This window comes from Schistocerca gregaria, chromosome 5, assembly GCF_023897955.1.
Source record: "Schistocerca gregaria isolate iqSchGreg1 chromosome 5, iqSchGreg1.2, whole genome shotgun sequence".
Taxonomy (NCBI): domain Eukaryota; kingdom Metazoa; phylum Arthropoda; class Insecta; order Orthoptera; family Acrididae; genus Schistocerca; species Schistocerca gregaria.
In genome coordinates, this window is record NC_064924.1 from 255,754,482 (window position 1) to 255,826,570 (window position 72,089).

Below are 72,089 nucleotides of genomic sequence, written 5' to 3' on the forward strand. Positions count from 1 at the left end.
TACATTACTTAAACGAACTTAAACCAACTTATGCTAAGAACAATAGACACACTCATGCCCGAAGGAGGACTCGAACCTCTGGCGGGAGGGGCCACGCAATTCGCGACATGGCCTCTTAGACTGCACGGCCACTCTTGTGCGACGCATCAGTTATGTTTGAACATGTAATACCTTGGAAAATATAGAAATCTGAAAATCAATGAATCATTTATAGTTGTCCTGTATTATGACCTTTGTGTTGAATGTGCGCTTGCAAGGGGAATTTACTCTGAAACGCCAAAGAAACTCGTATAGGCATGGGTATTCAAATACAGAGATATGTAAACAGGCAGAATATGGCGCTGCTGTCGACAACTCCTATATAAAACAAAAAATGTCTGGCGCAGTCGTTGGATCGGGTACTGCTGCTACAATGGCAGGTTATCAAGACTTAAGTGAGTTTGAACGTGGTGTTATAGTCGGCGCACGAGTGATGGGACACAGTATCTCTGAGGTAGCGATGAAGCGGAGATTTTCCCCTACGACCATTTCACGAGTGTACCGTGAATATCAGGAATCAGGGAAAACATCACATTTCCATCACTGCGGCCGGAATAAAATCTTGAAAGAACGGGACCAACGACGACTGAAGAGAATCGTTCAACGTGACAGCGGTGCAGCCCTTTTGCAAATTTCTGCAGATTTCAACGTTGGGCCATCAACAAGTGTCAGCGTGCGAACCATTCAAGGAAGCATAATCGATATGGGCTTTCGGAGCTGAAGGTTCACTGTATACTCTTGTTGGCTGCATGACGCCTGACCTGGGACCGTAGCACCGACATTGGACTATTGATAACTGGAAACATGTTGCCTGGTCGGACGAGTCTCGTTTCAAATTGTATCTAGCGGATGGACGTGCACGTGTATGGAGACAACCTCATGAATTCATCGACCCTGCAAGTCAGCAGGGGACTGTTAAAGCCGGTGGAGGCTCTGTAATGGTGTAGGGCGTGTGCAGTTGGAGTGATACGGGGCCTCTGATACGTCTACATATGACTCTGACAGGTGACACGTACATAAACATCCTGTCTGATCACCTGCACCCATTCTTGTCCATTATGCATTCCGACTGAGTTTGGCAATTCCGGTAGGACAATGCGACACCCCATACGTCCAGAATTGCTACAGAGTGGGCCCAGAAACACTCTTCTGAGTTTAAACACTTCCGCTGGCCACGAAGCTTCCCGGACATGAACATTATTGAGCATATCTGGCATGCCTTGCAACGTGCTGTTCAGAAGAGATCTCCACTTCCTCCTACGGATTTATGGATAGCCCTGCAGGATTCATGGCGTCAATTCCCTCTACGACTAATTCAGACATTAGTCGAATCCATGCCACATCGTGTTGCGGCGCTTCTGCGTGCTCGCAGTGGCCGTACAGAATGTTAAGCAGGTTTACCAGTTTCTTTGGCTCTGCAGTGTAGTATCCAGGGTATGACACATGTTAGTACAAAGAGGATTACCACCTCTGGGTAAAAAGTAAAGTAAAGTCATACTTTGTTGTTTGATGGGGCACCACGAAAAGCAGATTCAGCCACCTAACTGGAAAAGTTTTCGTGACCTCCAAGCACACTGGCAGGTTTCTTTCGCAAAGTGTGTGAGTTGTGCACTTACGTGTATGTGGCATGTGCAGGTGACTGTAATAGGTGTGTGTGCTGTGTGGCGTCATATTTATGTTGGATGATGATGATGATGATGATGAGAGAAGGGGGAGGTTGAAACCCGGTTTAGGTACATAGCCTACTCCTCTCGAATAGCATCGATGGGGTCTCTGAACTTAACTTCTCCATCCGCCAGACGGATCACCAACAGCAATGTCACATGATCAAACATCATGAAACACTGTGGAGAGATTTGAAATTGAATTCTTTCGCAAAATCTGGTGACCCCATCTCCCCTTTGCTATGAAGGCAAAGGGAAAGCGGCCAACAGCACATGACGTACCCAGCTGGTTACGCGTCCAAGTACTGGCCACTTCCGACGTCGCTTAACTTCGGTGATCTGTAAGGAACCGGTGTGTTCAACGATGCAGCGTCTTTGGCTCCATCTCCAGATGCTAAGCAGCCACTTTCGCAGCGCTCCCTACCGGAATCCCCAGGGCAGCCCGCGCGGCAGCAGACGCGGCGACCTTGGCAGGGCACGGGAGGCGCGACGGTCGTACGCAGCCGGCGTGCCGCGTCGCTGGGCAGTGACAGTGGCCGCTGCCCGCTGCCCGCTGCCCACTGGGCAATAGGCGAGGAATGCGAACCCAGCCCGCAACTGGGTCGCTCGCTCCTACCTGCGGCAATCGGCGGGGCGGCGCACACGGACGGACGCGCCGGCTAAATTTGTTCGTCTAGCCTCCATCGATTTGCACTAACTCTAATACGAAGACGTTGTGCCATTTACCATCGAGGCTGCTACTGGCCTAGAAACTTTGGTACTCTCCTTGGTATTACAACTTGCTAATAAATTATATTGCAGTCTATAGATATTCTGAGTTCAAATCTCGAACAAAATAACCTCCTCCATGACAACCAACTGGGATTCCAAAAACAAGCATCCCGAACGCCATGCTGTCAGGTACATTAAGTATTTCTTGAATTCCAGAAAGAATCTGATTCAGTATGACGCCAAAGCTTATTAACCTTTTATTACTAAAAGAAGGAAACTGTTGCTTTGCTACTAAACCATCGTAAAGTTTACTACTACAGAATTGAAAGAAGTTATAATTTATAGGTTATGCACGAGTTACTTGCAAATAATTATCTCTAGCGTTGTGTTAGACACAAAATAAGTACAAAAATCTTGATTTATTGCCTATAACGATAATTTTAGTGCTCAAAATGTTATTGGGAAAAAGCTTAATTTATATTATGTACTAATTACTAATTATTACTACTATTATAACTTCAAGAGTATTTTACATGCAAAATGAGTACAGTCTTCTGCTTTAGACACTTCATTGCAATCTTAGCAAGTTATAGCTCAGTGTTTTGCACAAATAGCCCTTGAGGTGTGGTTACAGAACGTCATTGTCGTTCTTCCTTTGCTCAAAGAACGAAATGAGTACACTTTTCTCCCTGGGGGATGTTGCAGGCTCTGCTGCTGCTGCTCAGGCGAAGTTCTTCACGGAAATCACCCAGTATGTTAGCGTCAAAATCAAACTCAGCACCATCCACACAGTGCTCATTTTAGTAGCAAGAGACGAGGTTACCACTGAAGAGGGCCAATGTGATATACACTATCACTCTTCTGGCTGTGACTGCTTGATACACTGAGGTGACAAAAGGCACGAGATACCTTCTTTTGCGCGGCGTAGCGCAGCATCTCGACATGTCATGGACTTAACAAATCGTTGGAAGTCCCCTACAGGATAACAGAGCCATGCTGCCTCTACAGGGTGAAAAGTATTTAAACCGGCAAACTCTGGGATGTTGTAGGGGACTTCAAAACAAATATTTTTCCCTAATGTCATTTTTTCCTATGAGGATTATTTAAAGCAGTGCAGACCGTATTACGCTCTTCAATCGATAGAGGCCGTGTTACGATCTTCAATTCTTAGAGGGCGTATTACGTTCTTCAGTTGTAGTCAACTGCTGTCCACAAGTGTAGTAGTGCATTGTCTCTGACTACTAATGGGGCGATACACCTGGAGTGAGTACACTGATATGGTTGGTGCGTACTACGTAGCTCACTACAACGGACGAGCTGCATAGCAGGTTTATCAGCAACAATATCCTAAGCGCCGTATGCCGCATCATACGACCTTTGCTGATGTGTACCAACGTCTGCGTGAGACCGGTTCATTTAGCAGATTACCTGGACAGGGACGCCGTCGCACGGTACGAACGCTGCAATTTGAGGAAGCTGTCTTGCAGCATGTGGAGCGGGATCCTTCAATCAGCACTCTTGCAATTACGCGTAACATGGGGATAAATCAGACAAATGTAAGAACAGTCCTTCGAGAGCAATTGTTACGTCCATTTCACATACAGCGTGTCCACAACCTGGAACCAGTTGATTATCCACCCAGAGCACAGTTTTCGCAGTGGTACCTGGAACAGTGTGAAATTCATGCAACATTTCCATCCTCTGTGTTGTTTACCGATGAAGCAACGTCCGGGCGTGATGGAGTCTTCAACATGCACAATTCGCATGTTTGGAGTGGGGATAACCCACATGCCATAGTTACTAGCGCTCATCAAGTACGGTTCTTCGTTAATGTGTGGGTCGGTGTTGTTGGGGACTGTTTAATTGGGCCGTATCTGCTACCTAGGCTATTAAATAGCAGGCACTATTACAATTTTCTCGGCAGAGCATTTCCAGAATTGCTGACGTCCCGCTCCCTACAAGACAACGCATCTGGTTCCAACATGACGGGGCGCCGGCACATTTCAATTGTCGTGTGCGTCGATTCCTGGACCGACAGTTCCCAGAAACTTTTACTCAACTCCTGTTGCATCAGAAGAGGATCTTGTTGCCCGAATAGTAGCAGAAGCAGGAACAATTCAGGATACTCCTGGGGTTTTTGTCAGACAGAACATGATCCGACGGTGTAACATTTGTTTACGTGTCAATGGAGGAATTTTTGAAAATCTACTGTAATTGAAATTGGGTTGTGTTAATGTGTTGTCTCTTGGTCATAAAAAATGGAAAAGTGTTTGTTGGTTTAATTAATTTGCTGCCAGATAAATCTTCCTCTACCGGTTTTATATACTCCTCATAGGAAAAAATGACATTAGGTAAAAATATTTGTTTTGATGTCCCCTACAACCTCCCAGACTTTGTCGGTTTAAATATTTTTCACCCTGTATACCTGTCCATAACTGCGAAAGTGTTGCCAGTGAAACATTTTGAGCATGAACCGACCTCAGGATTATGTCCCATAAATGCTCGGTGGTTGGTCAAAGCATAAGTTCGAACTGTCCAGAATATTTTCCAAACCAGTCGTGAACAACTGTGGCCCGATTAAGCCACTTTCTTATCCGTAAAAAATCCACCGTTAAGTAGCTGCAAATGGCTTCTAAGTAGTCAAACGAAACCATTTCCAGTCAATGATCAGTTCAGTTGGACCAGAAGACCCAGACCATTCCATGTAAACACAGAACATACCGAGCCATCATCAGCTTACACAGTGGCTTGCTGACAACTTGGGTCTATGGCTTCGTGGGGTCAGCGCTACACTTGAACCCTACCATCAGTTCTTACCAACTGAAATCCGGACTTACCTGACGAGGACACGGTTTTTCAGCCGTCAAGGGTCCAACCAAAATGGTCACGAGCCCAGGAAAGGCACTGCTGGGTTAGCGATCTCGTGCCGTTAACAAAGGCACCCGCGTCAGTCGTCTTCTGCCATTGCCCATTAACGCCAATTTCGCAGCACTGTCCTAAAGGATATATTCATCGTATGTCCCACATTGATTTCTGTGGGTATTTCACACAGTGTTACTTGTCTGTGGTGGTTAGTGTTTAACGTCCCGTCGACAACGAGGTCATTAGAGACGGAGAGCAAGCTTGGGTTAGGGAAGGACTGGGAAGGAAATCGGCAGTGCCCTTTCAAAGGAACCATCCCGGCATTTGCCTGAAACGATTTAAGGAAATCACGGAAAACCTAAATCAGGATGGCCGGAGACGGGATTGAACCGTCGTCCTCCCGAATGCGAGTCCAGTGTGCTAACCACTGCGCCACCTCGCACGGTATTACTTGTCTGTTAGCACTGAAAACTCTAAGCAAACGCCGCTGCTTTTGATTGATAGGTAAAGGCCCTCGGCCACTGAGTCGTCCGTATTGAGAGGCAATGCCTGAAATTTGGTATTCTCGGCATACTCTTGACACTGTGGATCTCGAAATATTAAATCCCCAACGATATCCGAAATGCGATGTCCCATGCTCCTAGCACCAACTACTGTACTGTGTTCAAAGTCTGCTAAATCCCGTCGTGAGGCCATAATAATATCGGAGACTACTCGTATGAATCACGAGAGTACAAATGATATCTCTGCCCATGCACTGCCCATTTATACCTCATGTATGCGATACTACCACCATGTGTGCTTTTGCATATCGCTATCCCATGACTTTTGTCACGTCGGTGTATTTCACCTACGTAGCAGGAATAAGATAAATTCTTAGCGATAAAGCAAATATACCGACTATTAGAAAACAGCTACATAGTTACTAAACATCTCAATATTTACGACAAGACAACCAGTATCAGAAAACCATTGTTAAGAAGAATGTTTGCCATAAAGACATTTAAGAAAATTTGTCGCTCATGTGTCCAGATTGGTGAGAACGAGAAACAGATACCAAGTGCATTAACAAATCTAATCTAGGGTTAATGTTAGTGCCACCGTATGGGTTACCCGATTGAGGACTTTTTGGCACGGAGGTTCGCAGCAAATTTTCTTGGATGTAGAGGCACTAATAGTTGTAGAGTAACTTCAGATGTACTCCAAGAAAGTATGTTGGGACCCTTATTGTCGGTTTGGTGGGTTAATGACCTGGAGAACAATATTATTAATAACCTCAGATTTTTAAGAAATGACGCAGAAGTGTATAATGAAGTAAAAATCGGAGTACTTTCCTCCTCTGGAAATTACTGTAGGAGAGCAAATATAGAAATCCTGCATCGCTGCTCTTGGCAAGGTCTACATCGAAACCGACATGACTACTCTTCAGTTCACACTTAATTGCCTTCCAGAGGGTTTTTATAACCACCTGTGGAGTACCTCTACCACTGTACTCTCTAGCAGCGCCTGCGAAAAAATGAACACTTCAATCTTTCCGTATAACCTCTGGTGTGTCATATTTTATCTTATTTTATTATGATGATCATTTCTCTCTTTGTAGGTGGACACCAGAAAGCACTTTCGCGTCCAGAGGAGAAAGTTAATGATTGAAATTTCGTGAGAAGATGTCGCCGTAATGGAAATGACCTTGGTTTAATGATCGCCGTCCCAGCTCGCTTGCTATATCCATGATACGCTCTCCCCTGCTTCACGATAATACAAAACGAGTTCCACTTCTTTGAACTTCTTTGACGTCCTGGAGCAATCCTATCTGGTAAAGATCCCACACAGCACAGCAATACTCCAGCATAGGATGGAGAAGCTCAGTATAGGCAGTTTGTTTATACCATCAAAAATAGTCTATGTTTCGCCTTTCCCATAACATCATCAGCGTGATCGTTCCAATGTAAGTGGTTCGTAATTGTGATTCCTAGTTATTAAGTTGAACTCTCAGCCTTTAAATTTGTATAACCGAAATTTACCTGATTTCTTTTAATATTCATGTGGATGACCTCACACTTTTCCTTAATGAGACATAATTGCCACTTTTCGCACCATACAGATATAACGTGTGAGTCGTTTTGCAATTTCTGACAAAAAATAAAAACACCTACAGCCGTCCTTATGATTTGATTTTATTTTGTCGCTACGATTTTCAACGCTTCATTGCGTCATCTTCAGGCTGTTTTTGATGCGGTACGAGCGTATTACATTCACACTTATCGCTCCAGTGCAGCATGTGGCCAGTGCTCGAAGATTTGCACAGATCTGCTTGAAGTTTTGTCGACGATACAGGAGGAAGACAATATAAAACAGACTATCAATCACAAGAGAGCATTCCTGTACTGATCTCCCATAAGCAGTGTACTACATTGTTTTTTGTGTGTAACACATCTAAGCACTCTGCGTCTACCGTTATGTAGACCGCCCTGCACCTTATTTTTATACCATGACTTCGAAGTCTGTGCCAACTTCTAAACAGATATTAACACGTTTCGATCCTTTGGTTCTCACAGAAAGCTGAACATCGCTTGGCGTAAACTATGCAGCTCCCACAACACACAGGTTGGTAGAAATAAAACACAGAGGCGATGTTTCTCATTTACAAAGTGTAGAGCTTTTCCTACAGTATCTGAAGGTGATAATCTGTACAGTTAACCTCATCTTCCACAGCGACAGGTTAGCAGATGTCTTGGTGTTCCATTTCGAAGAGCATTGTTTCCTCATGTGACATCGGTCTACTCTCCTACAGACCGTTCTAGGGAATGGATTAACCCTGATAAATGCATTCGTTCTTCTCCCTAATAATTAAGAAATAACATCTACATATGAAAAGTATGTTCGACTACATGTGTGAGCACACAGTTACGAATTGGGTTACATATGTTTTGCATGGTTTAATATAGTGTCTCTGTGTAACACTTACGTCGCCTTTGTTGAAGTGCGTGTTACGACAACCCTCGTAATTTACAGGGGCAGGGGAGGACTAAACGTGAATGCGGCCAGAGCGTAATTTTTAAGCTTTTCTCAGTTTTGTAGTGTCCAACCCACCTCGATTCCATGCATTTAGTGGTACTTTTTCTCCAATTGTATGTATTCTCAGTCAATCTGCTTAATTTTGCAAGATTTTTCGAGATTTTACATATTTCGTCGTTGTTTCCTCAATTTTACGTACGATATGTGATCAAAAGTATCCGAACACCCCCATAAAATAAGTTTATCATATTATGCGCATTGTGCTGCCATCGACTGCCATGTACTCCATATCAGCGACCTCAGTAGTCATTAGACATTGTGAAGGGGCACAACGTGGCGCTCCGCGGAACTCGCAGACTTCGGACGTGGTCAGGTGACTGGGTGTCACTTGTGTCATACGTCTGTACGCGAGATTCCACACACCTAAACATCACTAGGCCCACTGTTTCCGGTGTGAAACGTGAAGGGACACGTTCAGCACAGAAGCGTACAAGCCGACCTCGTCTGTTGACTGACAGAGACCGCCGACAGTTGAAGAGGGTCGTAATGTGTAATAGGTAATCTATCCAGACCATAACACAGGAAGTCCAAACTGCATCAGGAACCACTGCAAGTACTATGGCAGTTAGGCGGGAGGAGAGAAAACTTGGATTTCATTGGCGATCGGCTACTCATAAGCAGCACATCACGTCGGTAATTGCCAAACGACGCCTCGCTTGGTGTAAGGAGCGTAAACATTGGGCGATTGAACAGTGGGAAAACGTTGTGTGGTGTGTCGGATCACGGTACACAATGTGGTGGTCCGATGGCAGGGTGTGGGTATGGCGAATGACCGATGAACATCATCTGCCAGCGTGTGTAGTGCCAACAGAAAAATTTGAAGGAGGTGGTGTTATTGTGTGGTCGTGTTTTTAATGGAAGGGGCTTGCTCTTCTTGTTGTTTTGCGTGGAACTATCACAGCATAGGTCTTCATTGATATTTTAAGCACCTTCTTGCTTGCCACTGTTGAAGAGCAATTCGGGGATGGCGATTGCATCTTTCAACACGATCGAGCACCTGATCATAGTGCACGGCCTTTGGCAGAGTGCTTACACGACTATCACATCCCTGTAATGGACTGGTCTGCACAGAGTCCAGACCTGAATCCTATAGAACACCTTTGGGATGTTCCTGAACACCGATTTCGTGCCAGGCCTCACCGACCGACGTCGATACCTCTCCTCACCGCGCCCGGGTTCCCGGGTTCGATTCCCGGCGGGGTCAGGGATTTTCTCTGCCTCGTGATGACTGGGAGTTGTGTGATGTCCTTAGATTAGTTAGGTATAAATAGTTCTAAATTCTAGGGGACTGATGACCATAGATGTTAAGTACCATAGTGCTCAGAGCCATTTGAACCTCTCCTCAGTGCAACACTCCGTGAAGAATGGGCTTTCATTCCCCATGAAACGTTCCAGCACCTGATTGAACGTATGCCTGTGAGAGTGGAAGCTATTATCAAGGCTAAGAGTGGACCAACAACATGTTGAATTCTAGCATTACCGATGGAGGGAGCCGCAAACTTCCTCACTTCCTGATTATCTATATGCATGCATTTTGGATAGGAGGATAATGAAAAGCATATTAACACTTGCCTTGCCCCTAGATGAGACTCAACGAGTTGTCCAAGTTGGACATGGTCTGCAGATTCATGTAGCGTAGCAATACAATTGTATACCTTCATCTGACTTCCACACTGCCATATAGGGGTCTGCAACAGAGAATTGACATGTGTACGGAGTTGATTCCTGTTGCTGCTCTGCTATTTTTTCCCACTAGTATATGCTCTTATTGCGTACCAGATGAGCTTCACTACTTTTGTTGACACATTCCAACTCTGATATGCCCCCACGACCATGACAGGACATCTACAAACTATAGATCTCGTGTATTTTTTCACTTCGTTGGACGTCGCAAAGTAATGAGATGCGAATTTTATCCCACAGACGAACATAAAAACTATGCCGATTTTGCTTATAAATTAAAAGAAAATGGACTGCGCCAATTTTCGTGGAGAGAGGTTGTCTATTATCGTCGTAGTTGTGTTTTCCTTTATAAAAATGATTATTTATGAGAGACGCGTTGACATTAAATAAAATTGTTCTCCATCGCAGAACTGTGATGGCTTGTAGTGGGATGCTGTGGAGGGTGGTCCAGAGTGAGTGAGGTGGCCGACGCAGCTGTGCGCGACCAGGGTGGTGGCGTGTCGGAGGCGGGGCTGCGTTGCTATGTTTTAGACGAACAAGTTGCACTCGGTGCGGTGCTCCATTTATCTCCTGTTGTTTATCTGACTATGCATACTTTTGTACGGTGATAGACCGTCGCCTCAAGGTGGCCACCGTCCACGGTGGTGTGGTAGAAGGCCGGGTGCTGCCAGCGAAAGTGGGGGGATGGCTGTTGGCTGCAGGAAAACCACGAAGCGCTCGGCAATAGCAGTTGACCATTTGAAAAAGCCTGTGTCACACCCCGTAGATGGAGGGAAGGGGGCAGTGTTTTGGAACAACGATTTTCTACAGTAAAAGTGTTGTACTATGACCCATTCATTATGAGTGCTGGTTTTTCATGACAATTTCGAAGTGCAATTAGAACAGTGATGCATTTTTGAACATCAGTTGTTCTAGCACTGGCTTTGATTACCTGGCCTGCAGGCTGATTATTGAGAACGCTGATGTCACACTGCAATAGACGCAGTCCTCAGCTGTATGCTTACCGGTAATAAACTTATTAAACTCCTCTCTGTCCAACACCAGCATCTCGTTAGCTGAATATATTACCCACACACACACACACACACACACACAAAAATACAGATGGTACCTTACACTCCAGCCTTTTTCTTGCCCTCTTGTAGGTGAGGGATAGAGTTTGAGTGTGCCTGCCACTAGTTTCGTGTGGTATCGTGACATTTTTTCCCAGCAACATAACACCAGCTGCATGACATTGTCATTTTTTAGGTGTATTGTGATTTTAGTAAGTTCTTGTGTAGCGCTATGCATATAGTTGTGTAATTAGGACCTATCTGTGTGATTAATTACGTAATTAGGACCGACATTTACTTCAGTTTCTCAACCAAAATAAATAAACTACACTAACCTTTCCAACATCTGGGCAGCTTCCCTGTTTGCGGGGTGCATGTGAGCTTTCCATTCAGAAGGACCATGTTTCGAGTCCCGAAAAGGGCACCGCCATTTTTAATTTCCCCCCAATTCCAAAGGAGGTGGGATGGGACGTCAGCACAGCTTGGGGACAAAGGAATTCCTACCAGAATTCGAAATTCCCGCCAAAATTCTAAAGACTCACCATAGGGTAGGTGGGGGAGGAGTAGCGGTAGGGTGCGGAAACCCACATGACGTCATCTGGGAATGGAGGTTTTGGGTGGGCACTGTTTGGAGGAGGGGGGAATAATTAATTGGTCAATTTAATTAATTTCCATATCAATTTGACTTCAAAATTGGGGTTATACCGCCAGTACGCTACTACTTCCATATGACGCTTTTGCATCACAGAATATTCACGTAAAACGGACAGATGTGGGCTCACAGGACTAGTAGACAGCGGCTATGCAGTGCTGAGCAGTCATATTTATATTAATGTTCACTTGCACATATCGTTTAAGCACAGGTTGGTCTATACATGTTAATGTCAGGATAGCAGCTGACGATGACGTCAAAGTTACAGTGCAAATTGAGAATATATAATGAGGTACGAAGATGGGGCTCATTCAGATAGTGTGGTGGAAACTGTGTGGTGAACTGACTTACATATGGAGGTGCAGTTGATGGCTAAATATGACACATTTTGTCTCGGCATTCCAGTCTTTGACAGCAGCAATATTGGTGTAGTAGTTACTCAGTGAACTTGGTATTGCAACGTTAAAATTAACAGCTCGAGAAGCATCGCAGGAAGTATTTCTAAAGCTACAAGTTCCGTGAACACGTATAGTTTGCTGGAAGTGTGGCGCAGTGGAACGAGAGTAGACCTGTGGTATTGATTTACTCAAAATAGTGTGAGTATTGAGATGGAAAAGTACTTCTTTGTGATTTTGGTCACTCAATCATTCTAAGATCAACAAAAGTTCATTGCAGCATGGTATATCTATTCCAATGCAGTAAAAGTGGTATTCAAATCATACAAAACAGTTATTAGCGAAGTGCTGATAGTTCTACTTAAGTAGTGATGGTGTGCATGGTACTCCCTCCAACTATTAAAGAATGTTCCGCTAAAACTAGAGTCTTCCATGGATAAAGACTCCATCTTGATTTCGAAATGTAATCTGCTTACAACGAAAATACAGCACATCCAGCGAAGCAACGGAATCGTTCAGTCCAGTATTGACAACCTTATTTTTGAAATTAACTTTCGTTCCGAAAAATGAATTACGGAACCATAAAGAAAAATGAAAAATGTGAGGTAAATTGCGCATTGTAAGACATTTCGCCCCCCCATGAACCATGGACCTTGCCGTTGGTGGGGAGGCTTGCGTGCCTCAGCGATACAGATGGCCGTACCGTAGGTGCAACCACAACGGAGGGGTATCTGTTGAGAGGCCAGACAAACGTGTGGTTCCTGAAGAGGGGCAGCAGCCTTTTCAGTAGTTGCAGGGGCAACAGTCTGGATGATTGACTGATCTGGCCTTGCAACATTAACCAAAACGGCCTTGCTGTGCTGGTACTGCGAACGGCTGAAAGCAAGGGGAAACTACAGCCGTAATTTTTCCCGAGGACATGCAGCTTTACTGTATGATTAAATGATGATGGCATCCTCTTGGGTAAAATATTCCGGAGGTAAAATAGTCCCCCATTCGGATCTCCGGGCGGGGACTACTCAGGAGGATGTCGTTATCAGGAGAAAGAAAACTGGCGTTCTACGGATCGGAGCGTGGAATGTCAGATCCCTCAATCGGGAAGGTAGGTTAGAAAATTTAAAAAGGGAAATGGATAGGTTAAAGTTAGATATAGTGGGAATTAGTGAAGTTCGGTGGCAGGAGGAACAAGACTTTTGGTCAGGTGACTACAGGGTTATAAACACAAAATCAAATAGGGGTAATGCAGGAGTAGGTTTAATAATGAATAGGAAAATAGGAATGCGGGTAAGCTACTACAAACAGCATAGTGAACGCATTATTGTGGCCAAGATAGATACGAAACCCACACCTACTACAGTAGTACAAGTTTATATGCCAACTAGCTCTGCAGATGATGAAGAAATTGAAGAAATGTACGATGAAATAAAAGAAATTATTCAGATAGTGAAGGGAGACGAAAATTTAATAGTAATGGGTGACTGGAATTCGAGTGTAGGAAAAGGGAGAGAAGGAAACATAGTAGGTGAATATGGATTGGGGCTAAGAAATGAAAGAGGAAGCCGCCTAGTAGAATTTTGCACAGAGAATAACTTAATCATAGGTAACACTTGGTTTAAGAATCATGAAAGAAGGTTGTATACGTGGAAGAACCCTGGAGATACTAAAAGGTATCAGATAGATTATATAATGGTAAGACAGAGATTTAGGAACCAGGTTTTAAGTTGTAAGACATTTCCAGGGGCAGATGTGGACTCTGACCACAATCTATTGGTTATGACCTGTAGATTAAAACTGAAGAAACTGCAAAAATGGGGGAAATTAAGGAGATGGGACCTGGATAAACTGAAAGAACCAGAGGTTGTACAGAGTTTCAGAGAGAGCATAAGGGAACAATTGACAGGAATAGGGGAAAGAAATACAGTAGAAGAAGAATGGGTAGCTCTGAGGGATGTAGTAGTGAAGGCAGCAGAGGATAAAGTAGGTACAAAGACGAGGGCTGCTAGAAATCCTTGGGTAACAGAAGAAATATTGAATTTAATTGATGAAAGGAGAAAATATAAAAATGCAGTAAATGAAGCAGGCAAAAAGGAATACAAACGTCTCAAAAATGAGATCGACAGGAAGTGCAAAATGGCTAAACAGGGATGGTTAGAGGACAAATGTAAGGATGTAGAAGCTTATCTCACTAGGGGTAAGATAGATACTGCCTACAGGAAAATTAAAGAGACCTTTGGAGAGAAGAGAACCACGTGTATGAATATCAAGAGCTCAGATGGCAGCCCAGTTCTAAGCAAAGAAGGGAAGGCAGAAAGGTGGAAGGAGTATATAGAAGGTTTATACAAGGGCGATGTACTTGAGGACAATATTATGGAAATAGAAGAGGATGTAGATGAAGACGAAATGGGAGATACGATACTGCGTGAAGAGTTTGACAGAGCACTGAAAGACCTGAGTCGAAACAAGGCCCTGGGAGTAGACAGCATTCCATTAGAACTACTGACTGCCTTGGGAGAGCCAGTCCTGACAAAACTCTACCTTCTGGTGAGCAAAATGTATGAGACAGGCGAAATACCCTCAGACTTCAAGAAGGATATAATAATACCAATCCCAAAGAAAGCAGGCGTTGACAGATGTGAAAATGACTGAAATATCAGTTTAATAAGTCACGATTGCAAAATACTAACGCGCGTTCTTTACAGACGAATGGAAAAACTGGTAGAAGCCAACCTTGGGGAAGATCAGTTTGGATTCCGTAGAAATGTTGGAACACGTGAGGCAATACTGACCTTACGACTTATCTTAGAAGAAAGATTAAGAAAAGGCAAACCTACGTTTCTAGCATTTGTAGACTTAGAGAAAGCTTTTGACAATGTTGACTGGAATACTCTTTTTCAAATTCTAAAGGTGGCAGGGGTAAAATACAGGGAGCGAAAGGCTATTTATAATTTGTACAGAAACCAGATGGCAGTAATAAGAGTTGAGGGGCATGAAAGGGAAGCAGTGGTTGGGAAAGGAGTGAGACAGGGTTGTAGCCTCTCCCCGATGTTGTTCAATCTGTATATTGAGCAAGCAGTAAAGGAAACAAAAGAAAAATTTGGAGTAGGTATTAAAATTCATGGAGACGAAGTAAAAACTTTGAGGTTCGCCGATGACATTCTAATTCTGTCACAGACGGCAAAGGACTTGGAAGAGCAGTTGAACGGAATGGACAGTGTCTTGAAAGGAGGATATAAGATGAACATTAACAAAAGCAAAACGAGGATAATGGAATGTAGTCCAATTAAATCGGGTGATGCTGAGGGAATTAGATTAGGAAATGAGACACTTAAAGTAGTAAAGGAGTTTTGCTATTTAGGAAGTAAAATAACTGATGATGGTCGAAGTAGAGAGGATATAAAATGTAGACTGGCAATGGCAAGGAAAGCGTTTCTGAAGAAGAGAAATTTGTTAACATCGAATATAGATTTATGTATCAGGAGGTCGTTTCTGAAAGTATTTGTTTGGAGTGTAGCCATGTATGGAAGTGAAACATGGACGATAACTAGTTTGGACAAGAAAAGAATAGAAGCTTTCGAAATGTGGTGCTACAGAAGAATACTGAAGATAAGGTGGATAGATCATGTAACTAATGAGGAGGTATTGAATAGGATTGGGGAGAAGAGAAGTTTGTGCACAACTTGACTAGAAGAAGGGATCGGTTGGTACGACATGTTTTGAGGCATCAAGGGATCACAAATTTAGCATTGGAGGGCAGCGTGGAGGGTAAAAATCGTAGAGGGAGACCGAGAGATGAGTACACTAAGCAGATTCAGAAGGATGTAGGTTGCAGTAGGTACTGGGAGATGAAGCAGCTTGCACAGGATAGAGTAGCATGGAGAGCTGCATCAAACCAGTCTCAGGACTGAAGACAACAACAACAACAATAAGACATTTCGCTGCATTTCAAATTGTCGCTTAAAACAGATGCTATTTTTTGCATGAAACACCACACTTTTGAGTTGACAGCTACAGTACGCTTTCATTTGAGGATTTCCCTGAAAATAAATTAAAAAGTATAAGATTCAGCCCAGTTTTGTACATCAATCGATACTGTTGGAACTAGCGCAGCGAAATGAGTAATTCTGAACACAAAAAAATTTAAGAATAAAGTAAGCTATATTTTAACATCCATTACACAGAACGGCGCACTTATACTACACAGTTTAGATAACGCCACAGAGTATACAAAGTAGTCATAGAAGACTATTACACTCCGTGCACTGCACTTCGCCGCATACAATTTCATATACGAAATTATTGTGCATATATAAATGAACTGATATTTCGGATGTCACTTTCACAAGTCAAATCACATTGTCTCTATGAATTCCCAAATTTTTCCTCTTCAATTGCTTGGTTAGTAGACCAGGCAACAACACTTCAGCGCATAAATAATCTACTTCAGTATTCCCTGGCTCTATATGATTCCTATAAAATAGTGCTTTGTATCGATGTGTTTGTTTCTGACACTGGTAACGTTACTGCTCCCTTGTCCTGATGCTAATTGAATTGTGTGTGATAAAGCCATATACTCAGCTTCTACCGTGCGCAAGGCTTCTGTTTTCTGTCTTTTACAGGATCAGGTTATGTCCCTCCATTAATCTAAAACAACATGTAGTAATAGAATGTCTAATCCCCAACTCACTTCCCCTATGTGCATCACTATAGCCCTCGAGTTTTATCTTTCCCTTCTTACAGTATCTTAATTTATAATCTTTTGTTACCTTTAGGTATCTAAATATCCTTTTAATGGCTCTCCAGTATTTCTGTCTCTTGGATTTTCGCAGAATCTGCTTACAACATTTGTGGCGAAAGCAATATCAGTCTCTGTTATTTGTGACAAAAGCAAAAGGCCCCCTACTGCCTCTAAATATAGTACATTAATTTCGCTCTACAACTTCTTCATTGGTCGGCAACTTGGCTCCTGGTTCCATCGGAGTATAAATGGATTTACACTCACTCATGCCAAACTTTTTCCAAATTTTCTCCGTGTATGACGTCTGGCCTGTGCATAACTCTCCTGTCTTCTTATCTTTAAAAATCTTCATACCCAAGTATTTTTTTTACCTCTCTCAAGTCATGTATGTTAAACTTGATTTTTAATTGTCTTCTAAAGTTCTTCATTTGTTCTTCATCCTTAGTTATAATGAAGAAAGCGTCCACTCATATAGCCATTAATGGGACCCCTTATCACTTCATCTGTAAAGAGATCAGGATCTGCCTTAGACTGTTGCACACCCATCTTTAGCAAAGTTTCATGCAGACATTTCTTGCAGCAACGGCCACTATGTTTCAATCCATAAATGCTTTTCTTCAATCGCCAAATCTTTCCTCTTTCTAAACGATTTTTGTAGCTTCATCTATTTCTCATTTCTTTACATAAACTGTCTTCACATCCATTTGGTCAGTTTCTAAATCTTCTTTTATTGACAGGGCCAAAAGGTAACTAAGCGATTCACATTGTACCACTGGTGAAAACGTTTCTTTGTGGTCTGTTCCTTTTCTTGTGATTACAACTTGACTGCAAGTCCTGTTTTGTATTTTGGTGCTGCACTCTCAGGATTTTTAAGCGAAACTCTCACGGTGATTCTAAAGATATTTTCCTTTCTCATATGCCAACTCATTACAAAATTTCATTCTGATAAAATGACTCTAATTCTCTTGCCATAGCTTCTCTCCATTGTTGAGAATTCGACCACTCATAGCCTCTTCAAACGTTGTAGGTTCATCATCAAAAGATATACATTTCATAAGGTATAAATTTAATAATCATGGTGTTCTTTAGGATTAGGTACATGAGAAGAACGCCTCGAAATATCTTCTTCTTCGTCTTCATTCTCTAGACCCTCTTCTCCATAGGATTTTCTGTTCCTTTTCCAGAATTAGAATTTCTCGAACATGAAGCCGTTAATAAAGTGGTTGTATTCTTTTGACGATCCTCTTGTAATTCGTTTTTATTACTCTCAAGGAATGAAACATCTCTATTAGTCAGTATCTTCTTATTCGTAGGATTAATGAGTCGACAACCCTTTACGTCCTCACAATAGCCTAGAAAAATATAATTCATAGACTTTGAGCCCTATTTTCCCCTCAATTGTTTTGGGGTCCGTGCCAAAGCCTCGCAGCCAAGAACTCTTAAGTTGCTTGGGTTTGACTTCTTCCCTGTCCACACTTCGTAGATGGTTTTATTTTTTACCACTTTGGTAGGCGATCCATTGCTCAAGTGCACAGCTGTTGACACCGCCTCTGCCCAAAAACATTTAAGTAACTCATCATCATATTAATATACTTCTTGCTTTTCCAGCAATAGTCTTATTTGTCCTCTCTGCGGCGCTAATCTGTGCTGGACTGTATCTGATGATTGTTTGGTGTCTAATTAATACTTCCTTCAAACATTTCTTGAATTTTTGATTTGTATATTCCGTCGCATTATTAGATGTGACAGTTTTAATCTTCTTACCCGTTTCTCTTTCACCATATTACCAAATTTCTCAAAAATATCACTCAGTCTTTAGAGCTTAAAAAATAAACTTTGTTATATATTGAATAGTCGTCTATAAAGGTAACAAAATAATGACTTCCTCTTATAGATTCACACTACACAGCCCACTCACATCCGTATGTATTAACAGCAAGACATCTGTACTTCTGCTTTTTCTAGACATAAAGAGTAGTTGAAACGTCCCCTTTGAACAATTATACAAGATTGTGCTTAAACTGACACACAATACTTTTTTAGCGCAAAGCAATCTGACTTTCAGTAATCCCTACAAGAGAATGGCCCTGACTAACATTAACCTATACGTTTCACAAATTACTTACCTCACAAAAATCATCGTTACTCAAGCTACTGCAATACAGCGAGCGCCACTACTGCCAGCTAAATAAAAGATTCAAACTACAGAAGCCACTAACTACTGATAGGTACAGTTAGCAAATGAAAGATTTTAATAGAGAACAAACAATGTATTTACCTTAGTAGTCATAATATATATATCACTTCATGACACCAATTCTTACAAATTTCAAAACTCCGCCATCTCTCTCCCCACGTCCACCACAGCTGGCGGCTCACCTCCAACTGCGCAACGCTACGTGCTGTTAGCATCCAGCTGCTGCTGCCCAACACTACAATGGCAGGCAACAATGCAAACAAGCCACAGACTGCACACGGCACAGCCAGTAATTTTTCATACAGAGCGCTACTGTGGCGTTACCAATAAGAAAACGTAAACAGCCTACTTACATAGCCCCCATGCTCCCCACAAAAAAATTTCCAAATTGTTTTGGGCAGTGGCCAATACAGATTTGAAATTTTTTTGGTAATTATGATTACAATAGCAATGAAATCAAATGCACACACTTATTGATACAATGTTGGTCAAAAGCTAAAATTTTCTCACAGTCCATATAGACAGTCCTGATCATTCATCACAGTAAAATAGTAGTGTTTTTCTAAAAGACTGAGCAATATAAGAAAATGCACACAGAAGTAGTGGATTCCCATGCAGTCTTGAAGAAGTAGTGTTGTCCTTCCAACGGAAAGACAGTGCTGACTCTTGACGTGCAGATAGGTAATGGGCCACAACAGAGCAAACCCACAGCAGAGTCATTCGAAGTTTTGAAGAATATTGGTAGGTAGGTCAACACGGTATTGGTGGGCCACCAGAGATGTAGACCCACTGTAGACCTTGTAGAAATAATGGTATTGGTGAGTCATCAAGGTGTAGACACACTTCAGTCCCTGTAGAAATAATGGTATTGGTGGGTCATCAAAGGTGCAGACCCACTGTAGTCCTTGTAGAGATGGCCGGCAGCCATCTGTTTGACTGTGCAGGCGCACAATCACCATTGAAGAGTCTTGCGGATAATGTAGCAAGTCCATAGCCACCACTTGTGCACTCACAAAAATTGTTTTTGGAATGTCCTTACAGCCAGCAATGCTGTTATCCAGTCCCTTACTGCATTATTAACACATGTGCAAACACTATCAGTCCCTACTTCTCACATATTGTCCATATACTATGATCAACAGAAACGTGTGCAGTGAAATATAATTTACAAGTTACTTAATTTGATGAACTGGTGTCAATTACAATTTTATAACATGAGAATACAATAACAAAGGTACAAAATATATCACTAAAGAACATAATAGTACAGATAACATTTGCAGTAATACAGGCTTTACAAAAGAATAGAAATAAACATGCACATCAGTGTTACAAAAATTACGACATAAGTACATACATAAAGATCAGAATAACTTTTGAAACATCAACTTCACATATGAGCAACAAAACAGAACAGATAAATAATGTCTAAATATCTTTACAAAGTAAATAACATATTATTAATGCAAATTATATTTGAGGATAACAGTATTCCTTATCATAGTTCATGTAACTGAGTATTAGAAAAATTCTGCAACATAAATCTTATTAGATAAACATACAAAGACCGGAAGAACATAAATACGCAAGGGTACACAAACACATAGCGGGATAACACAAGGAAAGGAAAGGGTTTGTTTTCAGTGTAACATTTGGTACTGCAGTCCAACCCAAAACTTCATTCTGTAGATCTTTCGTCTTATCTCAACATTTGTTTCCACCAAAATATCCTATCCAAGCATGCTTTCTGTATTTTGTTCACATACTCTTTCAAAAATAGTTTTGCTCCACTGTACACTACTTTTTTGGCCAAATCATTTTCATATAGCTTCTCAATGCATTTCTTCCAATTCCTCACAACTCGTTCTCTTTTATAGCCTACCCCATCTTAAGCTAACTTAAATCTACTGAGCTCAGATGCTTAACTAAGGCACGAGGCAATGCAGCGGCACAAAACAATTAATACAAACAGCTATGACAAAAAAAATGCAAGTAAGCATAGCGAGCAGCAATAAATGTAATAATTTATATCTAAACATGACAAAGCTGAAGCAGAAAAAATATTACAGTAAAAAGTTTAATACCTATGTCACATCTTAACACTAGAGTGATGCATCACGAGAACATACGCTAGCAGATAAGTTACCAAATCGTAAAAAAATTATTTTTGCAATTCCTGTGAAGAGAAATGTCTATTTGTGCTCTCTTTTCCAAGAAAGTACATCATAAAATGATTCTTTGCTGGGTCTGTAGACAGAAAATAGTGATATTAGTACATCTATTAAATTTTATTTTAACCAATGCTGCAGTGCAGATAGAAACTGGATATTAAACAAAATGAGCAATCTCTCAGCTAGAAAGACAATAGATATAAAATGTTTCTCATCATTTCATTTCAGTAAATGTCATAAATTAAGAACTCTACAGTGTAATCATGTTTTCAAGTTCGAGGGTGTCGTATTTACGATGCTTTCTACAAAGGAATGTCAATAGCGAGGATAATGGCTTCCCTTTTTTTTACCTGTGCCTCTGAAAGGCACACACTAATGGCTTTTTTCCGAGGCGACTGTCACGCAGCTGGGTGCCCACGACGCATTACGTGCAGGTGGTCACTTACCTTTCTTACTGAAAAAATTACGACAGCAGTTTCCTCTACAGTGACTGTCTCATATAAAAATATTTTCACAGGTTGAGAATTTGCGCTACAAATCTGTAGAAACAAAATCCTTTAAATATAATAGTGTCCAAAAAATTTTCAGCAGCATAGTGATACATTCACGCATATACACACATTTCATAACACTTAAAGTACGATTCTCGGTTTCCAACATCCTTTTTCACAAACCCGAGTCCCTAACCACTACTCATTATTCCTTACCTTATTACACATACACATATTCGTCGACACTTCTTCAGTATCTCATTATAATAAATATGTAGCATAATCAAATTCCTCATATAGCATCAGCTTATTGATCATAAACATACCTCATCAGCATAATACACATAGTCATTGTAATAATAACATCATAACACCTCAGTCAAATTCTCAAAATCGTCGTAGCTTCCTCCAATAATTTCAAAACCTAAAAGAATTCTCTGCTCATGTCAAAAGTGTCATCTACCTCAAACGTACTTTAAAAATCATGATCCCATACCAAATATGTCATTCAAAGCTCTCATAATATCACAATGGTTCCGAAAAAGTATGAACAGTTCACAAAATAGAGACAAAATATAATTTCGTAAGTGTGAGGTTATCCACCTACATAATTGCGTAAACATATGTCACTGACATAGTAAAAATATGTTTGTTTCTCTGTCAAATAATCAGATAACTGTGTAATTCTGTGTTAGAGAAATATGGTACCAATGTGTAAAATTGTATAAGCAAATACCATATTAGCTAGGGCTTCTTGTGCTTGCCAAACACATGGTACACAAAGTAAGCGTGTACCCCCATGAGGATTAATGTAATTATAGCGTCAGGAGTTGCAGACTACAGCGATGGAAGGAAATGTATCACGGAAAACCTTTGTATCATTGTAATTCAAATATCTTTAAAATTAAATGTTTTAAGTACAAAATTAATCACTCAAATACGTGTACTGTAGCGCTAAACTGTGCGTCTTGTTGGAAGATAATCTCTGTGGAAGTGTCGTAGTTATCTTCCTCCGAAAGCTAAGTTTTGCAGAAGTCAATGTACTTACCTCATGATAAACAAAAGTGAAATGCTTTGCGTATAGATATCGTAGTTACTATGCTTATTGCCGTGATGAAGAAAGGACTGTGCTCTAACGTATTGTTGTGCTACAGAAAAGGCTGTCTCATTGTAGCTATACCACAAACGTTACTACTAAAACGTGTTTTACTTTCCAGAATAATTCAGAAAAACTGTGCAGATATAAAAGAGATACACCTCAAAAGCACAATGTAAATTGTGTCACACATTAGTAGCGTCGTGATATAATCGTTTAGCTATCAAAGAAACCAAATCCTAAGTCATCTTTAATCTCACAGAAACTACTTCACATAAAGAATGTCTTTTCAACTAAACCAAAATGTTGCATTAAAATCTCATTAACAGTATATGTAAACCTTATAGTCGTTATGTAATCATGCAACTAACAAGCAAGAATGTACAAATAACAACACTGTGTCGTCTGTTCACTACAACAATGCATTTGTAATTTCTGTTTAAAAATATTCCCTAGGTTCTAGACTGGATAGTTAACTTCAAAACATTGTTGCATGTTAACAGTTTCTCAGTGTGCCACAGCATACTAGAAAAGTGAAGTGAAATGTTTTATGGCAAAGTCTAAGTTAAAAAGCAGATAATCTCTCAACAAACTGTTTTACATGTGAAATGTGGTGCAAGCCTTTACTCTTCCTAGTACTCAGAGTTTCAACTTGAACGCAATTATAATGCGTTAAACGTCGGTAAAGAATACTGGAGTTTTTCTCAAGGTTAGCGCCTATGTTATTTTTCTCGGAGCCAGCCGGCGCACGTGGCTGCCTGCGGTGCGAGTCATTGTCTGCTATCTCTTTGTTGGCGTGCGTCGTTATTGGGATTAGGAGACCTAACTTCTACAAATTTACCTTGCCGAGAGGGCTCAGCTCTGTTTGAATCCCGCCAGTTCTGATGAAATTCCGGTCTGTCGTTACGATTATTTCGTCTGTCGTCATGTCGGTAGTTCCTGTAGTTTCTTTCTTGTCGGTTAAGTGGTGGAGAACTTCTCCCTGAATTATCACTGCGCGGTGGACCCTTGCGTCTGAAATTATTCTGTCTCCCGTGATAATAATAGTTCTGGTTGCCATATTGTCTGTTTCTATGATTGTCTGTCTAATATTAATTACTACGGAAATGCGATCTTTCTCTGTAACTATTACTCTGCCAGTGGTTGTCATATGGGTGGTGTCTGTTTTGGTCACGATTTGTGTTGTGAGAGTAGCCTTGCCGTGTCCAGTTACTATTTCTTTCATCGCGGAATTGCGGCGGATGTGACCTGTAGTGATTGTTTTCCTGTTTTCGCATCCCGCGACTGTCTGTGTCAATTTCTAATTCTTGTAAGAGTCCCTGAAAAGCTTTAATGTCGTCTGTGCAACGCCCTGCCAAAATAATATTCCTTAAATGTTCCGGCAATTTCATTAAGCAAATGCAGATGAGTTCTGAAGGGCTGTATGGGTTTGAAAGGTATTGATTCTTATGAAACATGTCTTCAAAATGTTTGACAAGATTGGAAAATTCTGATTGTTCAAAGTGTTTCATCATCATGATGCTATGTCTTACTCGGTCTTGTGTAGCTTGAGACCAATATGCTGAGAGGAAGGCATGATAAAATTCTCCTTCACTGTGACAATCGTGAATGACCGATCGCATTCTTACAGCTGGTTCATTCTCTAAGTAGCCACACATAAATTCTAATCTGTGCTCCAATGACCAGTTAAGAGGAAAACAATGAGAGAATTGATGGAGCCACGCTTGTGGATGAATGTCGTTGCCAGAATTCTTAAATGTTTTGAATTTACGTGTAGTAATGAACAGCTTATAGTCAAAATCACGTGTCGGTGGGGAGCATATCGGTCATTGTTACGTCGTGTCGGCGGTTCCATCTCAAAATTCGGTGCACCTTGCCAATTTCTTTCATAATTTCCGATACGCCCTGTGTTATTATTTTGTGGCTTCTCCGAATTTCTAAGTCCCTCTTCCCGTATTGGAGTGCGAGTGTCCTCTGAAATATGTAATTTTTGTATTATCTGCGTCAACTGATCTTGTACTTGCCGGATTTCTCTTTTGTATTGCGTATTAATTTGATTCTGATCTTGTTTGAATTTCTTAATTTGTCCATACTCTTCTGTGTCAGTGATGGCTACAGGTCTTGTGTCATTCAGATCATCATCTACCTTTGCAGATAAATTAGTGAACTGATCCGAAAGTTCGGCTACTTTCTCCTATAGTGTACTTATTTCCTCAGTGTGTTTTTCTGAACCAAATTTCGGAGTGTCCATTTGTGTTGAAATCATATCTACTGTGTCCTTTAAGTTTTACTGAGTTTTTGCAAGTTGCGTAACCGAATTGGTAGATGCAACTGAGTCAGTTTTGGCTTGCAAGATCTCATGATTTTCATGAACAATAGTTTGGAGTTCTTTTATGGCTGATTCGTAATTCTGTAATGTATTTTCATGCAGCGAAAAAATTGGTTGAAAATGCTCACAAATTTATGTTTTTACGTCATTACAGACTTTTTGACATTTTGATTCGATTTTATGCTAATCAGTAGTTAAATCTTCACGTGTTTGTTCAAGCGTATGTTCCACTGAGTCTAACTTTTCAAGCTTTTCTCCATTGTGTCTAACTTTTGAAGATTTTGTTCCATTGTGTCTAACTTTTGAAGATTTTTTCCCATTTGTTTCTGATTTTGTTCAAGCGTTGTGTCTAACTTTTGAAGATTTTGCTGTGTTTGTCTCTGATTTTGTTCCATTGTGTCTAACTGTTGCTGTGTTTGTCTCTGATTTTGTTTCATTTGTTGCATTAATTGCAATAATAATGTATTAGTGTCTGGAATCTGTTCCTCTATGCTTTTCGGCAGTGCATTTGCACCGGCAACATTCACATTTTGACAAGCAAAAAATGTGTCTTGACTTATTTGAGAAAACGTTGAGGACGCAAAACCTGAATGTACAGTATTTGCAAGATTGTGTCCTACCATTTCGGATTCCTGACGCGAGCTGTTGCCGACCGATAGATCGATAATGCTTCCCTGTTCACTAACTGTTTCACTGTCTACACCATTGTTTGCAGCCCGCTCCATTTCCCTATGCACAATTACCAAATTACTACTTTTAACATTAGTTAATTCATTACTCGGTGGCGCTAACACACTCCTTTCGTCTTCACTGTCATTTCTCAGTTTACTTTGAAGCCTAGTATTACGTTTTTCACACGCCATTATTGTCACAATATTTCACACGATTACACAGGAAAGCACAATCTGAAGAGCAAATATAAGAGAACACATTAACGTAGCACTGTAAATAATATCTAGTTAATTGCAAGCGCAGCTGCGAAATACTTGGTGCAACTCTACATGCATGCCACAACTGTTTTACTGTACAAAAATGAAAAACTACAACTACAGAGGAAATTCTCTCACCAATTACGCGCTAGCAATAAGCAAAGTCTACACTTATTACACAAACTACAAGAAAAAAAAAATCAGAAGTTTCCAGTGAGGTATGCTCGGCTAAGGGTCGACATATGAAACGTCCCCTTTGAACAATTATACAAGATTGTGCTTAAACTGACACACAATATTTTTTTAGCGCAAAGCAATCTGACTTTCAGTAATCCCTACAAGAGAATGGCCCTGACTAACATTAACCTATACGTTTCACAAATCACTTACCTCACAAAAATCTTCGTTACTCAAGCTACTGCAATACAGCGAGCGCCACTACTGCCAGCTAAATAAAAGATTCAAACTACAGAAGCCACTAACTACTGATAGGTACAGTTAGCAAATGAAAGATTTTAATAGAGAACAAACAATGTATTTACCTTAGTAGTCATAATATATATATCACTTCATGACACCAATTCTTACAAATTTCAAAACTCCGCCATCTCTCTCCCCACGTCCACCACTGCTGGCGGCTCACCTCCAACTGCGCAACGCTACGCGCTGTTAGCATCCAGCTGCCGCTGCCCAACATTACAATGGCAGGCAACAATGCAAACAAGCCACAGACTGCACACGGCATAGCCAGTAATTTTTCATACAGAGCGCTACGTGGCGTTACCAATAAGAAAACGTAAACAGCCTACTTACATAGTTTAGTCTGTTTTTCTTGTATACATATTTTACAGATTTCTTTACATTTACCACAATCGCCCATTCCTGTCAACATATTCTTTAATACTGACATGCCTTTTCTGTTTAGGTGTCCAAGAGTTTTATGCCATACGAAACCTTTTGCAGATTACGCAGAACAGTTTACAACTTAATTTACGTTTCTAGCAGTGTCTAATTTGAAAAATGCCCCTTCCATTTGTCGTCTTAGCTGTAACTTCCCCATATATTTGCTCCATCTATGTCGAAGGTTACCCTGTTTCTCTTCTCGACGGTTTCACCTAAAGATAACAACTGAGTTGCAACATATTTTACATAGTAAGCATCATGTGACATACTACTTTCATGTTTTCCATTTGCAGTTACACTATGTGATTAAAAGTGTCCGGGCACTTGGCTGAAAATGACTTACAATTTAGTGACGCCCTCCATCGGTAATTCTGGATTCAACATGGTGTTGGCCCACTCTTAGGTTTGATGACAGCTTCCACTCTCGCAAGCATATGTTCAATCAGATGCTGGAACGTTTCTTGGGGTGTTGCACTGAGGAGAGGTATCGATGTCGGTCGGTGAGGCCTGGCACGAAGTCGGCGTTCAAAAACATCCCAAAGGTGTTCTGTAGGATTCGGGTAAGGACTCTGTGCAGACCATCCATTACAGGGATGTTATGGTCGTGTAACCACACTGCCACAGGCCGTGCATTACGAAAAGGTTTTCGATCGTGCTGAAAGATGCAATCGCCATCCCCGAATTGCTCTTCAACAGTGGCAAGGAAGAAGGTGCTTCAAACATCAATGTAGGCCTGTGCTGCGATAGTTCCAAGAAAGACAACAAGGGGTGGAAGCCCTCTCCATGAAAAACACGACCACACCATAACACCAACACCTCCGAATTTTACTGTTGTCCCTACACACGCTGGCAGATGACGTTCACCGGGCATTCGCCATACTCACACCCTGCCATTAGATCGCCACACTGTGTACCATGATTCATCACTCCACACGAAGATTTTCCACTGTTCAATATTACAGTGTTTAAGCTCCTTACGAAAAGCGAGGCGTCGTTTGGCTTTTACCGTTGTGATGTGTGGCTCATGAGCAGCTGCTCGACCACGAAATCCAAGTTTTCTCACCTTCCGCCTAACTGTCATAGTACTTGCAGTGGATCCTGATGCAGTCTGGAATTCCTGTGTGATGGTCTGGATAGATGTCTGCCTATTACACATTACGACCCTCTTCAACTATCGCGCGGTCTCTGTCAGTCAACAGATGAGGTCGGTCTGTACGATTTTACGCTGTATGGGTTCGTTTCACGTTTCCGCTTCGCTATCACATGGACAGTGGACCCAGCGAAGTTTAAGAGTGTGTAAATCTCGCGTATGACGTATGACACAAGTGAAACCCAATCACCTGACCATGTTAGAAGTCCGTGAGTTCCGCGGATCCACCCGTTCTGCTCTCTCACTATGTCTAATGACTACTGAGGTCACTGATATGAAGTACCTGGCGGTAGGTGACAGCAGAAGGCACCTAATATGAAAAAAAGTATGTTTTTGGGGTTGTCCGTATACTTTCGATCACATAGTGTACCTTAAGAGCAACTGTCCCAGAAAGCTTAGTCTGTAACTTGGATCCATCCACTGTGGATATAACTGTATGCGTTTTATTAGTAACATCATAAAGAGCTGTTTTGTCTCCAGTAAAATGCACTGATGCTCCTGAATCTAGTAAACATTCTGGTTCTCTGTTACTCGTTACTCCAGAAGACTAATAAATGGAGAGTGCTTACCCTGATCATCAGTTCTCCTCTCTGGACTGTTTGCATCGTACGTTTTTCCTTTGTACTTGGTCTTTAGCGGCATTGGGATGTACGATGTGACCCACCTTCGGGCTGTTGTAGCACTTGACTGATTTCTTCTTTTTCTTCTTAGAATAAAGTGCTGTAGCTCTTTCCCTCGCTGAATTATGGCACACTGTCTTACCTTTCAGGTCCTGCAGGATCTTCACTTTTATGCTGTCTCCCGTACTCGGTATGCCTGAGCTTCTGTCGCCCCATAACCAAGGTTGCATATTTTACAGGCAGTCCTGATAGCAGTAATGTACCTACTCATTCATCGGCAGTCTCGAACTCAATGTTCTTTAATCGATTCGATGTAGATATTATCTTGTTGACATACGATTTGAAGCTATCCAGTCGAGTGCTTATAACACAGAGTAAACCGATTTTCTTGTAAGCCCACTATCTTCAAACGTGCTCTGTACCTTGTTCCAAACTCCTTTTGCCTCACAGCTTTCCCTATTTGCATAATTTTACTCATTGCAGTGTTCCATTCACTAGGTCCGATAAATCGTTCAAGTGTAAATATGCTTCCACAGTAAATTTCCACGTAGCGTAGTTCTCGCGACCTTGGAGTCTATTGCGGTGTTTACGGCTCTGAGCACTATGGGGCTTAACATCTATGGTCATCAGTCCCCTAGAACTTAGAACTACTTAAACCTAACTAACCTAAGAACATCACACAACACCCAGTCATCACGAGGCAGAGAAAATCCCTGACCCCGCGGTGTTTATGCCTCACTCATTTTCGCAATTACTTTTACTGGTAGTAAAGATATTAAACTACACTGCAATCGACTCATCCCGATAGCTTTCATTACACACTTAGAGGACTATCCCGACGATATTTCCTTCTAAACATCAGAATATTTACTGCGAACGCATTCACTGCTGCCTGGGCTCATAACCTGTTGGAACTAGCTCAGAGAACAAAATAATTCTGATTACGAAAAATGTAGGAATAAAGAAAGCTATACTTTAGCATCCATTACACAGAACAGCGCATTTGCAGCACATAGATAAAATAACGCCACAGAGTATACAAAGCAATAGAGGCCTATTACACACCATGCACTACACTTTGCCACATACACATACAAAATTATTGTTCATATTTTCGCAACAGATATGTGCAGCATGATGTGCAAGTATGAGCATTTTATGTATAAATAATAAACAAAATAATAAATAAATTAAGATAAACTTGAAGATCAAATGTTGACAAAGCTTAAATCACAGTAATATTAAATGGAACAAATTGTGTCTGTTAATGATAATTCCCCATTTGTCTGGAGTCCGAGCCGAAGTTACGACAGTAGAGATTTTCTTGTTGCTCTAAAATCACCTGTCAAGGAAACTGGGCAAGGTCCTTGACAAAAAAGAATGTGCGTTCCATTACATTGCCAGTGAATATCATAAGATGCGAAAATGAGTCACCGTGCTTCAGGAAAATTGTACGCTTCAAAGATTGTAAGAGAGATTTCTTAACAAACCCATACAAATCAAGAAAGTGTAAGAGGAGTTTAAACTAAGCATTATCAACACCTTTAACGCCTGTGAAGGCGTGGCTCTTATTTTTCCACACTAGATTGTAAACAGAATAGCATCAACGACTGAGAAATTGGTCTAAGGCAAAAGGTGATTTTTTAATTTTATGCCCCCGATTGGTCTCAAAATTTTGACTTTTACGTTGTTTTATAAGAGTCGTAACTAGCATGGTAAAACATTCTCAGAAACCAGTTTTCCATGAAGAAGTGTCTTTCGGATTTTGTCCACGATACCATATCCGCCAGTTTTAATTTTTAAATTGTAAAGACAGATCCGCAATGTAAGAAATTCTGTCCACCGACGTTTTAAATTATGGTCAAATGTTCACAGTTTAAAACTTTACTGCGTCGCCAAACGCAAAACAAAATTGAAAACATCTGTAAAATCTTCAACCAAAATTAGTGTGACGTCTCTTACGGGAGGTAACTCGGTGTATAATAAATTTTCCAGAATATGGTAAGTCTGTTGAGGTCATGAAAAGATGCTCTGGAGTGATCCATAGCTGATAAACTACAATAAAAATGAGACTTCCTGATAGATTAAAACTGTGTCCCGGACCGAGACTCGAACTCGGGACCTTTGCCTTTCGAGGGCAAGTGCTATACCAGGTTCGCAGAAGAGCTTCTGTGAAGTTTGGAAGGTAGGAGACGAAGTACTGGCAGAATTGAGGCGGTGAGGACGGGTTGTGAGTCGTGCTTGGGTAGCTAAGATGGTAGAGCACTTACCTGCGAAAGATAAAGGTCACTTGTTCGAGTCTCGGTCCGGCACACAGTTTTAAGCTGTCAGGAAGTTTCATATCAGAGCACACTCCGCTGTAGAGTGAAACTCTCATTCTGGATATAATAAAAATTCTAGGATTTCGACATATAAAATTTGCCGAAGTTATTACATAGCCACAAGCTATATACTGAACATATCATAATACATACCCTAGATCTAATCCACCATGGTAACACAATTAAAAACCTTTGGAGCCCTCATCTCGTGGTCGTGCTGTAGCGTTCTCGCTTCCCACGCCCGGGTTTCTCGGGTTCGATTCCCGGCGGGGTCAGGGATTTTCTCTGCCTCGTGATGGCTGGGTGTTGTGTGATGTCCTTAGGTTAGTTAGGTTTAAGTAGTTCTAAGTTCGGCGGGGACTGATGACCATAGATGTTAAGTCCCATAGTGCTCAGAGCCATTGAACCATTTTTGAAAAACCTTTGGACAACTGTAAGTAGGCTGTTTAGGTTTATTTATTGGTAATGCCACATAGCGCACTGTATGAAAAATCACTGGCTGTGCTGTGTGCAGTCAGTGGCTGGTTGGCATTGTTGTAATACTCGCCATTGTAGTGTTGGGCGGCTGGATGTTAACAGCGCGTATCGTTGCGCAGTTGGAGGTGAGCCGCCAGCAGTGGTGGACGTGGGGAGAGAGATGGCGGAGTTTTGAAATTTGTAAGAATTGGTGTCATGAAGTGATATATATATTATGACTACTAAGGTAAATACATTGTTTGTTCTCTATTAAAATCTTTCATTTGCTAACTGTACCTATCAGTAGTTAGTGGCTTCTGTAGTTTGAATCTTTTATTTAGCTGGCAGTAGTGGCGCTCGCTGTATTGCAGTAGCTTGAGTAACGAAGATTTTTGTGAGGTAAGTGATTTGTGAAACGTATAGGTTAATGTTAGTCAGGGCCATTCTCTTGTAGGGATTACTGAAAGTCAGATTGCTTTGCGCTAAAAAAATATTGTGTGTCAGTTTAAGCACAATCTTGTATAATTGTTCAAAGGGGACGTTTCATATGTCGACCCTTAGCCGAGCATACCTCACTGGAAACTTCTGATTTTTTTTTTCTTGTAGTTTGTGTAATAAGTGTAGACTTTGCTTATTGCTAGCGCGTAATTGGTGAGAGAATTTCCTCTGTAGTTGTAGTTTTTCATTTTTGTACAGTAAAACAGTTGTGGCATGCATGTAGAGTTGCACCAAGTATTTCGCAGCTGCGCTTGCAATTAACTAGATATTATTTACAGTGCTACGTTAATGTGTTCTCTTATATTTGCTCTTCAGATTGTGCTTTCCTGTGTAATCGTGTGAAATATTGTGACAATAATGGCGTGTGAAAAACGTAATACTAGGCTTCAAAGTAAACTGAGAAATGACAGTGAAGACGAAAGGAGTGTGTTAGCGCCACCGAGTAATGAATTAACTAATGTTCAAAGTAGTAATTTGGTAATAGTGCATAGGGAAATGGAGCGGGCTGTAAATAATGGTGTAGGCAGTGAAACAATTAGTGAACAGGGAAGCATTATCGATCGATCGGTCATCAACATCTCGCCTCAGGATTCCGAAATGACAGGACACAATCTTGCAAAGACTGTAGATTTAGATTTTGCGTCCTCACCGTTTTCTCAAATAAATCAAGACACATTTTCTGCTTTTCAAAATACGAATATTGCCGGTTCAAATGCACTGCCAAATAGCACTGAGGAACATGTTTCAGACACCAGTGCACTGTTATTACAGTTAATGCAACAAATAGGACAAAGGCTACAAAAGTTAGACACAACACTTGAACAAAATCAGAAACAAATGGGACAAAATCTTCAAAAGTTAGACACAATGGAACAAAATCTTTGGAAATTAGACACCACGCTTGAACAAACACGTGAAGATTTAACTAATGAGTTGCATAACATTGAATCGAAATGTCAAAAAGTCTGTAACGACGTAAAAACACAATTTTGTGAGCATTTTCAACTTATTTTTTCGCGGCATGAAAATGCATTACAGAATCACGAAACAGCCATAAAAGAACTGCAAACTATTGTTCATGAAAATCATGAGACCTTGCAAGCTAAAATTTACTCAGTTGCATCTACCGATTCAGTTACGCAACTTGCAAAAACTCAGGAAAACTTAAAGGACACAGTACATACGATTTCAACACAAATGGGCACTCTGAAACTTGGTTCAGAAAAACGCACAGAGGAAATAATTTCACTGTCTGATAAAGTAGCCGAAGTTTCAGATCAGTTCACTAACTTATCTACAAAGGTAGATGATGATCTGAATGACACAAAACCTGTAGCCTTCACTGACACTGAAGAGTATGAACAAATTAGAAAATTCAAACAGAATCAAAATCAAATCAACACACAGTACAAAAGAGAAATGCGGGAAGTACAAGATCAGTTGGCTCAAGTAATACAAGAATTACATATTTCAGAGGACACTCGCGCACCAGTAGGGGAAGAGGGACATAGAAATACAGAACAACTTAGAAAATTCAAACAGAATCAAAATCAAATCAACACACAGTACAAAAGAGAAATGCAAGTAATACAAGAATTGCATATTTCAGAGGACACTCGCGCCCCAGTAGGGGAAGAGGGACATAGAAATACAGAACAACTACAAAATAATAACAAAGGACATTTCGGAAATCATGAAAGAAATTGGCAAGGTACACTGAATTTTGAGATGGAACCGCCGAAACGACGTAACAATGACCAGCATGCGACTCGCCGACATGATGATTTTGACTATAAGCTGTTCATTACTACACGTAAATTCAAAACATTTAAGAATTCTGGCAACGACATTCATCCACAAGCGTGGCTCCATCAATTCTCTCATTGTTTTCCTCTTAACTGGTCATTGGAGCACAGATTAGGATTGATGTGTGGCTACTTGGAGGATGAACCAGCTGTAAGAATGCGATCGGTCATTCACGATTGTCACAGTGAAGGAGAATTTTATCATACCTCTCTCTCAACATATTGGTCTCAAGCTACACAAGACCGAGTAAAACATAGCATCATGATGATGAAACACTTTGAACAATCTGAATTTTCCAACCTTGTCAAATATTTTGAAGGCATGTTGCATAAGAATCAATATCTTTCAAACCCATACAGCCCTTCAGAACTCATCCGCATTTGCTTAATGAAATTGCCGGAACATTTAAGGAATATTATTTTGGCAGGGCGTTGCAAAGACGACATTGAAGCTTTTCAGGGGCTGTTACAAGAACTAGAAATTGACATTGATAATCGCGGAACGCGAAAACAGAAACACAACAATTACAGGTCACATCCGTTGCAATTCCGTGATGAACGAAATAATAACTGGAGACGACAAGGATATTCTCACAACGCAAATCGTGACCAAAACAGACACCACCCGTATGACAACCGTTGGCAGAGTAGTAATAAGTACAGAGAAAGGTCGCACCTCCGCAGTAATGACTATCGCAGAGACTGCCATAGAAACAGACGATGTGGGAACCAAAACAATTATTATCAAGGGAGACAGAATAATTTCAGAGGCAACGGTCCACCGTGCAGTGAGAATTCAAGGAGAAATTCTCCACCACGTGACCGACAAGAAATTAATTACAGAAATTACCGACATGACGATATGATCGTAACGACAGACCTGAATTGCATCAGAACTGGCGAGCTTCAAACAGGGCAGGACCTTCTCGACAAAGTGAATTTGTAGAAGTTAGGTCTCCTAATCCCAATAACGGCGCGCGCCAACAAAGAGACAGACAATGACTCGCACCGCAGGCAGCCACGTGCGCCGGCTGGCTCAGAGAAAAATAACATAAACGCTAACCTTGAGAAAAGTTCCAGTATTCTTTACCGACGTATACCGCATGATAATTGCGTTCAAGTTAACTCTGAGCACTAGGAAGAGTAAAGGGTTGCACTACATTTCACATGTAAAACCGTTTATTGAAGGATAATCTGCTTTTTAACTTTGTCTTTGCTATATAACGTTTCACTTTACATTACTAGTATGCTTTGTCACACTGAGAAACTGTTAACATGCAACAATGTTTTGAAGCTAACCATCCAGTCTAGAACCTAGGGAACATTTTTAAACAGAAATTACGAATGCATTGTTATAGTGAACAGACGACACAGTGTTGTTATTTGCACATTCTTGCTTGTTAGTTGCACGATTACGTAACAACTATAAGGCTTACATACTTAGAACATTTATCAGTACTGCTAATGAGATTTTAATGCAACATTATGGTTAATTGAAAATACATTTCACATGTAAAACAGTTTTTTGAGAGATTATCTGCTTCTTAACTTAGTCTTTGCCATAAAACATTTCACTTCACTTTTCTAGTATGCTGTGGCACACTGAGAAACTGTTAACATGCAACAATGTTTTGAAGTTAACTATCCAGTCTAGAACCTAGGGAACATTTTTAAACAGAAATTTCGAACGCATTGATGTAGTGAACAGACGACACAGCGTTGTTATTTGTAGATTCTTGCTTGTTAGTTGCATGATTACATAACGACTATAAGTCTTACATATACTGTTAATGAGATTTTAATGCAACATTTCGGTCTAGTTGAAAAGACATTCTATATTTGAAGTACTTTCCGTGAGATTAAAGATGACTTAGCATTTGGTTTATTTGACAGCTACACGATTTTATCACGACGCTACTAATGTGTGACACAATTTACATTGTGCTTTTGCGATGTATCTGTTTTATATCTGCACAGTTTTTCTGAATTCTTCTGGAAAGGAAAACATGTTTTAGTAGTAACTTTGTGATGTAGCTACAATGAGACAGCCTTTTCTGTAGCACAACAATACGTTACAGTACAGTACTTACTTCATCACGGCAATAAGCGTAGTAACTACGATATCTATACGCAAAGCATTTCACCTTTGTTTATCATGAGGTACATTGACTTCTGCAGAACGTAGCTTTCGGAGGACGATAACGACGACACTTCCACAGAGATTATCTTCCAACAAGACGCACAATTTAGCGCTACAGCACACGTTGTTGAGTGATTAATTTTGTACTTAAAACATTTATTTTTAAAGATATTTGAAGTACAATGATACAAAGGTTTTCCGTGATACATTTCATTCCATTGCTGTAATCTGCAACACCTAAGGATATAATTACATTAATCCTCAGGGGGGTACACGCTTACTTTGTGTACCATGTGTGTGGCAAGCAAAAGGAGCCCTAGCAAATATTGTATTTGCTTATACAACTTTACACAGTAGTACCATATTTCTCTAACACAGAATTACACAGCTCTGTGATCATTTAACTGAGAGATAAACATTTTTTTTATTATGTCAGTGACACATGTTTACGCAATTACACAGTTGGATAATTTCAGACTAATGAAATTGTATTTGGTCTGTACTTTGTGAAATGTTCATATTTTTTCGGAGCCGTTGTGATACTATGGGAGCTTTGAATGACATATTTGGTATGAGATCATGATTTTTAAAGTACGTGTGAGGTAGATGACACTTTTGAAATGAGCGGAGAATTTTTTTTTTAGGTTTTAAAATATTCAGAAAGCTACGACGATTTTGAGATGTGATTGATCTGTTATGATGTAATTATTACGACGATGATGTGTATTATGCTAGGTATGTTTATGATCAATGAGATGATGTTATATGAGGAATCTGATTATGCTATGTATTTGTTATGATGAAATACTGAAGACGTGTTGCTGAATATGTATATGGGTAATAAGGTAAGGAATAAGGAGTAGTGGTTAGGGTCTCTGATTTGTGGAAAAGGATGTTGGAAACCAACAATCGTACTTTAAGAATTATGAAATGTGTGTAAATGCGTGAATGTATTACAACGCTGTCGAAAATTTTTTGGACACTGTTATATTTATAGGATTTTATTTTCTACACGTTTGTAACGCAAATTCTCAACCTGTGAAAATATTTTTACATGAGACTGTCACTGTAGCGGAAATGCTGTCGTAAATATTTCGGTAAGAAAGGTAAGTGACCGTAACGTAATGCGTTGTGAGCGGCCAGGTGTGCCAGCCGCCTTGAGAAAAAGTCTTTCGTGTGTGCCTTTCAGAGGCACAGGTGGACCTTGCCGTTGGTGGGGAGGCTTGCGTGCCTCAGCGATACAGATAGCCGTACCGTAGGTGCAACCACAACGGAGGGGTATCTGTTGAGAGGCCAGACAAACGTGTGGTTCCTGAAGAGGGGCAGCAGCCTTTTCAGTAGTTGCAGGGGCAACAGTCTCGATGATTGACTGGTCTGGCCTTGTAACAATAACCAAAACGGCCTTGCTGTGCTGGTACTGCGAACGGCTGAAAGCAAGGGGAAACTACGGCCGTAATTTTTCCCGAGGGCATGGAGCTTTACTGTATGATTAAATGATGATGGCGTCCTCTTGGGTAAAATATTCCAGAGGTAAAATAGTCCCCCATTCGGATCTCTGGGCGGGAACTACTCAAGAGGATGTCGTTATCAGTTTAACTTATGTTAATTCTCAGGACTGAAGACCACGACAACAACAATATAAATATTTTCTGTCTACAGATCCAGTATATAATAATAATGTGACATACTTCCAAAAAAAATGAGGGAGCACAAAAAGACATTTCCCTTCACAGAAACTGCATATATAATTTTCTTTTCAAGTACTTGGTAATTTCTTTTGTAGAATAAATTGTGGTGCACCACTTTAATTATATAGACATTAAGATGTGAATATACATTTCCCTTATCTGCGTTGTTGTCTTTAGTGTACTATTTTTTCTGCTTGTGGGTTTGTCATGTTTAGGTATAAGTTATTACAATTATTGCTGCTTGCTTTGCTTACTTGTATTTTTTTGTCATTGCTGTTTGTGTTAATTGTTTTGTGCTGCCGCATTGTGTCGTCCCTTAGTTTATCATCTGAGCTCAGTAGGTTTAAGTTAGCTTAAGAGGGGATAGACTATATAAGAAACTAACTATGATGAATTGGAAGAAAAGCATTGAGAAGCTATAAGAAAACGGTTTGGCCAAAAAAGTACTGTACAGTGGAGAAAAACTATTTTTGAAAGAGGATGTGAACAAAATACAGAAAGCATGCTTGGATAGGACATTTTTGGTGGAAACAAATGTTGAGATAAGACGAAAGATCTACAGAATGAAGTTTTGGGTTGGACTGCAGTACCAAATGTTACACTGAAAACAAACCCTGTCCTTTCCTTGTGTTATCCCTCTATGTGTTTGTGTACACTTGTGTATTTATGTTCTTCCAGTCTTTATATGTTTATCTGAAAAGACTTATGTTGCAGAATTTTTTTAATACTATGATGAGGTGTACTGTTATCCTCAAATATAATTTACATTAATAATATGTTATTTACTTTGTAAAGATGTTTGACATTATTAATTCTGTTCTGTTTTAATGCTCATGTGTGAAGTTTATGTTTCAAAAGTTATTCTGATCTTTATGTATGTACTTATGTCGTAATTTTTGTAACACTGATGTGCATGTTTATTTCTATTCTTTTGTAAAGCCTGTTTTACTACAAACGTTATCTGTACTATTATGTTCTTTAATGATATATTTTGTACCTTTGTTATTGTATTCTTATGTTATAAAATTGTAATTGACACCAGTTCATCAAATTAAGTAACTTGTAAGTTACATTTCACTGCACACGTTTCTGTTGGTCATAGTATATGGACAATATGTGAGAAGTAGGGACTGATAGTGTTTGAATATGTGTTAATAATTCAGCAAGGGACTGGACAACAGCATTGCTGGTTCTAAGGACATTTCAAACAAATTCTTTGTGAGTGGACAAGTGGTGGTTTATGGACTTGCTATATTGTCTGCAAGACTCTTCGATGGTGATTGTGCACCTGCACAGTTGTAACAGTTGGCTGCTAGCCATCTCTACAAGGATGACCCACCAATACCATTATTTCTACAAGGACTGCAGTGGGTCTGCACCTCTGGTGGCCCATGAATACCATAATCTCTACCAGCACTACAATGAGTCTGCTCTGTGATGACCTACCTAGCAATATTCTTCAAAACACCGACTGACTCTGCTGTGGGTTTACTCTGTTGTGGCCGATTACCTGTCTGCATGTCAAGAGTTCCGTTGGAAGGATAACACTACTTCTTCAAGACTGCATGTAAATCCACCACTTCCGTGAGCATTCTCTTTTACTGCTCAGACTTTGAGAAAAACACTGCAAATTTACTGTGATTAATGATCAGGACTGTCTTTATGGACTGTGAAAAAAATTTAGCTTTTGACCAACATTGTATCGATAAGTGTGTGCATTTCATTTCCATCTTATTGTAATTATGAATTTTTTTTTCAAATCTGTATTGGCCACTGCCCAAAACAATTTGTAAAATTTTTGTGGGGAGCATGGGGACTATGTAAGTAGGCTGTTTAGGTTGTTTTATTGGTAACGCCACATAGCGCTCTGTATGAAAATCACTGGCTGTGCCGTATGCAGTCTGTGGCTGGTTGGCATTGTTATAATACTCGCCATTGTAGTGTTGGGCGGCTGGATATTAACAGCGCGTATCGTTGCGCAGTTGGAGGTGAGCCGCCAACAGTGGTGGATGTGGGGAGAGAGATGGCGGAGTTTTGAAATTTGTAAGATTGGATGTCATGAACTGCTATATATATATTATGACTATTAAGGTAAATACATTGTTTGTTCTGTGTTAAAATCTTTCATTTGCTAACTATGCCTATCAGTAGTTAGTGCCTTCAGTAGTTTGAATCTTTTATTTAGCTGGCAGTAGTGGCGATCGCTATGTTGCAGTAGCTTGAGTAACGAAGATTTTTGTGAGGTAAGTGATTTGTGAAACGTATAGGTTAATGTTAGTCAGGGCCATTCTTTCGTAGGGATTTTTGGAAGTCAGATTACGTTGCGCTAAAAATATTGTGTGTCAGTTTAAGCACAGTCATGTATAATTTTTCTAATGGGACGTTCCACAACTATTCAAAAACTTTTTAATATGCACCACATTTCCAGATAAAATCATGCAATGTGTTTAATAGAAAAACTAAACACTTATGGACACGATAGAAAATTAAGAAAGAAAATCTTATATGACAGACTTGATGTTATAATATGGAATACATAATATGTTTCTACATTCTGATATTTATAGATTAAATGCAGTTTTTCTTTACAAATTTATACGACGATGGGACTTCAGGCAGAAAATTACACTTCGAAAAATAAATTAGATGCTATTAAGGCCTGCCAGTTAACTTTTAATGAATGCTGCACTACATTTAAAAGTGACACATGAACCTGATACTATTTTTCTACATGGTCACTGAGTCTCTTCAAACAAAGATCGGAACGTTCTATCGGTAGTTCAGCTCCTCGACGTTCAGAAAACCACTCCTTGGTCACGGAGCCATTCAAGAACGATTGCGTGAACGTCCTCAACCATGGAGAATCTCTGTCCCCCCAAAGATGTTCTTTCAGCTAGCCGAAGAAATACACTACTGGCCATTAAAATTGCTACACCAAGAAGAAATGCAGATGATAAACGGGTATTCATTGAAAAAATATATTATAGTAGAACTGACATGTGATTACATTTTCACGCAATTTGGGTGCATAGACCCAGAGAAATCAGTACCCAGAACAACTACCTCCGGCCGTAATAACGGCCTTAATACGCCTGGGGATTGAGTCAAACAGAGTTTGGATGGCGTGTATAGATACAGATGCCCATGCAGCTTCAACACGATACCACTGTTCATCAAGAGTAGTAGGAGGATATTAGTGTTTAACGTCCTGTCGACAACGAGGTCATTAGAGACGGAGCACAAGCTCGGATTAGGGAAGGAGGGGAAAGGAAGTCGGCCGTGCCCTTTCAAAGGAACCATCCCAGTATTTGCCTGGAGTGATCTAGGGAAATCATGTAAAACCTAAATCAGGATGGCCGGACGCGGGATTGAACCGTCGTCCTCCCGAAGGTGAGTGCAGTGTGCTAACCACTGCGCCACCTCGCTCGGTCATCAAGAGTAGTGACTGGCGTATTGTGACGAGCCAGTTGCTCTGCCACCATTGATCAGACGTTTTCAATTGGTGAGAGAAGTGGAGTATGTGCTGCCCAGGGCAGCAGTCGAACATTTTCTGTATCCAGAAAGGCCCATACAGGACCTGCAATGTGGTTGTGCATTATCCTGCTGAAATGTAGGGTTTCGCAGGGATCGAATGAAGGGTAAGGCCACGGGTAGTAACACATCTGAAATGTAACGTCCACTGCTCAAAGTGCCGTCAATGCGAACAAGAGGTGACCGAGACGTGTAACCAATGGCACCGCATACCATCGCGCCAGGTGATACGCCAGTATGGCGATGACGAATACACGCTTCCAATGTGCGTCACCGATCATGATGCTGTAAACAGAATCTGAATTCATCCAAAAAAAATTACGTTTTGCCATTCGTGCACCCAGGCTCGTCGTTGAGTACACCATCGCAGGCGCTTCTCTCTGTGATGCAGCGTCAGGGGTGACCACAGCCATGGTGTCCGAGCTGACAGTCCACGCTGCTGCAAACATCGTCGAACTGTTCGTGCAGATGGTTGTCTTACAAACGTCCACATCTGTTGACTCAGGGATCGAGACGTGACTGTACGATCTGCTACAGCCTTGCGGATAAAATGTCTGTCATCTCGACTGCTAGTGATACGAGACTGTTGGGATCCAGCACGGCGTTCCGTATTACCCTCCAGAACCCACCGACTGAATATCCTCCTAACAGTTATTGGATCTCGACCAACGCGAGCAGCAATGTCGCGATACGATAAACCGCAATCGCGATAGGCTAAAATTTGACCTTTATCAAAATCGGGAACGTGGCAGTACGCATTTCTCCTCCGGACACGAGGCATCACAACAACGTTTCACCAGACAAGGCCGGTGAACTGCTGTTTGTGTATGAGAAATCGGTTGGAAACTTTCCTCATGTCAGCACGTTGTAGGTGTCGCCACCGGCGCCGTCCTTGTCTAAATGCTCTGAAAAGCTAATCATTTGCATATCACAGCATCTTCTTCCTGTCGGTTAAATTTCGCGTCTGTAGGACGTCATCTTCGTGGTGTAGCAATTTTAATGGCCAGTAGTGTAGAAATCGGGTGGTGCAAGTGCTTTTTTTCCTGCCAACCAGCATCACCTACGTCTGTACGATCGTAGTCAAATTGCTGGCACTATATCACTACGATTGGACTGGAAATTGCATTTGGTTCACATATAGCCATATTTTTACGGTGAACCTATGTGGAATTTACATATTTTGCCCATAAGAATCGTACTGTCCCACGTACTCCAGCTTTGCAGTACATTCCCTTTTGCCGCCCCATTTCACTTGCTTACTGTGATGCACCTGTTACGGTATCGCAGCAGTACTGTGTCCCCAGGAAATCTTGCGCGTGTACTCTCTTCTGACAACAATGCGTTACCTTTTGTTGCACAATGGTCTTAGCGTGTGACGACACTTGTAAGTTACTTCCTGAATTCCTTAAGTACAATATTCTTACAGCGTTTTTCCTCTTTTTTTACTTGCTTGGAACTCCTCTGCTTTTTTCTCGCGTTGTTAACAGAGGTTGAAGTAAAAACTAACTTCGCTTTACTTCCCCTGTTGGTGGTTCATCGACCTTTCACGAAATCCATCTTACAAATATTTCCTTCTCGAAACTGCCGCTCGTTGAGTTTTGTCTGAAAAGAATCTAGTTCTACAACAGCCATTTCTGCAGTCGTGGACAGGAAAAGGATGAAAAAAATACAGACAATGAACTGTCAGTGCTTGGCCCTGGGAATACACTCCTATCTCAAACAGAGTTTTAACAACGAGTATACGCGAATTCATACAGTGGATACTTTCACGGCCAGTGCTTACCTCTGTGACAACACTGACTGACTGGGAATATTTCTTGCCATGGTAGAAGTTCTCAGCGGTATTGCGGATGTGGATAGGTGATTCTCCAATGCAAGTTTCTTTAAAAGGAGAGTCAATGTACACTGTATTCACACAGTTAACCGAAACTGCAGCTCGGTAGTTTCACGTTGGAGAGTCAACCACCTATATTTGAATTACCTCTGACAATGTCTCCTGCAACAAGAGAAAAACATTCAGACGCAAGAATATCCCGTAGATCACGGCCTCATTCCCAGAAAACCGATGTCGCCACGGAAATATGTAAATCGTTTACGAATAGTCACAATAAGACCACAGCAATGTGTGTTCTTTGCTGCAAGTTTTATGCAGTATGCTTGTCTCGACGTCACACTTTTTCCCAGTCTTCCAACATCTCTTTTTTCTGAGACTGAAATTCTGACGTCTTCGATACGTTCAATATGTTGCTTCCAGTTCTCCCTATAGTCTTCCACTTCGTCGTAAAGTTAAATATTCCTCATTCTTCAAGTATATTCTCGTTTCTTATCATACCACTCTTTCAGAAAATTTTGGCAGAAAAATCTTATTTCAGCCGATTGCATGCTGCCTCTATATTTTTTTCAATCCAAGGTTCATTGCCACAGAGCGAGAGAACCCATAACAGCATCATCTAAAAAGAAAAAAAAAACTCTATCCTTAGTCTAGGGGTTAACTAGGGATCAGGATCTTTTGAATGATGCTGCCGCCATTTGATTATAATAGTTTTTATTTTATTGTCAATCCAGAGTTCAGCTTTAAGCCATTTTCAAGTATATAAACTTATGGGCATGTCAAAAGACTGATATGACGTACAAGATCTGGACCATATCACCAGATATGCTTTTCTGACAAGAACAACAAAATAAGAATTATTACAGTCAAATGGCGGCAGCATAATTCAAAACAATTATCATGACTGGCTCCAGTTACAATAAAAATTACTAATCATAATGTCCAGGGACCGAGGTTCGAACACAGCCACTGCTTAAATTCTGAATAAAAATCATTATCAATGGCGGCGGAAGACTTCCGACATAAGGAGTCACCCTCGTTCTGCCAATGGCTTGCCGATGAGGCCGAAGGAGCAGACAGATCTTCAGAGCACTCTCTTTCCCTTAGGTGAAAAATGATATAACGGGAGTAGTATTCGTTGTTGTTATTGTGGTCTTCAGTCCGAAGACTGGTTTGTTGCAGCTCTTCATGCTACTGTATCCTGTGGGAGCTTCCTAATCTCAAAATAACTACTGCACCTGCGAGCGGTATTCATCTCTCCATCTCCCTCTACGGTTTTTACCACCATACTTCAACCCAGTTGATCCCTGATGCCTCAGAATTTGTCCTATCAACCGATCCCTTCTTTTGGTCAAGTTTGTGCTCCATTTTTTTGTCTCCCCAGTTCTATTAAGCAGTTCTATTCGTTACGTCATCTACCCACCGACTTTTCAACATTCTTCTGTAGTACCACATTTCGGAAAGCTTTATCGTCCATGTTTCACTTCCATACATCACTACACTCCAGACAAATATCTTCAGAAAATACTTCTTAACACTTAAATCTATATTCGATGTTAACAAATTTCTCTTTTTCAGAAATACTTTTCTTGCCATTGCAAGTCTTTATTTCATACTCTCTCTACTTCGGCCATGATCAATTATCTTGCTGCCCAAATAGCAAAACTGACCTACTACTTTTAGTGTCTAGTTTCCTAATCTAATTCCATTCGCTTCACCTGATTTAATTCGACTGCATGCCATTAACCTTGTTTTGCTTTTGTTTATATTCATATTATATCCTCCTTCCAAGACAATGTCCATTCAGCCTCTTCCAAGCCCTTTGCTGTTTCTGACAGATTTTCATTGTGATCGGCAAACCTTAAAGTTTTTATTTCTCCTACCCCAATTTGTTCTTTGGATTCCTTTGCTGCTTGTTCAATGCATAGATTGAAAAATATCAGGGATATCCTACAATCATATCTCACTCCCCTCTCAGTCACTGCTTCCCTTTCACGCCCCTCGACTCTTATAACTGGTGTCTGGTTTATGTACAAGTGGTAAAAAGCTTTTCACTCGCTGTCAGAATTGCACCACGTGTTCCTACATTTCTCCGGAATACAAAGAGATCTTCCCCGAGGTCGGCTTCTACCTGTTTTTCCAGTCTTCTGTTAAGAATACGTGTTGGTATTTTGCAACTATGACTTATTCTACTGATCGGTAATTTTCACACCTGTCAGCAAATGCTTTATTTAGAATTGGAATTATTACATTCTTCTTTAAGTCTGAGGGTATTTTGCCTGTCTCATACATCTTGCTCACCAGACGGAAAAGGTTTGTCATCGCTGGCTCTCTCAAGGATATCAGTAGTTCTAATGGAATATCGTCTTCTCCCGGGACCTTACTCCGACTTTGATCTATCCGCGCGCTGTCAAAATCTCACAGTATCGCACGTCCCATCTCATCTACGTCCTCTTCCATTTCTACAACGTCGACTTCATCTCCCTTGTAAAGACTCCCTGTACACTTCTTCTGCCTTTCAGCTTTCCCTTCTTTGCTTAGGACTGGTTTCCCGTCTTTCTTGATATTCATCCAGCTGCTTCTCTTTTCCCCAAACACCTCTTTAATTTTCCTCTAGGTGTTATGTTTCTTTCGCCTAGTGATATATGCTTCTAAGTCATACATTCGTCGTCTGGTTATTCCTGCTTAGCCATTTTGCACTTCCTTTTAATCAGATTTTTTAAGCGTTTTTATTCCCTATCGCCTGCTTCTTCACTGCATTTTTATCTTTTATCCTTTCACGAATTAAATTCAATATCTGTTGTGTTATCGAACTGTGTTCCTTTCTCCTGTTCTTGTCAACCGTTGGCCAATGCTCCCCCTGAGACTCTGAACAACCTCTGGTTCTTTCAACTTACCCAGGCCCCATCTGCTTAATTTCCTACATTTCTCCGATTTCTTCAATTATGATCTACAGCTCATAACCAAAAAATTGTGGTCAGAGTTCACATCTGTCTCTGTAAATGTCTTGCAATTTAAAATTCGTTATGAATAAGAAAATAGGGCAAAGAGTTAAGTATTACGAAAAATTCGCTGAGAGGGTTGTTCTCATCAGGTTCGACAACAAACCAAAACCGACAACTAGAGTTGAGATATACATGCCGACGCCGCAAGCAGAAGATGAAGAGCCGGAGAAAGTATATCGTACTGAAAGAGTATCTCAATATGTCAAGGGAGGTGAAAATCTAATAATCATGGTCGGTTGTAGGGGAAGGAATAGAAGAAGGCGTTAAGGGAGAATATGAGCTTGGCAGTAGGAATGAGAGAAGAGAAAGATTGATTGCGTTCTGCACTAATTTCAGATAATAATAGTGAATACTCTGTAAAAAATCACAAGTGGTGGAGGCATACTTTGAAAAGACCCCGAGACGCCAGAAGATTCCCACTGGATTACATTATAGGTCAAACAGATCCCGAAATCAGATTTTGGATTGTAATGCATAGCTAGGAGCAGATATAGACTCAGATCACGGTTTAATAATGATGAAGTGTGATACTGAAATATCTAAGAATAATGAGACGTGTTTGAAGTTCGCTAAGTATGTGGATACTGTGTCAAGAAATACCACAGTAGGTCGGCCAATTGAAGAGCAGTAGACTTCTCTAAACATGGCTATAAAATTTTCAGGGAATGACAGGAATGAAGCAATATAAATCACTTAGGAATAAAATAAATAGGAAGTAAAGGGCAGCTAAGGCAAAATATCTGCAGTTGAAAGGCTCTGTGAGAGAAGGATTTGTATGACAACTTGGTGGGAGAACAAGTTGGAGCTGATGTGGAAGACATATGGAATCCATTATTAGAATCAGGCTTGAGGCCAAATAAAACAAAAAAGGTAAACAACATTATATCAGAATTTCTGAAATTATTGGGGAAGTTGTGACCAAACTACTGTTCATGTTAGTGTGCCGTGTCTACGAGACTGGCGACATACCATCAGACCTTCGTAAAAATATCGTCCACCACAGTTCCTAAGATAGCAAGAACAGGTAAGTGCGAGAACTATCTCACAATCAGCTGAACAGTTCAACCACCCAACCTGCTTACAACAATAATATACAGAGGAACAGAAAGGGAAACTGAGGGTCTGTTAAATGACGACCATTTTGTCTTTAGGAGAGATAATGCCTCCAGAGAGGTATTTCTGACGTTGCGCATGATCAAGGAAGGAAGGAAAAATCAAGACACATTCTTGTGATTTATTTACTTATCGAAAGGGTTCGACAGTATAAAATGGTGCAAGATGTTAGAAATTCGGAGAAAAATGGAGATAAGCTATAGGGAAATACGGGTAATGTGCAGTCTGTACAAGAATCATGAGGCAACAATAAGACTGGAAGCCTAAGAACCACGTATTCGGATTAATAAGGCTGTAAAACAGAGGTGGAGTCTTTCGCCTGTACAGTTCATTCTATACATCGAAGAAACTATGACAGGAAAAGAAGAAAGGTTCAAAATGAAGAAGAATTACATGACCTGTTGAATTGAACGAACAGTTTAATGAGCACAGAATGTAGACTGGGAGTAAAGCGGAAAAAACAACAGTAATGAGAAATAGCAGAAATGCAAATAGCGACACCTAATATCAAAACTGGTGATCACGAAGTAGACTAATTATGTTACTCTGGAAGTAAAACAGCCCACGATTGGCCCAAGCGAGGAGGAGAGAAAAAAATGAGACTATTACTGGCAAAAAGGGCATCAAAAAGAGCATTCCTGACCAAGAGACGTCTACTAGTATCAGACATGGGTCTTAATATAGGGAAGAAATGTCTGCGAATGTACGTTTGGATCACAGCATTGTATGGTGGTGACCCATGGGTTGAGGGAAAATCGGAGCAGAGGAGAATCGCAGCATTACAGATGTGATGCTAGAGAACAATGTTGAAAATAAGGTGGACTGATAAGGTAAGGAACGAGGACGTTCTCCTCGGAGCATCAGTGAAGAGAGGAACATATGGCAGACACTGACATCAACAGAGCATCATCAGGATATGATAGCACTTGAGTGAATACATCAGGGAATAACCTCCAGAAATTATGGGGTTAGCGCAGGAAACGAACTTCGAGACGCATCCGATCAGTAGAAATAAATAAAATACAGTTCCACTTCCACATATGAACTGAAACTTACGATTTCAGTATGTACGTCTTTAACTATATTTAAGATGCTATCGCAACCTAAATATCTAAAACTGGAGACTTGATCCAGTGCCTTATCTTCGACTACAATTTTTGAGCAGACTGTGTGTTTTCCATTGTGAGCTATAACTTTAGTTTGAGTGGCGGATATTTTCAGATTCTAGTCTTGTTACTTCACATTTTGTATGCACCGAATGTTGCGACTGTGCTTTCTTATTCTGTATCAAGAGTACAAGATCTTATATGGCATGTCGTACAGATAATAGCTGTTTTTCACTGTGTACCTTCATGAACTTCATACACCATTTCCTTATAAGATCCTCAATATAGATGTCTAACCCGACAGTTAAGCCGAGGGCGTTAATGGGCTGCTTCCTGGACTCGGGTAGGCGCGCTGGCCTCGGAACGAATCTGCCCGGCGGATTAACGACGAGGGCTGGTGTGCCGGCCAGCCTGGATGTGGTTTTTAGGTAGTTTTCCACATCCCACTAGGTGAACACCAGGCTGGTGCCCTCGTCCTTCCTCAGTTACACGACTCGCGGAAATCTGAATACATTTGCACTATTTCACAGCTTACACTAGACACAGGAAACTGCGGTACACTAATTCTGTCGCAGGGGTATAGGGCGGCGACAGGAAGGACATATGGCCACACTCTGACACTAACATCACCAAATCAATAGTCACGAGGCCGACCTCGCCATGAAGTGGGGCAAACGCCCAACAAAAATGAAGATGATCCACAAGATAGATGCTCGATGAGAAGCTACATGTCTGATGCCTACATTTATTATGTCTTCTGTTTATGAGCAGCGTTGTTTTTTTGTTATTTTTGAATGTTCATATAGTTTTTGGTTGTGTATCTAAGATGCATGGGACATGCTCTTCCTTCCATTCCTATCTACCAATCGAATCGAAAGCTTTCTCGAAGTTCGTAATAGCAAGATATGTTTCTAGACTAGCGTCGTATTTTTTTCTAAAGCTCTTTTAATATAGAAAAAAATATCGTTTGGGGAGTATCCTTCCTAAATCCGCTTTGTTCTTCTCTCAGGCATACATCTGCTCTTGTTTTGAAGCGTTTATTTAATATTTTGAGTAAATATTATAAACTACATTGAAAATACTTGAACCTCTGTAATTGTCACTTGTATTTACTAGTCCTTGTTTCTAGAAATAGAAAATACCTCTTTGGTCATCCAGGCAACAGGGATATTGCAACTTTGCCAGCATTCAGAGAATAGGTGTATACAGAATGAAATTTTCACTCTTCAGCGGAGTGTGTGCTGATATGAAACTTCGTGGCGGATTAAAACTGTGTGCCGGACCGAGACTCGAACTCTGGACCTTTGCCTTTCGCGGGCTAGTGGTCCACCACTATCCCTCGAACGGCAAGGTCCCGAGTTCGAGTCTCGGTCCGGCACGCAGTTTTAATCCGCCAGGAAGTTTCAATAACTGTATAAGCCTTACCTTACATAGCGTCCCTCCACATTTCATGTGTCCGATATTTATTCTATCTGGGCCGGAAGTTATACGATTTTTTGGGCTTTTTAAAACTGGCTTTAGCTCGTCTATCGAAAGTGATAGCATTGAACGGGAGGAGAGTGATACGTCTGTCGGCAGTCGCAGCTAAATGCGAGGTAGAGCGCTGTACGAGTGCGCCGCCGAGGGGGCGTCGCGGAGCCGGAGTGAAGGCCGCGGCAGTGAAACCGGCGCCTTCGGCGGGCGCCGCGCCAGCACGCAGGAAAGTGGCGGCTGGCCGGCGCCATCGGCGATGCGGCGCGCGTGCCGGGCGCCGGACGCGGGCGCCGGAATGTGTACCAGCGGGGCACTGGAGCGCCTCCGCCTATATAAGCCCCCGGCGGCGGCGTGATTTATGTCCAGTCGCGGTCAACACCTGCGGCCGCAACATGCTCACTCGCGTCGCGACGCCGGCCGCACTCGTGCTGCTCTGCGCATTCGCCGCCGCGGCGGCGGCAGCAGCAGCAGCCGTTCCCGCCCAGGACTCGAACCCGGAGCTCGCCGCCTGCAGGGCCGGCGACGAGGAGGCGTGCGCCCGCGCCGCCGCGCATGCGTTCTCGGAGGTGCTCGGCTTCCGCCAGGTGCGTCTCTCACTCTGTCTCTACCTTCGCTTAAACCTGAAACAATTGCAAAAATTTGACGTCACACAGTTTCAGTGCGACCACTTTGTAGACTCCTTCGACACCTGAATCTGCATTTTGTGGCTGATGAAGCCAGTCTGAACGTGTAAACAAATATACTTCATTGCCCGAAAGGATTTTTGCAGTCTATTTTCATAGCCATTCCTTTTATGGTTACGGACTTCAATCGGTAAAAACGGAATCCTTCTAGGATCACTCTGTCGTCAGTCTGTGTCCCAGTGTTAAAATCCGCATTTCTCAGTAACAGGTGGAAGCATCAAATTGACATTTAATGCCTTCAGTCCCCTAGTGGTGTAACAAATGGTAGCTTCTAAGTCAATGCTTTCAAAAGTACGGTCACTTATGTTCGATATTTAGATACTTCAAAACCCAATCATTAAAACATATTAGGATACTTCCCGTTGACGTGTAACCATGAACTTTGGCGAGAATCACAGGTTCAAGGTGCAAGTAAACGAAAAAATCAGAGTATTGTTAATTCGGTATTATATCACACGACGAAAATATTTCGTTTGATATTCGACGTCAGACTTCAAATTAAAACATTCTGGAAAGTCTACGAGACCATGAGAACCATGGGACCCACATGCTGCCAGTATCAACATCGATAATAGACAAAAATCGACAAGATACTCGTTTCCGGAAATGGATAAACTGTCTGTTATATTTGTACATTTAATGCCTTCAGTCCCCTAGTGATGTAACAAATGGTAGCTTCTAAGTCAATGCGTTCAAAAGTACGGTCACTTATGTTCGATATTTAGATACTTCAAAACTCAATCATTAAAACATATAGGATACTTCCCGTTGACGTGTAACCATGAACTTTGGCGAGAATCATAGGTTCAAGGTGCTAGTAAACGAAAAAATCAGAGTATTGTCAATTCGTTATTATATCACACGACGAAAATATTTCGTTTGATATTCGACGTCAAACTTCAAATTAAAACATTCTGGAAAGTCTACGAGACCATGAGAACCATGGGACCCACATGCTGCCAGTATCAACATCAATAATAGACAAAAATCAACGAGATACTCGTTTCCGGGAATGGATAAACTGTCTGTTATATTTGTACGGAACTCTTTTTACGCGAGTCCTATTCGCATCTGGCCAGTTTCTTTAAGTTTCATTTATCCCAAAAATTTTCTGATGCATGTGCTAAATTGGTTGGTTGCCTGTTGAAACGCTTAGAATTGTTTTAAATTTCAATTTGACATTCGTAAAAAAACCTCTTCCAATCGAAAATATCCCTAAGACTGAAGGCAAGTTTCGCGCTCTTCTTATCTCTTTTTTTTCCTTTGCAGTGTGTTACCATCAAAAAATTGTAAGTCTGGAGCAGACCGTCTCAAAATGAATATGTTCCCTTTGAGCAATAGGCTACGACGATGGCCAAAATGAAATCACAATTAAAAAATCAAGGCCGAATATTTGACTAACGTGCAGTGGTCCTGTTCGACGGAAAGTAAGTATTTGATTGCAAAAAAGAAGACCACTGCACGTCTATAGAAATGTCGTCCCGTGCTTCACACTTCTTATTTCATTTTACTAAGTAGTACGGTCTAACTCCAGAACGATTTTTATTAACACTGGTGAATTCCGAATTATTTCGGGAAGACAATATTCGTATTCACATTGTGTAAAAATGTGTTGTATACAACGGATAAAGCAACGCTATTTTAGTTTACCACACTCCATGACATTTTTCTCTCTAGCTGTGCGTTGCACTCATATAAAATGACATGAAGCCCTCCTCGTTCCTCTTACTTTGAGAATCAGCCTTAGTGTTGTGGACTGCATACCTATGACAGGAATGTTTGAATGCAGTTGAGCTATTGTTCCAATAAGAAGCCTCTACTGCAAAACTGTAAAATTTTAACTCGAAGAGGTAGAGAAGGTTATAGCTTAGTGTCCACTTAGATATTGACTTCCTGAGAGACGATGTAAGAACCCGGTGGAAATTGGAAATTTGTGGTAAGGTCTTATGGGACCGAACTGCTGAGGTCATCGGTCCCTAAGCTTACACACTATTTAATGTAACTGAAACTAACTTACGCTAAGGACGACATACACACCCATGCCCGAGGGAGGACTCGAACCTCCGACCGGGCGAGCCACGTGTATCGTGACAAGACGCCCCTGACCACTCGGCTACCCAGCGCGGCCCATTCCGGGCAACAAGGGCTAAGGTTGGGAAATGATTCTGGCTCCGGAGTTATTCGAAGTGTTTGACCAGTACTTTCTGGTGGCTAAGCCGAGGTGCATTGTAATTTTTTATGCCGCTATATAAAGGGTAGGTTCATTACCAGCCAGAAAGCTGTAAGTACTGTATAATATTAATAGGCAAAATGTCAAAAAATAATATCACTGTACTTCGGACCTGTCCATACAATTATCGTTCCCTTGTAGTGGTTTGAAAAGTCCAGTCAGCAGAGACGTCATTAGAGACGGCATATGGGGGGTACGGAGAAGAAATTGATGTAGACCTAACGAAGGAAGAATCACGGCATTTTCCTGGACGTACTGGGAGGCTGAAAATGCCTGTCGTCTGAATAGAAATACTAATACCGTAGTTCCGTACTTCCGGTAGAGCACATTATGTTGCTGTATTCCCGTACACTTCCAAAATATTGTGCTTCAAAGTCAGCATCACGATCACGAAACAGTAGAGGAAATAATATCTATTTGTTGGAAACTTCGAATTTCTGTTTTTCATACCGAGTGCACGGGAAACAAGTGTCATAACTGTCCGTTTATGTTTTTATAATAACTCGTCTCCTATACCTCGTGATCAAGTACATGTCTAAGAAACCAAACAAGTTTCCGAAAGACAAATAAATTGCAATAAATGCAAAATTTAGTCCTGTGCACAGCTGATTATGTATTTTACGGAACAAATGGTTGTTTCACTTACTGAATTTTAAAATGTCATAATTTTGATAATGTTGCCCTATTCGTATTGCTAGATGGTCATTTCACGTAGTTTAAATAGTAATATTTGTAGTACACTAACACTGAACTATCGCTGAAGATTGCCTGTTTGTACTGACTTCTTACTTGAAGCTGTAAGATACTAACTGGACGACTTACGCGTACACTTCTCCAGAAATAACGGACCCTTGTTGGTGTAGCTATTATTGAAATTCACGTACTTGTTATTAGCCAGTGAAAAAGGAATCGTGTTTAGGAAAGGTATGTTTACATCTGATGAGTAACCGAGATTCAAGAAGAATTTCTGCAGATACACTGCTCCTTGAACCGACAACACTGAATGTGGAAACTGGGAATAATGATATTGTTGAGCACGAATTTGTTATTCCGGCAGAAGAGCCATGGAACACTGGAAGGCACTAAAAAGGCTGCCGTGTGTGAGTGGTCGTTGCGAGGACAATGTTCTTTACTGTAAATTAATTCGGCACCCCCCTTGTGTTGAAGAAATAATTTCAGACTTGCTGCATTGATCTGAAATGTTTCCTTCGTCACAGACGGAGAACTCTGACCGGACACCTCATGGACACGTGATATTATGTTATTGTGGAGTAGAAAGAACGAGAGAGCAGCGACTTCAACAAACGGAGTAAAACCTTAGATTTTAAAAAAAAGAAACACTGTTCTGTCAGCTGTGGGTGGCAGTGGGACATTTTATGGGGCATTAAACAAGCAATAATACAATGATGAACGTGGACGGTAAACGCGGTGCGTGAAGCACGCAGAGTGGGGAGGCCAGTTCGGTAGGCGGCAGTGGTCAATGATGGATCATGCTGGGGACCGTTGAGTGGGTCGCGCACGCATTTGGCTACAGCGGCGGTCGCTGCCCGAGTATGGATATCCTGCTCTTCCGGTGTCGTCACATCCGTCCCGCGACGTGTAGGCGTTTGGGGGCACGTGGTACAGCTGGGTCACCCGTTAGAGTCGGGTCACCGTTGGTCACGATTATGCATCGATAACACACAAGTGATCACGGCGATGGACTGTCATAGAAAGTCATATCTACTCAAAAAATTCAAATGTGTGTGAAATCTTATGGGACTTACTGCTAAGGTCATCAGCCCCTAAGCTTACACACTACTTAACCTAAATTATCCTAAGGACACACACACCCATGCCTGAGAGAGGACTAGAACCTCCACCGGGACCAGCCTCACAGTGCATGACTGCAGCGCCTTAGACCGCTCTGCCAATTCCGCGCGACTCATATCTACTGATCCACTGGCAACGCCCTTAGCGTTCACGCACAGAAGATGCTGTAAATATATGAACAATCACTAACTTAGTATTGGTGTGAAGCTGGGTGAACTATACACGGACGAGAAACCACTTGCCACGTTTTTCTAAAAACGGTTAATATATTTGTAATAATGATAAATGTTATTAATACGAGAACACTAACCAATTTCGGATGTGTGTGCATGATGCGAGATTTTTCATCCAGTAGAGACCAAAGCGTTTAATGTACAGTGAATCGTTATCAGAAATTGATATAACGTGAGACGCACCACAAGGAAGCGAAATGAGACTGTTGCTATAAAATATCTACTCAAACGACGTCACTGATTTTTTGCTGAAGATGCACTTCTTCGAAGAAGATACCTTTGTAGCAACAAGTGTAAAGCTATATGCTGAAAAGAAGAGTAAATCTGGATGAAGTACAATTGTGACGAAGCATTTAAAAAGCAAGTAAAGCTCGAATAAATGTGAAAGTCGATTTGAATGCCATAGTGTGTTACTAAGCGTAGCCGTATTGGAGGTGTGCATCCCTGCATTGTCCAACTCTAGAACCAATTACCTTCCTCAGTTGTAAGGAAATTTACAGTTTTACGCGGAATCTGAACCATGGCGAAACTTGAATATTTTGAAAATCACAAAGTGGCATCAGTGTGGCCGGTTCGGCAAAACTATCAGCCCAAGCAATTTATCACTGCAGCCTTAACTGTGGGCGGAAAATATTGACAACCGCCTCGTTGGACCAGTCATCCTTCCACGACGCCACAAAAGGGAGGCATTTTTACACTGCCTGCGGCTAACGGTGCTTCCCCTGCTGGGTGCTCCAGCTCACTGCTGTCTTGAGTGTGGAGTTAAGGTGCTAGTGCAGACAGAACGTTGCTACTTGACTGGTGTGTTCTCATATGCATTATCAGTCGTTGACACGTACGCTACCAAAGAACTTCTATATTCCCTTTCAAACAGACGTACCCCCCTTAGAACACATCTTCAACCATATGTCCAAATGATCCATCCTGCTCCTTACCCGCTCAAGGAACGTTTCCTGCAGCCCCCCCCCCCCCCAACATTTAGTAAATTGAACCTGCGTAAAAGTCTCCTCCACTCGGTAGCTGAGGCGTAGTGAGTCAGGTTTCTTCGACTCAGCACCATGAATGGAAAAAGCTGCCTCCTGGCCGAGAGTGACCACGATAGCGCGCAGTTGTTCGTGACTATAATGTGCAGCGTGGTGCTGTCCGGTGTCGTTAGTAACAGCTCGTTGTTCGCCACTACAGAATGCGGTGTGGTGCCTTGTGTGGCAGGTGGGCGCTGCCGAGGAGTCTGGCCGCGGAGTGGCCGGCTGGCTGCGGTCGCACGAGCTGCACACCGACCTGCTGGGCACGCGGCTCGTCGTCTCGGCGAGGAACCTCGACGACGGCCGCCTCGACCTCAGCCTCAGCCTCGACGACGACGACGACGGCGCCGACGACGACAGCGACGACGCCAACACCGAGGAGGAAGGTCAGTCTAGCGTCCCTCCCCCTTCCTGGGCTTCATCTGTGGCAGTGCTCTGCTGTCTTTTGTTGTTGTTATTGAGCTTCAGGCCACCTAAGGACCACATCGAGATAACTATTTACCTCTCTTCTCTCTCATCCTTCTTATTTTCCCAGAATGAGTCCTTTTATTCTGGTGTGACCATCCAGTTATATTTCAGTTTGTTTTAACTTCCTAAAAAGTTTCGAATTTCTTGACATCTAAAATGAATTAGCCTTGCTTGGGTACGGTCTCCTGCTCAATCTCCATTTGTTCTGAGTCTTTTTTTGGCTTGCCTCCCCACCCATTTTCTCTGTTCGATCTCTTGTTTGGAAGAATGTGAGATCTTTGCTAATCTGTGTTCCATAGTTCCCTCTAGATCAGAGTTTCCCAAACTGTACACTCGTGTTCTGCGGGATGTGAAAATGTGATCGGCGAAAAACTACTAGCAACATGGTAGGTTTACTCTCGACATTTTGGCGAAATTTGTTTTTATTACTTTGTTATACCGGTGTTGCCAACGGCCTTACCTCAGTGGTAACCCGGATTCAGTGTCGCGCTTCGCTAGCACTTGGATGGGTAACCGTCCGGTCTGACGAGCGCTGTTGGCAAGCGGGATGCACTTAGCTCTTGTGAGGCGATTTGAGAAGCTACTTGAGTGAGAAGTAGCGGATTCGATCACGAAAAACTGACAACGGCCGGGAGAGCGCTGTAGTGACCTCACACCCCTCCATATCCGTATCCAGTGACACCTATAGCCTGAGGATGACATGGCGGTCTGTCAGTATCGTTGAATCTTCAGAGATCTTATCGGACGGAATTTAGTTTTACGATACCTGTGTTATTAGTTGTGATTTAATGTTGAAAAAGTAACTGAACAGAACAAGTTTTTCTTATTTAAAAATAAATTACTGACCTACAAAGTAAAAAACAGGTTTTCCATTAAAATTAAGTGTTACCTCAGGGAAAAATTTGAGTAATCACCGCTCTATATATTCACAAACTGTAATATGCCTTTCCTGATCTGATCTGTAATTTTATGGCAGAATGGGTGTATTTTCTTATTTGGTCTCAAAAACCAGTTGTCATCGCTGTTGTTTGTTGGATCTCATATTTTTCGCAAGAGTCTTCTTTCTGTCTTTTCCAAAACTTCTAATCCTATTTCGCATCCAGATAAAAAGTACTCTTTCCAACACAAAGAGGACTTCTCATTTCAGAACTGTATTGTAATGTCTCAGTTTAACGTCATTAGAAAATTGTGTTCTATGGCGCAAACTCCTCACTTCTACGTAGGCTCTTTTCATTTTTTCAGTTCTGACCTTAATTGTTTCTTTTTCTCTTTTTATGCACGCAGATATTACAGTTATCGGGTCCTCCAGGCAGCGTGGCGAAGAATCTGAGTTTATTACTAATCTTTCACTGATTCTTGTCATTCCTCTTAGATTCGCTTCCGCTTCACTCGAGTCTCCGTTACTGGGCCAAGCGACCGTAGAGCATTCACAGTTCGTTACCCTTCCCTACAGACTTAACAAGTCTCTGGTGTGGTGTCAGTTAGCTACAATCACGCATCAGTTTTTCTGAGACACCATCAAGTCGACGGTTTAGCGTCTCAAAGTCCTCTTTCACGCTACACAGTTTTACTGCCTGTAGCCCGCCTATCAGCCCTTGCTGTATAGTGAGCTAGGGGTTTCGGACTGTCCGCAGGCCGCAGCAAGATCAACAAGATCAAGAAGAAGATCAAGAAGAAGCTGAAGAAGGGCAAGCTGCGCAAGCTGCTGGTGCCGATCGCGATCCTGGTGCTGGTCAAGGCGCTGACGGTGGCGCCGCTGCTGCTCGGCGTGCTCGGCCTCAAGGCGTGGAACGCACTGCAGCTGGGCTTCGGCTCGTTCGTGCTGTCGCTGGGGCTCGCCGTGTGGCAGCTCTGCCAGAAGCTGTCCTCCGACCAACCGGTCGCGCCCGCCATCACGGTGGCCGCCGCCCCCGTCGCCGCCCCCGCCACCCACGGCTGGGACGCGCGGTCGCTGGCCTACCGCGCCTACCAACCCACCAGGCGCTGACCGCCTCCTCTGCAACTCATCCTCTCTCTCACTCTGATGGCTGATCATCCAGCACCCGTCATCTCCCCTCCAAACTTCCTCCACTCACCATGCACATCACTGAGACTGGTTAGAGTAACGCATTCACAATCCCAAGGGGCCCAGTTGCTCCTGAGAGCAATCCCTTCTCAGGACTGAGCGATCACAGAGTCTTAGAACTGGGTGATCACAGAGCTTCAGGATTAGCCAATCACAGACTCTCAGGATTGTATGATCCCAGGAGTAAATAGGAACACAGCTTTGACACTGTCGTATTCGACTCACTGTTCACTTTGGAGTGTATAGTTGCTCCTGAGAGATAAGACCATTCTTTAAACTGGGCAACCACAGGGTCTGAGAAATGGGTGATCACAGGACTGAATACGCGCGCTACTTTGACACTGCCGTATCTCATTCTCTCATTCACGTCGTTAGCTCAGAGCCTCATGAAACCTTCTTTATCTCTCATATCAGTAAACTCATTGCCGAGCAACAACATGTCTCTAAGTTGCTGGATACCCATTTCCAACGATCCCGAAACGCCGCGTCTTGCTGACTGTACTTAGCTGACGGCAATAGAAGAATTCATGAGATCAGCTTATGGAGAATATCGATGTACTTACATTTAGCTCCAATCAGTCTCACTTTTCATCGCTTAACAAACCAAAGATGTTATTTTAGCATAATAATTAACTGAGCCACACAGTATTCATTTGCGCCTCTTTCGAAAACAGGGGGATATCTAAGAGGAAGACGACTTCTACACCTCTCAGTCGTTGCAGGCTCAAGATTTTACTTGTTTCGCAACATGCCTATTTTGTCCGCAGATAGAACTTCGAGCCACGTACCATTATAATCCCCAGTCCATCGGGCAACGATAACTACCTCTATTTAGTGCTCAATAAAAACCTGGAAAATTAATAACATCTTTTTCCCTTGGGAACAACCAAAACGAAATTTAGTACTTCATTCTCATAAGTAATTCCCTGTGTTCGCTTAAGAGCAGTCTTCGTATTTATTTTCAAAAACTTATTCGCACCATATTGCACATTTCCTTGTTATCCCTTCCACATTTCCCATTTATCGAAGTCTCAGAGTGGGGAAACATCGTTTCTAGTGCCAAAGCACGATTAATTTATTATTATCGCAATATACGTTTTGTTTGTAACTGTTGAAACGAGAAGAAAAACGGAAGGAATTTGTACGCTTTTATAAATAATTGAATAAAGAATGTTTTCGATATGGAGAACACTTAATGCACATTATTTCGATATCAATGAATTACTAATCGTGCCAAAAACTCTGCTCCCTGTTAATGTGCAGGAAGATACAGGAAACGAGGCTCTTTCCACACAAATCTCTGGTTGCACAACAGAGATACATTTACTTTTCGCCTTGAACATGCGAAACATCAGAAACGCAAGTTTGACTACAGGCTAATGTATTACTGAAGCTAACAGTAAGTGTTGTAGGAGACGAAGTCACACTGCACCTGATTTTTCTGTCAGAGTACATGCAATTAGAGATAATCAAGTGCGTCAGGTTTCTGGTCTGAAACGCTGGTAGTAAATACGTATAGTATAAGTGCATAAGCATACGTTGCGCGATTTGAGGCACCATGTTACGGATTGCGCGGCCCCTTCCGCCGGAGGTGCGTGTCTTCTCTCGTGCATGGGTGTGTGTGTTGTTCCTAGCATAATTTAAAGTTAGTTTAAGTAGTGTGTAGGTTTAGCGACCGATGACCTCAGCATTTTGGTCCCTTAGGAATGCACACACATTTTAACATTTCAACATAAGCATATATTGACCCAGAGGAAGGCTACTGAAACCCAAATGAAACCTTTTTTTATCCATTTAGTGACAGTTATTTTACACATGCCAAAATAAGTTTTGCATCGTTCCAGTTCCCAGGACACCAGAAGATAGACGTTGACTGTGGATATTGTATCACAGACACAGTCCCTTTGACTTTTCATATATGTCTTTAAACCCATCCGAAGATGTAAACAACCATGCGTGAGCAGCGCCTATTAGACGGAAGGCGTCCGACAGCCGATCATTTCCAGTCATTCCGCCAGGAAGGAGGTACACGGCTCGTGTTGTCTGTAGTTCAACCATACCTAGACGGTCAATACATCGGTTCGATCGCGCCCGCATTGTTACTTTGTGATAGGAAGGGCTCTCAACAAGGGAAGTGTCCAGGCGTCTCGGGGTGAACCAAGGCGCTGTTGTTCGGACTTGGAGGAGATACAGAGAGACAGGAACTGTCAATGATATGCCCGCTCAGGTCGCCCAAGGGCTACTACTGCAGTGGATGACCGGTACCTAACGATTATGGGTCGGGGGAACCCTGACAGCAACGCCACTATGTTGAATAATGCTTTTCGTACAGCCACAGGACGTCGTATTACGACTCAAACTGTACGCAATAGACTGCATTATGGGCAACTTCTCTTCCGACGTCCATCTTTGCAACCACGACACCATGCAACGAGCAACAGATGGGCCCAACAACATGCAGAAAGGACTGCTCAGGATTGGCATCTCGTTCTCTTCACTGATGAGTGTGGCATATGCCTTCAACCAGACAATCGTTGGAGACGTGTTTAGAGACAACCCGGTCAGGATGAACCCCTTAGACACACTGTCCAGCGAGTGCAGCAAGGCCGAGGTTCCCTGCTGTTTTGGGGTGGCATTATGTGGGGCCGACGTACGCCACTGGTGGTCATGGAAGGCGCCGTAACATCTGTACAATACATGAATGCCTTCCTCCGACGAATAGTGCAACAATTACGGCAGCATATTGGCGAGGCATTCGTCTTCATGGATGACAATTGGCCCCCCAATCGTGCACATTTGTGAATGACGTCCTTTAGGATAACGACACCGCTCGACTAGAGTGGCCAGCATGTTCTCCAGACAAGAACCCTATCGGTGATGCCTGGGATAGATTGAAAAGGGCTGTTTATGGGCGACGAGACCCACCAACCTTTCTGAGGGATCTACGCCGAATCGCCTTTGAGAAGTGGGACAACCTGGGCCAACTGTGCCTTGATGAACTTGTTGCTAGTATGATACGACGAATACAGGCGAGCATCAATGTAAGACGACATGCTACTCGGTATTAGAAGTACCAGTGTGTACTGCAATCAGGACCACCACCTCTGAAATTCTCGCTGTATGTTGGTACATCATGCAATGTGTGGTTTTCATGAGCAATAAAAAGGGCGGAAATGATGTTTATGTTGATCTGTATTCCAATTTTCTGTACAGGTTCCGGATATCTCGGAATGGAGGTTATGCAAAACCTTTTTTGACGTATGTACGATATGATGCGGTTTTACTGCCAGAAAAGTTTCAAGTTGAAAGGTGCGATTGTTTCTGTTTATCAGTCAATCGTCCTCAGAAGTAGTGCCGAGTAAGTCCAGAGATTGTAATGATATGTACAAAGAAAATTATAATGGTAATAAGAAGATGATTAACGCTACCTGCTTCACAATAAAGTCTTGCGAGCCCCTAAACAGTACAAACTCGCTCATAATTAAGCTCAACTGTTGATTAAGGGGTAGCATACCTCAGTATGAAGTATAATCCGTAAGTAAACTTGTTCTTGAAAGCAACTGGTGCCACTAGTTAGTGTTAGCTTCACGTTTGTAGCGATCCACGTTGCAATGGGGCTGCCTCCGTGAGTCTGTATTCATCTATTCACAACGAATGCAGTAATTAAGCGTGTGCATCGTTCAGTTTCATTACGATATTACTCGAATGTAAAATGCTTATGACAATGTGAGGCAATGATACCACATGTAGCAGTCCGACGTTCACTAACAGCAGCCAATGTAGCCTTACTTTGTCTGATGTCTGAAAATTGACTAACTACCATGTAAATGATTTGTGCCACATTATATTATCTATGTACTCTATACCTCATTGCAAATCATCAAACGTAATTCACTTCTGGTAAAATTCGTCTAAGCTACGTTCGGCAAGATGGCAGCAGACGTTGTGTCATGTATTTAAGCAAAACGTGAATAAAGGAAGTGATCAGATTAGAAATGAGTGTTCACCACGTCTAGTTAAAATGATATGAACTGATTTTCAGCAAAAATGAAAGAACAAGTTTTCAGTTTCAACGAGATAATCGTTATCATATTTAACTTAACGAAACAATCTTACTACGTGGATGCAAATACCAATATCATGCACAAGAGAAATTCAATAAAAAACCGGAAAGTTGTTGTTAAAGGATTTTTTACGAGTTTTTATTTTTCAATGTAATGCCAGCGCTGGACAAGCTTCTCAATTCCAGGTGCAAAGTGTTCTTGGGGGCGTATGTGTAATCCGTCTGCAGTGCTACGTGGACTTTATCATCGTTAGCGAACCTGGAGCCACTAAGAGCTTCTTTCACTGTGTAAGAAATGTGATAAATTGAAGGTGCCAGATTCCGGGAAGACGGGGTTGGGGGCGGATAGGCAAACAGATGATCTTTAGGTCTTCCTGCACATATCCATGCACTTCTCTTTCATTTCTAAAGTCAACTTTTCTGGAACGCACATAGTACACAATTTCTTGAAAATTAGTACGTCATGAACTAACAATTCATCAGCTTCGCAATGGTGTTCTCCGTTACTGCACAGACGGAGCGTCCAGAACGTCCGCATCTTCAACACTTGTTACACCATGTTTGAAATTACCTGCGCACTCGTCCGCAACTTTCACCATATTTCACAGCAGTTCAACCGTGGATTTTGATTGGTTTCAGCCCTTCAGCTAACGGAAATGTAATGACAATGTTTGAGTCTCTTTGTTGTTTTGGTAGAACTATTATCAGGTGATAATAACGTGAAACACCTGCAGCAATCATTCTGATATTATTTTATAGTATTGGAATCAGTTTCGGTGACTCAGTACACCATCTTCAGGCCTTAGCTGACGCTGAGGTTGTGAACTCCACTTGTACATACGAAACCATCAGTGGCCAACATCTATGAACCGGCTTCCGCAGAATACGTTAAAAGAGATGTTGCGTATTCAGTCTTCCACCACCAACTGGCTGCAGCTGGTAGTGTGTAGTTAATGAATGCTGACACAACATAGCTTTTACAGTACTCTGCGGAAGCCAGTTCAGAGGTGTTGGCCACTGATGGAATCCTGTATACGACTGGAATTCATCCCTTAGCGTCAGTTACGGCCTGAAGATGGTGGATTGAGTCTCCGAAACTGGCTGCAGTATAATAAAGTAACATCAAATATTTCGGCTGCAAGTGTTTCAAAAATGGTTCAAATGGCTCTGAGCACTATGCGACTTAACTTCTGAGGTCATCAGTCCCCTAGAACTTAGAACTATTTAAACCTAACTGACATAAGGACATCACACACATCCATGCCCGAATCAGGACCAGAAACTGCCACCGTAGCGGTCGTGCGGTTGCAGACTGTAGCGCCTAGAACCGCTCGTCCACTCCGGCCGGCGCAGGTGTTTCATTTTATTACTTAAGTGGCCGACTAGAGTCCAGCAGCCCATCAACAAGGACGAAGGTTAAAAAAAAAATATCGGATGGGGTTGGCACGCCTGCCTCAGGAACGGGATGCTGACAATCCGTGAAACAAGATGGCGGCACTTTTGTGGATCTGCACCAAAGTGGAGCAGCGGAGTCTCATCAGGGCACTATATGAGAAAGAGTAGGTTGGTTTTGCACAAGCTGTAAATATGTAACCAGAGCAGTGATTAAGTGCATACAAACACATGTTTCATAGATCGAGGCGACAAATTTTAAGTGTTAATGGGTGATCTTGCTGGACGTTCAGGGGAATCAAGTTTACAGTGCATGCAATATCAGTGGTCTACTGGTGTCTGTGTTTCCACGCTGATTAGGGATTTTGGTGAATTATATACAGAAATTAGCATAATTTAATTTTCTTTTATTGCACTGCTGCTCTCAATTTTTCTTCATTTGTGTTGTAGCAGCGTTCATGTTAATGTAACTTACTGTAACGAAAAAGTAGTTGTTATTATTTTGTGTGAATTAGGGATTAGATTTTAAGTGGACGGTCACTTACTGACTTCATGATTTCATAATGAAGGGAGATTCAAAGTTTGGCATACAAGTGATTTATTGTTTTTGTAATTTTACGACTGAGATAATTCTACTGACGGAAAAGAATCGCAGTGCCAAAAAATAATTAATGTGGAGTAATGAAATTTCGGCAAAACGTTCGTGTAGATAATAAATTTAGGTGATTAACATTGCATGATCACATGTTGGTGTGAGCGCGAGATAAGCCATCGAAGATGTGAATTGCTAGTACATGAATAAGCAGTGTAACCGTCACTATGTTGAATGCAAGCATGAAAACGTGCGTCCATTGTGTTGTGCACATGTCGGACGTCAGTTTGTGGAATACAGTTGCACGTCTCTTGCAGTTCGTCGTTCACTATAGGGGCGGGTAATGTTTGTTGTGGCTGACACTGGGGTTGTCGTCCAGTGATGTCCCATATGTGCTCAAATGGAGACAGATCTGGTGATCGAGCAGGTCAAGGCAATATGTCGACAGTCTATAAAGCATTTTGAGTTATGTGGGAGAGCGTTATCCTGTTGGAAAACACCCCCTGAAATATTGTTCATGAATGGCAGTACTACAAGTCGAATCACCAGACTGACGTAGAAATTTGTAGTCAAGGTACACCACAACTCGAGCTGTAGGTCTAGTGTGTCTAGCTCGTTGACGAGTTTTTTGCAGGACCTCATCTGGCCTCCTTCTAACCAACACGCGGCCATCACTAGCACCGAGGTACAACTAGCTTTCGTCGAAAAGCACAAAAGACCTCCACCCTGCCTTCCACTGAGCTTTCGCTTGGCACCACTAAACTAGCGAATGGTGGTGGTTTGGCATCAGTGGCATGAACGCTAGGGGCGTCTGTCTCGGAGCTGTCCTTATAGAAACCGATTTGAAACAGCTTGTTGTGCCATTGTGGTGTCAATTGCTGCTGAAATTCTGCTGCAGACGCATTACGATGGGCCAGAGCTATACGACGAACACGATGATTGTTTCTTTCGCTAGTGTATGTGGCCGTCTGGAGACGGGTCTCCTTGCGACCATACATTGTCGTGACCGCCACTGCCAGCAGTCTTGTGCAGTGGCTTCATTCCTGCCTAGTCTTTCTGCAATATCGCAGAAGGAACATCTGTATTGTCGTAGCCCTGTTAGACGATCTCGTTCAAACTCAGTGAGTTGTTGATAATGACGTCTTTGACACTTACGAGGCATTCTTGAGTAACATCAACTCACCATGTTCGATCTCAAAGGTAACTAACTCTCACGACCGTTACAACGCGTATTTAAAGCAAACCTGATTTGTCTTCTTATAGTGACACTATTAGCTTCTCTCTTATGCGACCTGTGCTAAATGTTAATAGACATCATCTCTCACATAGAGACAAAAGTTCGTTTATGTAGCACAATTCCTTCTTGATGCTACGATATTTTTACCGTCAGCATTTGTATCGCTTTGAATCGCATTTTAGATCACTTTAATTTAGGCTGGTTGCCTATACATAATTGCATATTTTCTTTTATTTATGTTTTTATGTCTATCTTCAAAATGAGATATGTAGTATGAATTTATTTTGCTTACTATACTGTTGTCTTAGATTCCCTTTATTTATTTTTATTAATTCATTAGTAATGTTTTTGAATTATCGTATTTGAACTGATGAATATATTATGTATGTAAGTTAGAACGGTGCACCAAGTCCTGTTTTAGAACAGTAGTTTTGAAGACCAGTAAATGCAAACGGTAAGATCTTAAGACGACAGCAGACAGCACGCCGGTGTAACCGTGCGGTTCTAGCCTCTTCAGTCTGGAACCGCGTGACCGCTACGGTCGCAGGTTCGAATTCTGCCTCGGGCATGGATGTGTGTGATGTCCTTAGGTTAGTTAGGTTTAAGTAGTTCTAAGTTCTAGGGGTCTGATGATCACAGATGTTAAGTCCCATAGTGCTCAGAGCCATTTGAACCATTTGAACAGCAGACAGCGAACTGTATTACTCCAAGTTTGCACTCACACATTCATCGAATAAGAACCTTCGAATAACAGCTGTCTCTTACACCACAAAAGAAAAATCGAAGAAAATTCTGTTGATGTTTTCTACACAACAGGCAGGAGTAGTAGGTGATGCATTAATTCAAATGATGAACCGCAACATACGCTTGAAGTATACAACTGACCAGAGGACCAGAGAGAATATAACGAAAACCAAGTTAACGTGCAAAAACTTTGGTCACCATCAATGTAAGAGTAATTGAGAACCAACCATTTTCTACGCAGGGAGTAAACGTCGTCTATAAATAACAGCATTTTCTCTTATTGAAGAGTGTTTCTTGAAAGATTTCAATACACTGTTATCTATATTTGTGCAAGGCTTTTTATTTGCGTTTTCGAAACTTTTCATCAAAAACAAAAACGTATTATTCAGTTAACAGATGTCAGACTGTATAGAAATTTTGCACGGTCTCTATGTTTAAGTCAGGTCTTTGTGATTCTAGTTTATACAAACATTCATTGTCCAAATTTTGACTACTGTTGCTCTTTAATTTCACCAGAGAAAAGTAGCATATTAATCTATACATTTTTGGACGCCTCATGTATTCAAAACATTACATTTTTAGTCTCAATATCACTGAGCACATTCAAACTGATCTCACATTGGAAACACAATACTCAAAATAAATACTTATTACTACATCTGCAATAGGGCAAATCTGACCCTTAGTTGGTGCTCCATGTAACCTAGAATCACTTGGTGCTTCTAGGTTTTATAATACTCAGGGATACGCATAATTTTTGCTAGCTTTAAAGTATATGCGCGCCACTCGTCTAAAAAAGCCGTCCTGTTCACATGTAAAATATGGTGCTCTCAGCGTGCGAAAACATTGCTGGGTCTCACTTTGCGTTTCAGTTGATGTCTCGGTCAACCACATTCAAACAAGTGTGATTAGTATAACTTTTAAATTAAACGTTTATCCAATATCCTACTTTTGTAAGAAGAGTCTCTTGTCTGCGTCAAACAGAACATCGCATTAGCCTGCTGCGTCAGTTCTGTATAACAACACTAACTTCCATGTAAGGCAGAAACCGAATTCATTTTCTAGTGAGATATATCGTAAATTCTAAATATTGTATTTATCCGAAACTACTAATCGGACTTTATAGAACGAAACTCTGTTGAATCTGTCTTTTTTTTATATCAACGATACTAGCAGCAGAATCTGCTAGCTATACTTCTATTTGGAAAAATGTTGTTGATATCAATATCTATGTAATTAAAATAGTTATGATAGAACACTCTATGTCATTTAGTGAGGACTTTTTCATAGTTCATTTGCATGGGAACACAATTAAAATATCCGGGAAATATAAGAGGTGAATAACTTAGCTGAGTCACCCTCATCAAATGTAAGTGCTTTTATGTATAAAATATTGTGCAGGCAAATTTAATGTCATGTGACCGCTATGCTCAGAGGAACAGGGTGATCAGGACAGTTGAAGAACAATGTGTTATAGGATTCAAGTGATGGGGTTTGTTGGCCTAAGTGGATACATTATGCCCGAGAGCCACGAAAACTTAAAGAGCTCCCAGAATTAATTGCCTATACGGAAGATGGTGTAATGAGGGAGAGATCTGTCAGAGGGCGAGTGTTAGTGCTCAAAAATAAAAAGGAGTTCAGTTGATAAACTACAACAGATCATGTGTGTTATTTGTAACACATGTCAAGAAGATGAAACCACTCATAGCAGGTGCTTAGTATAAATAATGATAAGTAAGGAATAATTTTTAAGTGCGATATTATATCGCCATTTCCTGGTCGCGACCGTCGGGTAGTTTTTGTAGAAAACCTTTCTTACTTTGCTTACTTTCATTTTATTATGTCATGTGGGATCATATTCTGGGTTAACTCGCAACACCGAGCAAACGTTTGTAGTAAGAAAAAGGGCGAAATAATACTCATTTGTGGTGTTAATTCAAGTACATCAAGTAGAAACCTGCTCAAGGAAGTGAGTATTTTAACCACTTCTTCTCAGTATATTTATTCCTTAATGAAATTTGCTCCAGATAATGTTTCTCCATTTTCCAACCAATAGCTCAATTCATATTTTCAGTATTAGGAACAAGAAAGATCTACATAAAGACATAAAATCACTTACCTTGGTCCACAAAGGAGTCAAATATTCAATAATACACATTTTCAATGAATTTCCAGCAACCATTAAAACTTGGTTTCAGATAAAGCACACTTTAAATGAAGTTTAAAATATTTTTTGATAGACAACTCCTTCTACATCTAGATGAATGTCTTAACAGGAACGGTTAGACCAGCTTTAGTAAAAATGTCTGTTGGATTTCAGTTTTGACAGCAGTTGGTCAGAACAGTAACTATTAGTTATTTTGCGTATGACAAGTTTATTAAAAGTACATAACATATTTATTAAAAGTGCATAACTTTGTTTCATTCTGACAGTGAATTAATTCTGTAAATATTAGCTGTTCCAGTTTACCGTATTGTATTCAAATGTTTTGACACTCTCCTGACAAATGGCCACGGAAGTGAGCAATATATATAAATGTTCTATGTTTTTTATATTATACTTTCTGGCATGTTCCACACCTACAACAATCATCTCAATTTCGGGTATATGGAACGAAAACTGAATCTACTTTAATCTTTGGGGAACAAACTTCTGAAGGTCTTTACAGGAAGCAGCACCTTACAGCAAGTACTGTTACAGTTAGCAGTAAGCGGCCATTTGAAGTGCCAGCATCCTGCTCTGTTGGTAATTAACCTAAAGGCACTGATGTTAACATAATTTCGTAGAGTAGTTTTCGAGGTCTTGAAATCCAGTGGCAGCCAACTGCCGTGACAGCGCAGGGCGGTGTCTGGGCCATGTGGGGTCTAGGTGAGATTTCAAAAGTGTTGCTTGAATGAAGTAGGGAGTATCACATTGTTGGCTGGGGCAATGTCACAGGGTAGGCTCACCCTCTCGCAGGAAAATGTGTTCTTTCTACACGCACATTGACCGCTTTCCTTACGGAAGTGTAAGAGTTGTGCCGAATGTGTATTTGTACAGTGTAGATGACTGTAATGGATGCATGTACACTCAGATGACAAAAACCATGGGATAGCGATATGTACATTATTGTCGCGTACACAGGATGTAAAATGGCAGTGTGGAGAAGTCATTTGTACTCAGTTGATTCATGTGAAAGGGTTTCTGTCGTGATTATGGCACGACGGGAACTAACAGAAAAAAAGGTTCAAATGGCTCTGAGCACTATAGGACTCAACATCTGTGGTCATCATTCCTCTGGAACTTAGAACTACTTAAACCTAACTAACCTAAGGACATCACACACATCCATGCCCGAGGCAGGATTCGAACCTGCGACCGTAGCAGTCGCACGGTTCCGGACGGTGCGCCTAGAATCGCGAGACCACCGCGGCCGGCTCGCAAGCGGAAGGATATGATCACATATAACAGCACTGAGTGTAGTGGTCACGCGGTTCCAGGTTGAAGCGCCTAGAACCGTACGGCCAACCGGCCGGCGAACTAACAGACTTCGAACGTGAAGTGATAGTTGGAGCTAGATACATGGGACATTCCATTTCGGAAACCGTTACAGAATTTAATATTCCGAGACCCTCAGTGTCAAGAGTGTGCCAAGAATGCCACGTGTCCGACATTATCTCTCGCCACAGACGTCGCTGTGGCCGATGGTCTTCGCTTAGCGTGCGGCGGTTGGGTAGAGTTGTCAGTGCTAATAGACAAGCAACAGTGTGTGAAAAAAGTCCACAGAAAGCAATGTGGGACATACGAGATTCGTATCCGTTAGGACAGTGTGGCGAAATCTGGCGTTAATGGGCTATGGCATACGACCTATGCGAGAACCTTTGCTAACAGTACGAGACCGCCTGCAGCACCCTTCCTGGGCCGTGATCATATTGCTTGGACTCTAGAGACTGGAAAACCTGATCAAATGACTCCCGATTTCACTAACTAAGAGTTGATAATAGGGTTCGATTGTGGCGCAGACCGCAGGAAGTAATGAACCCTAGTTATCTACAAGGCAATGTCAAACTGATGGTGGTTCCCTAATGGTGTGGACTCTTTTTACATGGAATGGTGTGCGTCCTTTTAACATTCTGCGTGGTGTCTGTTTGTTCTAAGTCGTGTCTCCCTAGTACTTTCGCGCAACAATGCTCTGAGCTTGTTTTTTAGGAAATTGACTAGTTCGAACCTGGGACCTGTTGCTGGTAAGGAGACGCCAGACCACACAAGACATGTAGAGTGCAGAAGAGTTCAGTGACACTAGCGATGATATAATCAAATACTTAATGATTTCAGCGTCAGCTGCACTGCACTCCCTGTAAAAGAATCTTATTACCAACTAAATTTAGAGGAAGGGATTCAAGACTTTCCTATTTTTAGTTAGCTGGTAAAAAAGCACTTAAGTTTACCAGTGGAAATTTTATTCGACTCACAAAACATTGTTTATAAATTGCACTATTAGTAAAAGGAAATATTTTAATACAGGATGATAAAAACCAACTGCGCTCAACAAAAATGTGAACGAATATTCCTTGAATGGGTTTCCATGTTCTACAATGGATCGAAGGATGAACTATGCCATATCACATCTATAATCTAGGTTTAAGTTGAATTTCACGAAAGAGAAAACTATCAAAATGGTCTACAGTGACCCTCAATTATCTTTAATTACTTATTTAACTTGTCATAAATTACCGTGGCTGATATGGCTTCTCAATAATTATATAACAGAAAAATCATCGCGTTTCAGATTTTAACTTCTAGTAGCAAATGTGAATACCCCGAAGTTTAATTGACGATCGACACTAGTATTACGTAAAAAGGGGATGCAGCAGATGAGACTTCTGTAGTTCTGAGTGAAGCCTTATGGCGGCACCACATGCGTTCATTACCTTGTTGGTGTTTAGGCAGTGTCAGGGGGCGGCGGGTGGCGCAGCTCCACGCACCTCGCTGTCTTTGAAGCAACTCTCTCCTAACTTCTTCTTACTACAATTTACCGAAGTTGGTTTAAAGAAAGGTATCTGCCTGTGTTTTCAACTGACCAATCAGGGTCTCAACGTTAACCTTAAGCTCCGCCTACAAAAATTCTGTCTATCCAATGAGAAACGTTATACTTTTCGTGGTGGGGCAATGTTTTTAACGTTTGCAACGTAACAGAGACGCGAAAAAGTCTCACGCTAAAACCTGCAGTTGGTGCGGTCCTTTTAGCGTTATCGTAAGATCTATACTGTTCTTCTGGAAGGCTCTATCTTTTAACATGGGCTGGGGGGTGGTCCTAATGTAACAGACACGCGAAAAATTCTCACGCTAAAACTTGCGGGTGGTAGTGGCCCTTTTTGTGTTATCGTAAGGTCTATACCGTTTTTCTGGAGGGCTGCAGCTTTTAACATGGGCTGGGGGGTGGTCATTGATGTAACAGAGACGCGAAAAAGTCTCACGCTAAAACTTTCAGCTGGTGTGGTCCTTTTAGTGTTATCGTGAGATCTATACTGTTCTTCTGGATGGCTCTAGCTTTTACCATGGGCTGGGGGGTGGTCCTGTTAGCTGGCGACGTGGGTGTCCGTCCCTTTTCGTAGGGCCTCCTAGCCTACACGTCTCTGCTCTCGGCTTTTGTTCTCGTTTCTTCCCTCGGAACTGCCTCTGTATCACGTTGGGTAGGTATTACATGCGTTTAGGGGTTCTTGTGTTAGTCTGTGGTATTCCATTTCCTCACTCGGTGATCGTATTACTTTGGTTAATTTAATGTCAGGATTTATTCGGAGCTATGTCACATACTGCCGGATTTGCTATCATGTCAGGGTTTTCGTG

The 72,089-nt window shown here is 41.6% G+C and overlaps 1 protein-coding gene across 1 annotated transcript; it reads left to right on the top strand.

Moving 5' to 3' along the window:
* The first annotated feature begins 50,085 nt into the window (after positions 1–50,085).
* Positions 50,086–59,423, top strand: LOC126272856 (uncharacterized). The gene is made up of 3 exons (XM_049976070.1): positions 50,086–50,305; positions 55,889–56,087; positions 57,804–59,423. Exons 1-3 carry the CDS (start codon positions 50,114–50,116, stop codon positions 58,154–58,156), a joined length of 744 nt encoding a protein of 247 aa, XP_049832027.1. The 5' UTR covers positions 50,086–50,113; the 3' UTR covers positions 58,157–59,423.
* The last annotated feature ends 12,666 nt before the right edge of the window (positions 59,424–72,089 follow it).

Coding starts and splice junctions, on each gene's coding strand:
- LOC126272856 (XM_049976070.1), top strand. CDS start 50,114: ATGCTCACTCGCGTCGCGACGCCGGCCGCACTCGTGCTGCTCTGCGCA. Junction 50,306..55,888: donor AGGTGCTCGGCTTCCGCCAG/GTGCGTCTCTCA, acceptor CTTGTGTGGCAG/GTGGGCGCTGCCGAGGAGTC. Junction 56,088..57,803: donor CGCCAACACCGAGGAGGAAG/GTCAGTCTAGCG, acceptor GACTGTCCGCAG/GCCGCAGCAAGATCAACAAG.